At 38.6% G+C, this 72,089-nt stretch overlaps 1 long non-coding RNA gene across 1 annotated transcript; it reads left to right on the top strand.

Annotated features, from left to right (window-relative positions):
* The first annotated feature begins 26,000 nt into the window (after positions 1–26,000).
* Positions 26,001–36,329, top strand: LOC122096080. Its single transcript, XR_006145243.1, has 3 exons — positions 26,001–26,080; positions 33,656–33,729; positions 36,225–36,329. It is a non-coding gene; the product is annotated as an uncharacterized LOC122096080 (long non-coding RNA).
* Positions 36,330–72,089: the final 35,760 nt, after the last annotated feature.

The raw sequence follows: 72,089 nt of genomic DNA on the forward strand, positions 1-72,089 counted from the left end.
TGTATATGTTCATATCTCAACATCTCGTTGGTAACATGGAATTGTTTTAGCACAGGGCATCTGTCTGAGTTCATTAGCAGTTCTAGTCAGATGTTTAGTACACATGGCCTAGAAGTTCCTTCAGGTGTACCTGTGTATATCTTTGCTCTGATGATAATACTCTGAGGGCATAAATTCAAAGTAGTTTAAAGGTTAAGATCCTAGTATTTGTGGCAGGGCTTTGCAAAGACACCTTGAATGGGAAGGCATCTTTAACACCCGATCTTTGAAAACTTTTCCTTGTAGGGAGAATTCTATCATTTTTCTTTGATAGAATCAATGTTGAGCTGTAACCCAAAACTGAATGACCTTCTCAGAACTCAGCACACTTAAGGTCCAGTTCTGAGCCATTGGTGCCTCTGCATCTGCATGTTGCTTCTTCCCAAATATAGATTTTTAATACTTTGGTCATGAGCAAAGATGATATACTAGAATTTAAGTGTTCAGAATAAATGGAGAAAAATAGAAAAAAAGCGGGGGGGGGGGATCTAGTGGACATAGATTTTTATTGTTGTAGTTGGAAAGACCCCATTCCAGATAAGTTCTGATGGCCCCTGGATGAGAAAGCCTCCTTTGAAGCTTCATTCCTGCACATTCTGGAGGGATGGGGGTGGGGAGAGAGCAGAATGAGGCAGAATGACAATTGGATGTTTAAGTGCGGTTCTTAGAAAGGGAAAAAACAAAACAAAACAAAACAAAAAAAAAAACCAATGTGGTAGAATGCAATCAGAGTCCAGCCAGGGGTTTGTGATCTCTTATAGAGGAGCTAAAACTGCCTTCAAGATTTCAGACAAGGGCTGGGAAGGTGGCTCAGTGGTAGAGCGCTTGCCTTGCATGCCTGAGGCCCTGGGTTTGATTCCTCAGCACCACATAAGCAGAAAAAAAAAGCCGGAAGTGGCGCTGTGGCTCAAGTGGTAGAGTGCTAGCCTTGAGCTGAAGAGCTGAGGGACAGCGCCCAGGCCCAGAGTTCAGGCCCCACGACTGGACCCCCCCCCCCAAAAAAAAAAATTTCAGACGAGGAGGGACAGAGGGACCTGACCTACTATAGTCTGATGATGTTAAAAGGTAGAGTGTGAGTGCCTGGAGACCTGTATAATTGATCATATCCCAGTGTATATTTTTAACCATCCAGTGTGTTTATTTATACATTTATAGGCACATTCTAGCTATCACAAATGAGGGAAACTATGCAACCCATATTTCTCTGGGTCTGGCTTACATCACTTAATATAATTTTCCAGGTCTTTTCATCTCCTTACAAATGATACCATATCATTCTTCCTGATGGAAGTGTAGAATTCCATTATGTACATATACAATATTTTCTTGACCCATTTGTCCACACAGGGGCATCTGGGTTGATTCCATATCTTGGAAATGGTAAACAATGCTACGATGAACATAGTAGTGTTATATAGTCCAAGGACCAGTAGACAGTGAGACCCCATAAAACACTGAGTTATGGTTAAAACAAATTTTATTTGAGCGAGAAAGCACTGATGCTTTAGGACCATACCCGAGGTTGGGGTCTCAGGGCATGGCCCCGGGTGCCAGCCTGCATCAGCTTTTAAGCATTCTTGGCTGGAACTGGGAGATGGGGAGCATACAAGCATATGCAATAGGGCTTTTTGTCCATTTTGGCCAATGGTCACTCCAAAAGGTCACACCTTAAGTTCAAAATCCCTGCCAGGGTCTTCTGGCCTAGGGAAGAGAGGATGGGAGGCTTGGGGAATACAACAAAGGATGGGCGCGACTTGTTTAGATAGTAGCAGAAGCAGAGTTACAGAAACTAAAGGAGCTGATTAGTCAGTATACAAGTCCTATCTAGGGGCAGCGGTAGAACACTTTTGGCTGGGGTTACAGTTCTGGCTTCACAATTACGAAAACACAGTTACAAAATCCTCCATTATTAATAATCAGAGACTTCTAATTTCTATATAACCTAAATACATAAATCAAATATTATATTTTGTCCTTAATTTCCTTACCGCAACAGTAGGGTAGCTCTATATTTAGTCTTTTGAGGAATCTCCGTACTAGGAGAGAACACAAAGGCACAATACCTATGTGAATCTAACCATAAAAAATAATATCTATTGAAATTAACTCCAGGAAATGGAAACAAGAGGTTTTGCTCTTTGTTGCTGTCTTTGTTTTCTTTTCCTTTTGTCTTTGGGAAGATAAGGGAGAGATGCAGAAATAGAGGGACAAAGAATGAAAACATGCAGCAGTCATATTCACTAGATATTGTGTTGAAAATGAACTATACAACATGTGTGGACAGGAGGGGAAGAGTGAGAATGAGGGAAGGGATAACACTGTTCAAAAATAATGTGCTCTTTATCTGACTTACATAACTGTAACCCCTCTGTATATCACCTTTATACTAACAACAACAAACGGACTAACTAAAAGCCCCTGGGCCCTCGAGAAGCTTGATATGTAGGAGATGTTTGTACTTGTTTGAGGATGGGAATAAGTGCCCCACAGTAGAAAATGACTTGCTTGTTTAGCTTTAACTTTCATGTTATCTCCTTGCCCTCAAAGATTTCTCTGTACACCCTCCCCCTCCCCCCCCCCCCCACCTCAGGACTCACTCTTCCTTCATGCCTCTTGGCCTTGAGGATGGTGGGAACTTCCTGTAGCTTGTGAACTCCACAAGGGTGGCAGTGTACCTCATTCATTTCATCAACCTCTTTCCCCTGCACACACCCTCTTCTGTGACTAATATATAGATTTCTCAGTGGAGGAGCATTTATTATTATTCTGACAAGATAACTAAAGAGGAATGTCCAAATCATTCTCAAAGTGACCAAGGAAGAATAAAGGATTTGTCCAGACCTGAAATGATGTCCACCCTCCACTTCCATCACTGTCTTTTTTTCTCCTACTAAAGACAGCTCTGGGCTTTGATTAGGGCAGAATATTTTCAACTGATAGATGAAGAGGTGTGTTGCTATGGAAAATATCTTTTAGAGGAACATGGTAATTTTCTACAAGTGTCAGCTCAATTGTGCATTATCTCACTTTGGAGAGGGGGCTGCAGGTGTGTTTATAATGGTGTTTGTCCAAGTTATGTAAGTAGGTACAATGGTTCAGTACCAGCATTAGGATTGGGAGAAAATAGATTAGGCGAGTAATAGATGGATTGCAATTCATTGTATCTTTGTCCCAAAGAATACAGGCTTAGTATAAATCAAGTGTATCGATTGGTTGAGGTTGCCATAACAAAATACTATAGACAGTGGTTTGGACAACAGAAATTTATTTCTCATAGTTCTGGAGGCTAAAGTCCAAGATCAAAGTGCTATCAGATTTTTGTTTCTGGTGTGAGCTTGCTTCCTGCTTGTTTTTTTCTAAACAGTTGCTTTCTTATTGTGTCCTGAGGTGGGGGAAGGAGAGAGGAGAGGTGTAGAAAGGCAGAAGGAGAAAGAAGGTTTTCTTTTTATGAAGCCACGGTCCTATCATTTGATTCCACCATATGAACTTATTTAACTTCAGTCTGCCCATCAAAGCCCTATCTCCAACTACAATAACATTATAGAGATTGGGCTTCAACCTGAATTCTGAATTCAAGTGGAAGACATGAAAACATTTAATTAATCCATAATATCAAGTCTCATCACAGCTATCATTTGAAAAATATTCCTGAAGTGAGTAACTGGCAATAACCAAAGTCAAGGATGCAGACATTTGATATTTTTTTTGGAGGGGGGGGGCAGGGAGCTCAAAACAGTAGAATCCAGATTTGAAATCCCACTCTCCCTAAGACAGAAAAGGAAAACAAACAAACAACATCTACAAAAACGGTTAACAAACTGAAGGAAGGTTAGTAGCCAACAAAAGAACAAAGCAAACTATGGGGATACAGGTTGACCCATTGCAACAATGAGATGTACAAGATGCTATGTTGAAAAACGAACTTTACAATTTAGGTGCAGTAGGTGGGGGTGGGGAGGATGTAGTTGTGGAGATGGGAGAGAAGGGATGGTAGGGAAAAACAAAGGAAGAGGCAACAATGCTTGATAAGAAATGTACTTATTACTTTGCTCATGTGATTGTAACCCCTCTGTACAGTATTTTTACAAAAAAAAAAACTTATTAAAAAAAAGGATGAACCTAGTACTGTCCCAACCATCCTTGTATCTTTATAGGCTCTAAAATAATCACAAATAACTTCTCAAGTTGTCATGTATTCCCTTAATTAGCAAGAGGCCCAGGAAATTTCCACAAGAGTGTGAATTCAGTCACAACCACTGATTAGTCTTCCTCATACCAAGGACACACACATAAAAACTGCTTCTGTGTTTTAATGTCTCCTACTAGTAGGAAAATGGAAAGGGGGAAGAAGACCAGTAACAAATACCTATACTTAATTACCTATAGCAAAAAAACAAAGGAATAAACAACAGCAATTTCACCAAATACAAAACAAAAGGAAAACATAGAGGGCAGACAAGGTCTTTGGTGTGAGTGAGACTGGGTGGGTTGTGCACCTGAGCCCTCCTCCCTTTGAAGCACATCCCTACCACACCTCACATGTTGGCAGTGGATCCCTTGCTGGTTTGGAAGGATGAGAGAGAGAACAGTAAGAGAGTAGGGACATTGCAGGATGAAGTCTTTCTCTACAAAAAATTCTAAGAACCAGACCACACAAACAAGGAGAAAAATTAGTAGGATGCTAAGGAACATGTACCTTGCTCAACACCCCGCAAACACACTGAAGACCTGAGGGAGGGAGGATAGACAGACAGCAGGAGAGAAAAGGAGGCCAGAAAGCAGAAAGAAAGGATTTATTATTGAAGAGAATGGATTAAAATCCATAAAGAAGCTATTCTAGGGAAACATTCAGAAAACTTTGCCAATAGGATATACCCACATCTATGCAATAGGGTAGAAAAAAATATGAGGGAATATTCACTGGTGTTTATTAAAAGTAACTTTTAACTATGCATTGAGGTAAATGGGCCTGTTGAAATATGTATGCATCATTATCATTAATGCCATATCATTGATACATTTTAGAATAATCAAGTATTCATAAGTATCATGTGAATATGCTTATGTAGATATGGAAAGACCACTGCATTGAATTTAAGTTCACCATTTTATGTAAATAAGAGATGGGGGTCAGTAGGGCAGGAGTATGAGGACCGCGTGGAGCAGTATAGACTGGGTTATATGCGTTATTTGGGGGAAAGGAGATTATCAGAAATTGGGACATTTTGAGACTTATTCATGGTCACTTTCCTTAGGATTTTCAGGGCAGTTTGAAAGTTATCACATATCAGTGTTCATTTCTGTTTACTGTTTAACATCACTAGATTTTTTTTTAAGAACTAGATTTCTTGAACTTTTTCTATTTTTCTACTTGAAAATTAATGCATGCTTTTTTTAAAAAAAATAGCATGCATTTAATTAAATGGTAATTTGTTTCCATTAAATTTTCATAAAGCAAGATCTGCATAATAACAAACTTTAAATTCAGGAAAGAAAGGAGGAAGGAGGAAGGAAGAAAGGAGAAAGGGGTTGGAGGCCTAGCTCAGGTAGTAGAACATCTGCCAGTGAGTATAACTGTCGGATACCAAGTTCAAATTTCAGTCTTAAAGGGGAAAAAAGCAAAAGAAAAGGGAAGAAACAAAGCAAAGAGTGATTGAATATTCAGTAAACAGAAAAGGAGATAAGGATATACCAGTAGTCTCCCAATTACTTAGCAGGAGGGCAGAAGAATCACCATTTGAGGCCAGTCTATGGAAAAATTACAGAAAATCCCTTTTGACAAATAATCTAGATGTGGTGATGAATCTTGCCTATAATTCTAACTATAAGGGAGTCAAAAGGTAAGATCACTATGTCAAGCTGGCCCACTGGGCAAAAATATAACACCCTATGAGTAAGAACTAAAACAACAAAAGGCTCAAGTGGTAGAGCAAGTATAAGGCCATGAGTACAAACTACAGTATTTGAATGAATGAATGACTCTGAAGAGGAAGGATAGAAAAGTAGAAAACAACCTAGACAGCTACATGCTGAGGTTAAAAACTAGAAATGCACTTTTTCCCCTTGGTCCTCTGGTTTGAACTCAGGGCCTAGGCTCCTTTTTGCTCAAGGCTAGTGCTCTACCATTTAAGCCATACTATGATTTCTAGCTTTTTTGGTGATTTCTTGGAGATAAGAGTCTCATGGCCTCTCCCGCCTGCCAGGGTTTAAACCACAATCCTCAGAATTCAGGCTCCTGCGTAGCTAGGATTTCAGGCATGAGCCAGCAGCTCCTAGATAGAAATTCTTTTGAAATGCAGAAAAATGGGTTAAAATCATCTGGTTTTATTTTGATTTGTTTGTGCTTTAAAAAATTAACAATTACATGCAATCCCATTTGTCTAACCTTTCTTTGATTTGTTGTGTTTCTGGGTCTCTATTAAGAAAATTTCTGCCTGTGCAAACAAGACCTAGGGTTTCTTCTATTCCATCCTGTAATGTTTTCAGAGTGTCTGCTCTGACTCCGAGGTCTTTGATCCATTTGGAGTTGATTCTGGTGCAGGGTGATATATAAGGATCTAGCTTTAGTTTTCCACAAGTAGTTAACCAATTTTGTCAGCACCATTTACTGAAGAGGCTGTCTTTCTTCCATTCTATTTTTTTAGCTCCCTTATCAAAATTAGATGGCTATAGGTCTTTAGGTTCATTTCTGGGTTTTCAATTCTATTCCATTGGTCCTGAGGTCTGTTCTTGTGCCAGTACCAAGCTGTTTTGATTACTATGGCTTTGTAGTAGAGTTTGAAATTTGGTATTGATATTCCTCCAGCACTGTTCTTTCTGTTAAGGATCCTTTTTGCTATTCGGGGTCTTTTATTGTTCCATATGAAATTTTGGATTGCCTCTTCTATTTGATTGAAGAATGAGGTTGGAATATTGATAGCTATCGCATTGAATTTGTAGATAGCCTTGGGAAGTATTGCCATTTTCACAATGCATGGCAAAGAACATAGCTAGCAAGATCAATAGAAAGCCCACGGACTGGGAGAAGATCTTCACTAGCCATACAACGGACAAGGGTCTCATATCTAAAATATGCTTGGAACTCAAAAAATTAAACCCCCACCAACAAATCCTCAAAGAAACAATTGCCCAATAAATAAGTGGCTAAAGACTTAAAGAGAAACTTCTCTGAAGAGGAAAGAAGGATGGCCAATAGACACATGAAGAAATGCTCAAACTCCCTTGCCATAAAAGAAATACAAATCAAAACAACATTGAGATACCACCTCACCCCAGTTAGAATGGCTAAAATCAAGAACTCTAAAAACAACAGATGCTGGAGGGGATGTAGACAGAAGGGAACCTTACTGCATTGTTGGTGGGAGTGTAAACTTGTTCAACTACTTTGAAAAGTAGTATGGAGGTGCCTCAAAAGACTTCACATAGAGCTCCCCTATGACCCAGCAATCCCACCTTTGGGCATTTACCCAAATTTTTACAAAGAAGACCACAAGAAAGCTACCAGCATGACTATGTTTATTGCCTCACTATTTACTATAGCTAAGATATGGAACCAACTCAGATGCCCCTCAGTAGATGAATGGATCAAGAAAATGTGGTATATATACACAATGGAATTCTATGCCTCCATCAGAAAGAATAACATTGCCCCATTTGTTAGGAAATGGAAAGACTTGGAAAAAAATTATATTAAGTGAAGTAAGCCAGGCGCAAAGAAACATAGGTCCCATGGTTTCCCTTATTTGCAATAACTAGTATATGTCTGAGTCAAGCAGAAAAGGTCAGATAAGGTGATGTTAGGGAAATGAACCCTAAGATATGTATTCAAATTTTTTTTTTCATTCATGGGATTGTTTCTAACACATTTATAAGATTATTTCTTTGTTGCTTTGTATGTCCCTCCCCCACAGTATAACCCCTGCTTTCACTGTATTTGATGTTGGTATAATTTATGGAGGGGAAGGGGAAAAACAAATCGTTTACATAGGAATGCAGGTGGACCCATTGCAACAATGAGATGTACAAGTCGTTATGTGGAAAACGAACTTCACAACTTTGGTGCAGGGTGGGGGGGAGGGGGGAAGGGGAGGGGGAATTGGGGGGGGCAGGGGAGGATGGGAAGTGATGGGAAGGGGAAACAAAGGAGGAGGCTACAATGCTTGATAAGAAATGTACTCATTATCTTGCCCATGTAATTGTAACCCCTCTGTACAGTATTTTCACAATTAAAAAAATAAATAAATAAAAATTAACAATTAACTTCTGGCAAAAAAAATTAAAAAGAGAGAGCTACTCTTGGTGATTACAGCCTACTTCCAACTGAAAATGTAAAAACTAAAAGAAAAATGGACACATACTTACAAACTTTATATATGAACTTTAAGTTTTTTCGTGGCAGGCCAATTTATCTTTTTTTATTGTCAAAGTGATTTACAGAGGGGTTACAGTTATATAAGTAAGGTAATAAGTACATTTGTGTCAAAACTTGTTACCCCTTCCCTACCTCATTTTTCTCCTACCTACTCTTCCCCATGCCCAAGTTGTACAGGTCATTTCCAACATACTGTCTTGTGTATATCACTGTGCATTGGATCTTTGTCTCCCAATTTATCTTTGCAAACTAAAAATAATAAATCTTTTCCAAAGTAACAATGATAGATGTGGCATTTTATTTTGGATATGTACTAGTTTTTCCGTTACAGCATAAGAATGCTAATTATGTATAATCATAATAAAAGAAATACAGTACTGAAAGGCAACAGTGCTTCCTTAGACTCAATATAGGGTAAGACTGACTTTTAAGATAATATTAAATAGAGTTAGTGATCTGAATATGAAGTTCAGTTTGACTCAGTACAACATCGTGTAATGTATAACGCATGTAATGCCTGTAGTTTGTATGGTGCCAAGATTCAACTTCTCTTCTAGTTCTGTGTTTATACTTACCCTCTGCCTGTCCTCACTAAATCATTCCTTGATCTCTCTTAGCTACGCTTGGATTCTATAACTAGTTAGTGAATTTGTCAGTCTAGGGCAAAGAAAGGTCTAATTAAGCTCATCTTCCCTAAGAATCAGTAGCATAAAAAAAACTGGAGACTCTTTAAGTTCTAAATTTGTGTCAATAGTCCTCTTCCATTTAAGCCTGGGAGTTAAATATATGTGACCGATGGCCTAAAGTCTGAGACCAGTTTTCTTCTATTTCAGTACCTTTCAGCAGCAAAGTACAACTTGTAAAATTCTCATTTTTTAAATTGGTTCTGAGGTTTAAACTAGGGTCTCTCTTAATTAATTCAGTATTTGTCAAAGTTTCAGATGACAGATAGCATAATTATTATTTTGTTTTATAAAGATATAATGTAAATCAAACTTGTAATTTCATAGGAATAATTTCTATTGGACAAAATTAAGCAATGTTATAATTAAACCAATAAAAATATATAAATGTATTAGCTAGTATCCCAATAATGCTGTATACCAAGCAATTTTTAATCCCATAGGCTTAGAATAAAAATCATCTGTTTATTTCTTTATGGTACTTAAGATGAACTACAACTAATGTGGACCAGAAAGCACATCAGGCTATGAATTGAGTCCTGGTTTCATCTCTTCAACCAGCTGTTTTATAAAATATATTCTTTTGTGCTGCTTGTCCTGAGGCCTGGATGCTATCTCTGAGCTTTTGTATTCAAAGCTAGTGCTTTACCCCTTGAACCACAGCCCCACTTCTGACATTTTATTTTTGGAACTTCATTGGAGATAAAAATCTCATGAAAGATAGGAAGGGATGCGAAGGGGAAACAAAGGAGGAGACAATAATGCTTGATAAGAAATGTACTTATTATCTTGCCAACATAATTGTAAGCCCTCTTTACGGTATTTTCACAATTTAAAAAAAAAAGAATCTTATGAAGCCCAGTGCTGGTGGCTCATGCCTGTAATCCTAGCTACTCAGGAGACTGAGATCTGAACATCATGGTTCAAAGCCAGCCCAGGCAGGAAAGTCTATGAGACTCTTATCTCCAATAAACCACCAGAAAGCCAGAAGTGGCACTGTGGCTCAAGTGGAAGAGTGTTCACCTTGAGCTGAAGAGCTGAGGGACAGCGTTCAGGCCCAGACAAGCCCCATGATTGACGAAAAAAAGAAAAAAGAAAAAGAATCTCATGGACTATTCTGATCAGATTGGCTTTGAATTATGATCCTCAGATCTCAGCCTCCTGAGTAGCTAGGATTATAGGCATAAGCCACTGGCACCTGGCTAAAGTACATTTTTATTGAAGTAAAAGGCAAGAGCAGAAAAGGCAAAGACCCAACTGTGCAAATGCATTTCCCATCTCTCCTTCACTTAGTTCTACTAATATCCCATTAACCATAAGAAATTTCATGGCCAAATACAATGTCAATAGAAAGTGAACTAGACTACTATGGAAGAGGCAAGTTGGAAATGAATGTTTATGAGTAATCAATTCATTATTATAGTAGTGAAATTAGAACACAGATATGGCAAACACAGATAAGATGGTTCAAGAACATTAAATTTGAGTCAACACCATTTCAACTGAATATGCCCAAGTCCTGAGAAGTACATACTCTCTGTACACTATTGCCTATGCAACAACTTATTTGAAAAACAATTCATTTCCCATTCTACATTTATAATAAATAAAACTAATAAGACAGCCTTGGACAATATTTCAACATGTCTCCATATTCATCTGGAGACTCACATCTGTAATCCTAGCTTCTCCAGTGGCTGAGATCTGAGGATAGCAGTTTGAAGCCACCCCAGGCAGGAAAGTCCAAGTCTGTGAGACTCTTATTGCTAATAAACTACAGCTGGAAGTGGAACTGTGGATCAAGTGGTAGAGCACTAGCCTGGAGCACAAAGAGGCAGGCTCAGGGACAGTGCCCGGGCCCTGAGTTTAAGCCCCAGGATGGGGGGAAAATAAAAGTCTGATAGATAGCATTCTGTATAACTCACTGTTCTTCTGTAGTGAGACCTACTTCCTTTATCACTTTTTATGTAAAGCCTCTGACCTACAAAAGGATGTTGTAATCAAGGCTTTGAGGCGAACAGTTGCAGTTGGTAATTGAAAATAAAAATGGAACTGAATGTCCCAGACTCTTTCCATTTCAACACCTTTTATCTCCTGCTAGGAGGTCTGAAATATACCTCTTGTTTGTGTTTCAAACAGCAGCAATCAAAATGGGGAAGGGTCAGACAAATTGGAATAAATAGGCAGTAGAGGCAATTTTTGTTTATCAGATTCTGTTGTCTGTGTGAAATGGACTCATTTCTCTGGGATACTCAGTTGCATTGCTCAGCAGGGTAGAAGCCATTAGGATAATACCATTTCTACTTGCATGTCTGAATAACAAATGTCTGTTGTTCTCCAATTTTAGAAATGTCCTACCCATACACTTGCACTCATAAACACATGCACATGACAATTTACATAGGCCTGCCAATGCATGCACATAATCCTATATTCATGCTACATGTATATACATACATACCATAAACATATATGGTATTAAATAAAATCTTAGAAAGCAAACTCCTAGTTTAAAAAAAGGTTAAAGGAGAGATAAAAGAGAAGCAAGTTAAGTTTGCTATTTTTGAATTGCCTTTTGTAGTTTGCCTTCCTCAAATTTCTTTTTCTCATGTAGATTTTTTTTTGTTTTGGTGGTACTAGAGTATCAGCTTACTATCTTGTACTTGCTAGTCAGAATCTTTTTGAACCACTTCTACATCCCTCTTTTGTTTTAGATATTTTTGAATAAGATCTCAGAGGTATGCCCAGGCTGATCTGGACCATAATCCTACTCTAAATTCTTCCTGCATAGCTGGGAAGAGAAGTATGTGTCAATGTGCCCACCTTTCATTAACATGGAGTCTACAGGATTGGCCTCAAACTAAGATCATCATGTTAGCTTGTGCTCATTCATGCTGGTTCTCTCCCCTCTTTCCTTTCTCCCTCTCTCCTGGTCTCCTCCTATCTCTATTCTGAGTAGCTGGAATTATATGTGAGCCATGCCACCCAGCTTGTAGCTCTTGAAATGATTCAAGCATTGTTTACTACACTAGCATCCTGCCTATTCGATAGAAAGCTCTCCACGGTGATAAAGGAGTTTGTAAATAGTAATGTCATAGGGTTACTAACCATAGAAAATCTCTTCAATGTCCCTACATTCAGCCACAGGTACCTTTATATCCCAGCAAAAATAAGAACCCTAAGAACAAAGTCAAGTTAGTAAAGTTTAAGTAGAAGTAGGACTATTAATTTTCCCTTTATAGTAATCATTTCTTATGAAGTGACAATAGTATATTTAGGATAGACTCCCATACAGACAGGAAACATTGATAAAAATAAATTGTTTTAAAAACTCAGTAACTGGCCAGAACATCCTTTTTGTAGACAAGTGTCTTGGTCTCTTGCTCATTTTCTATTGAATTCCCTGTCTTTTTTAAGTTATGCCACTTTGTACATTTAGTGTTCTGCACAAAAAATCATTTGCATTGTCTTAATGATATGTTTTGGGAAACATTGAGAACTTAAAATCTTTTCAAATAGCCAGTATTTTCTTTAATATTTTTTCCATCAATGTAGGTCTGTTGCGGTATGGAATTTTTTTCTTTCATGCATTTTTGTTATTATAAAGGTGATATTCAGAGGGGTTATAGTTACGTAAGTCAGATAAAGGTTACATTTCAGCATCGCCCCTTCCCTCAGTTTTTCCCTCCATCCCTCCCACAGGTTGTATCCTTCATTTTCAACATAGTTTCCAGAGAGTACCACTGCTGCATTTATTCACCATTTATTCCACCATTTCTACCTCTTACCCTCCCAAAGACAGATAAACAAGACAAAAAGAGAACAAAATGAAAATAGCAACAAACAAAAAACTTCTTGTTTCCATTTCCTGGATTTCATTTTGATAATTATTATTTTATATGATCAAGTGCACATAGGCTTTGCATCTTTGTGTGTTACTCTCCTAAGAGTATGGTCTCACAGTGGATAAACGCCTTGAGTCTTATAAAATTGATGATGTACCAGTGTGTTTTTTTTCTTTTTTTATTGTGATCAAGTGATTACATAAATTTTACAAATTTCATAGTATTGTGAGATAGTGATACTTAGTTAAAGTCACAAACATATCCTAACCTTCATGGGGCAAATTATCATTATTGTGGTCTATAATGTTTAGGAATTTTATGAGCCTTGACAATAGAGCTATTTCTTCCATATCAGGGTTATATGTACATTTCTTTCCTTTTGCTTAGTGTAAGCTGTTCCCTCCTTCCCTCTCATTCCCTCCCTCCCATCGCTGCCATTGAGTTGCTTAGTTTGTTTTCATCAATGTCCAGTGCAGCTGATTGGTCCACCTGTTGTATATTTTCTCATTTCCCTCTGATTCTGTGTCCTCCTCCTAGTTCCCCTCAGATGTGTATATATATGCATATATACCATATATGTGGTCATCAGCATGGGGTCATTTAGTAATAATATGACCAGATGAGTGGAGGTTCTTTGTTTCTCAAGTCTTGTTTACTTTGTCTCATCTCCTTACGTTTTGTATTTAACATGCAGGGAGACCATGTGCCATTTGTCTCTTTGCTTTTGGCTTACCTCATTCAAAAATTTTTCTAGTTCCATCCATTTTCCAGCGAATGTCATTATTTTGTCCTTTCTAATGGCTGCATAATATTCCATTGTATATAGATACCACAATTTTTGGATCCATTCAATCTATAGTGGGGCATCTGGATTGTTTCCATATCTTGGATATTGTGAACAGTGCTGCAATAGACATAGAGATGCATGTGTCCTCGTATCCTGGTTCCTGTTGCTCAGGGTAGAAGCCTAGGAGTGGTGTGGCTGGGTTGTAAAGAAGGTCTATATTAAGCTTTCTGAGTTACTTCCAGACTGCTTTCCAAAGAGGTTGTATTAGTGTACATTCCCACCAGCAGTGTAATAGGGTTCCTCTTTCTCTGCATCCTCTCCAGCATTTGTCATTGGTTGAATTTAGGATGCGGGCCATTCTGACTGGAGTAAGGTGGTATCTCAGGGTTCCTTTTATTTGCGTTTCCTTTAGTGAACATTTCCTCATGTATTTCTTTGCCATTTTTATGTTTTCTTCTGATAAGTCTCTCTTTAGTTCCCTTGCCCATTTAGTAATTGGTTTGTTAGGTGTAGGAGGGAATAGTTTTTTGAGTTCCTCTATATACTGGATATTAGGCCTCTGTCTGATATATTGCTGGTAAATATTTTTTCCCAATTAGTTGGCTGTCTTTCTAGTTTGGTTGCTATGTCTTTAGCTGTGCAGAAACTTTTTATTTTAAGGTAGTCCCATTCGTCTCTCAAATTTGTCTCTCAAATTTGTTGTGACTCTGGGGCTTTGTTCAGGAAGTTCCTGCCTGTGTCTATAAGCTCAAGTGTCTCTCCTACTCTGTACTGCAGTATTTTCAAAGTTTCAGGTTTGATGTTAAGGTCTTTAATCCATTTTGAGTTGATGTTAGTGCATTGTAACAGGCTGGGATCCACTTTTATTTTTCTGCCTGTGGCCTCCCAGTTTTCACAGCACCAGTAGTTGAAGTGGCTGTGCTTCTTCCACTGTATGTCTTTGGCTTTCTTGTCAAATATCAGCTGACTGTAAGCATGCAGTTTTATTTCTGGATCTTCTAATCTACTCCATTGGTATTCAAGTCTCTTTTTCTGCCATTACCAAGCTGCCTTGTTATTATGGCTCTATAGTAGAGTTTGAAGTATGGCATTGAGATCCCTCGCATGTTATCTTTTTTGCCTAGAATTGTTTTGGCTATTCTAGGTCTTTTGTTGTTCCATATGAACTTTTGGACTGTTTGCTCTATTTCAGAATGTCATTGGGATTTTAATGGGAATTGCATTGAATTTGTATATGAATTTTGGCAGTATGGCCATTTTCACTACATTAAATCTGCCTATGTAAGGACATGGAAGGACTTTCCATTTACTGGTTTCCTCTATAATTTCTTTCTTCAAGTTTTTATAGTTTTCATTAAATAGTTCCTTTACATCTTTGGTTAGGTTAATTCCTAAATATTTTTTTATTGTGAGTTAGTTTGTTTCCTTGATTTCCCTTTCTGCTTGTACATTGCTGGTATACAGAAAGGCAACTGATTTTTGTGGGCTAATTTTGTATCCTGCTACTTTGCTGAAGTAATTTATAAGTTCTTAGACTTTGGGGGTAGAGTTTTGGGGATCATTGAGGTATAGTATCACGTCATCTGCAAAAAGGGATAGTTTAACTTCTTCCTTCCCTGTGCAGATCCCTTTAATGTCTTCTTCTTGCCTTATTGCTTTGGCTAAGGATTCCAGGAGTATATTGAAGAGGCGTGGAGACAGTGGGCATCCTTGCCTTGTCCCTGAATTTAGGAGAATTGGTTGTAGTTTTTCCCTATTAAGTATAATATTGATTATTGGTCTATTGTATATGGCTTTTATTGTTTTAAGGAATGTTCCTTATATTCCTATTTTCTCCAGAGCCTTAAACATGAATGCATGTTGTATTTCATCAAAAGCCTTTTCCACATCAATAGAGATAATCATGTGGTTCTTGACCTTGGATCTGTTGATGTGTTGGATTATATTTATTGATTTATGTATGTTAAACCATCCCTGCATTTCTGTGATGAAGCCTATTTGATCGTAATGTATTATTTTTTTATATGTTCCTGCATTCTGTTGGTTAAAATTTTATTGAGGAGCTTTGTCTGTAGTTCTCTTTTTTGTTGGGTCTTTGTATGGTTTGGAGATGAGAGTGATACTGACTTCAGGGAATGAGTTTGGGATAGCTCCCTGTATTTCTATTTCTTGGAAGAGTTCCTCTTTAAAGAATTTATAGAATTCTGTAGTGAATCCATCAGGTCCTGGGCTTTTCCTTGTTGGAAGAATTCTCATTGCTTCCTCTATCTCTTTGTAAGATAATCTCTTATTTAATTGATTTATTTCTTCTTCGTTCAGTTTGGGCAATTTGTATTTCTCTAAAAATTCTATTTCTGCTAGGTTTTCTTTCCTTAGTGAGTATAAATTCTGGAAATCCTTATAGTTGTTTGGATGTCTTGGGTATTTGTGGTAATTTTTCCCATGGCATCCCTGATCTTACTGATTTGGGTTTCCTCTCTTCTTTTTGTAGTTAATCTTGCCAAAGGTCCATCATTTTTATTGATTTTTTTAAAAAAACCAGCTTTTTGTTTTATTAATTTTATTTATAGTTTTTTATTCTCTATCTCATTAATTAACAGCTCTTATTTTGGTTATCTTGCTTTGTCTAATAACTAGGTTCAATTTTTTCATGCTCTTCTAGCAATTTTAGTTGCAACGTGAGATTATTTACTTGGTCTGTCTCTATTTTCTTGATATGTACATTGAGAGCAATAAATTTGTCCCTCAGGACTGCTTTTTGCCGTGTCCACAGATTTCTTTGTGATGTTTATTCATTTCCATTGAATTGTAGGAACTTTTTTCATGTCTTCTTTAATTTCTTCTGTTAACCAGGTCTTACTCAGATGTGTGCTGCTCAATTTCCATTTATTTGAGAAATTTCTATGGTATGCTTTGTTTTTGAGAACTAGCTTGATTCTACTGTGCTCAGATAGAACACAGGGGATTATGTCAATCCTTTTATATTTGCTTAAATTCCTTGTATGAACTAAGATATGATCTATTTTGGAGAAAGTTCCATGGGCTGCTGAGAAGAAAATGTACTGGGTTGTTGTAGGGTGGAAAACTCTGTAGATGTCAATTAATTCTGCTTAAAATGTGGCAACATTTAATTCAGTGGCTTCTTTGCCAATCTTCTGGTTGGTAATCCTGTCCTTTGGTGAAAGTGAGGTATTAAAGTCTCCTAGTATTATTGTATTTGGATCTATTTTTTCTGTAAGTCTGAGAGTATTTGCTTACCATATTTGTGTACACAAATGTTTGGGGAGTATAAGTTGATAAGAGTAATATCACCTTCGTGGCTTGTTCCCTGTATTAATATGTAGTGTCCTTCTTTGTCTTTTTGTATTGATTTTAATGAAAAGTTTATTTTGTCAGATATCAGGATGGCACCTCCTGCCTTCTTGCTGGGAGCATTTGCATGGTAGATCTTCCTCCATCCCTTCACTTGGAGTTTGTTTTTATGTTTGGCTGTGAGGTGGGTCTCTTGAAGGCAACAAATGGATGGGTCTTGTTTTCTGATCCAATCTGCAGTTCTTTTTCTCTTGATTGGTGAATTGAGCCCGTTAATATTTATGGTCATTATAGAGAGATGCATTGTTTTCTGTCATTTTCTTGCTTTCCTAAGTTTTTCTTCTTTCATTTCCTCCTGTGCATACTAAGTTGGACTTCTAGTGATATCTGTCTGATGTGGATCCTTGATCTTGATTGTTTTCTTCATGTTGTATTCCCCCTCTTAATATTCTTTGAAGTTCTGGCTTATTGTTTAAGTTTTTCTTTACTATTAAAAATTTTAGTTTCTCCATTGAATGTGAATGCTAGCTTTGCTGAGTATACCATTGTGGGTTGGCAGTTATTGGTTCTTGGGTCTCAGATAGTACTTGTCCAGGCTTTCCCTGTATTCAGTGTCTGTGTGGAGAGATACACAGTGATTCTGATTTTCTTTCCCATTATAGTATAGCTTTTTCTTTATTTTTTTGCTGCATGCAAAATTGTTTCTTTATTATTCAGATCTATCATTTTTACTATAATGTGCCTAGAAGTGTTCCTCCTGGAATCCTGCTTGTTAGGTGTTCTGTATGCTTCTGTTATGTAGGTAAGATGTTATCTTTTAAGATTGGGGAAAATTTCGGTGATAATCTTATTGAATAAGTGTTGCCTTCCTTTGTTCTGGTATTCCTCACCTTTGTCCACTGCAATTAAACAAAGGCTAAAATTTCATGGCACTGTCTGTTCTTGGACTTCCCTTTGGCATAGTTTAAGTGATTTATCCATATCTGTGACATTTTTTTTCCAGTTGCTGCATTTTGTCTTCTGCATCTGATATTCTAATTTCCATTCTGTTCACTCTGTTAAGTATGGCTTCCATTGTGGTTTGCATGGAGGAAATTGAACCATGTATGATGTCTATGTTGGTTCTCAGAGTATTAATCTCATCTCTTAACGAAGTGTTTACTGCATCTATTTTCGAATGAATCTCCTGTTTGAAATCCTGCATCTCTTTTTATAATTCAGTTCTTTGTTCGTTACTATTTCTTACTTTAATTCTTGAGTCATTGCCTCCAACATCTCTTGGACTTAGTGTTTGTCTTCCATTCCTGTTTTGCTTCCACTGGGGCTCTTTCCTGGGTGGCTGCTGGCTTTTGGGGATGGATTGCTATCTTGGTTATTGATAAATCTTGTAATTTTTCACTGTAATTGTCACATGGGAATTCAAGGATTATTGGAGACTAATCCAAAAATCTGACTGTTTTGGTCAATAGGTGGCTGTCTTTGCTTGTTGTTTGGTTGGTTCCTGAATCAATTGATGAAGCTTGCTCTCAGTCCTGGGTTGGCTGAGAGACTTTGTATCTGGTCTTGGTTCTGTTGGGGGAAGAGGCTGACTTCCAGATGCTAGTCTGACCCACATAGGACTCTCAGCTTTCTTCTGGAGATCACAGGAAATTCCCACCTTCAGCCAAGTACTAAGCAGCCTAGACTGCTTGTGTTCCCTCCTAGGGGTGCTCTTGGCAAGATTGTGTGGCCTGAGTGCATTCTCCCAGTTGCTGGAGTCTGCTATGAGTTCCTAACTATAATCAGGTGCTGGTGACCTGAGCTGTTCAATCCCCAGACTGGGATATACATATCAGTCTCTGGTGGGATTTGGGCTTCTGGTTCTCCCGCCCTGAACACACAGGTCTTTTGCTGTCACAGGACCAGTTCCCAGGGGGTGTGGTTCCTTGCTTTCTCCATCTGCTAAGGCATGCATTCAGCTTCTGACTGAAATTGGGACAGGTGGGTTATGCAGCTCAGGCACCTGATCCCCAGAGCTGACCCTGGCACCCAGTCCCCAGCCTGGGACACTCTGGTTGGGCTCAGGTGGGACCTGTGCTACTGGGTATCCTGCCCAAGGTACACAGCCCAGGGTCCTCAGTTCAGCTTTCTCCTTCTGCTGGCTGCTATGGCCCAACGGCACTGTTCCAAGCTTGAGTGTTTAAGCTCCTTCCCAGAGGCACTTTGCTCAAGCCTAGAGGTCTGAGTGTGCTCCACAGGCTGGCGGGGCACTTGCAAGGTTCCCAGTTTTAGAGGGATATGTAGTCCAAGTGGTAGGGGAAAGGGCTCAGGTCAAGCTCTGGGGGTTAGTGCCAGCACTATTCTCCCTTGGTTGTGGGGGAGGCTGTCCCCTATGGGGTACTCACTTATCCTGGAACTGGTTGGGAGCTAGCTGTCCAGTGGTGCTGTGGCAGATCACTGTTTCTGTGCACTGCAGGTTGCTGGTTGCCACCATGCTCTGAGTTCTGTTGAGATGATTGTGGCCTGGGCTGGGTGGTAGTGGCTCATGGGTCTGTGTTTCACACCATCTCTGCCTCTGTTTATACTATCTGGGTCTGCGCTGTGGTGTTTTTTGCATCATCCTCCTATGGACTGCTGTGGTGGGGGGAGGGGGAAGGCTTTGGGGATGGCACAGGGCTGCTCCCTGGCAAGGGGTTGGGGAGGGGTCTTGGCACAGGTTATGAGCTCCGAGGTTATGAGCTCCGAGGTTTCTGTCTCTGTTTACACTCGCCAGGTCAGCACCCGGAGTGGTTTTGGCAGGATGATGCAGGGGCCACTCTGCCAGTGAGAGTGAAGGGTCTTTGCAATTTTCCATCCTGAAATTCTTTCTATTCTTTTTTTATTTTTACCTCCTGTTTTTCTCTGGGTGTTCAGCTTTTTGCTGTTGTTGGTCTCTTGGGGAAACTGAGTGTTGGAACTCGAACTCTATTTGGTTGGAGAGAGCTGTGGTGTTTCCCTACTGTCCTGTCCCCAACTTGATCCCCCTTCCCAGTGTATTTTTTTAACCATCCAATGTGTTTACCTGTAGATTTATAGGCATATTCTATCTACCACAAAAGAAGGAAACCATGAAACCTATGTTTCTTTCTCTGGGTCTGGCTTACTTCACTTAATGTAATTTTTCCAAGTCTTTCCATTTCCTTACAACATACCATTCTTTCTGATGGATGAGTAGAATTCCATTGTGTTTACATACTCCATTTTCTTCATCCATTTATCTATTGAAGGGCATCTGGCTGATTCCATATTTTGGCTATGGTAAACAATGCTGCAATGAACATGGTTGTGCTGATAGATTTAGTGGTTCTTTGTGGTCTATTGGATAAATGCCCAGAATTGGAATTGCTGGGTCAGAGGGAAGCTCTATGTTTAGTCTTTTGCAGAATCTCCATACAGCTTTCCATTGTGGTTGAACAAGTTTACATTCCCACCAGAAGTGTATTAGTGTTCTCTTTTGGCCTCACCCACACCAGCATTATTGTTACTTTTCTTGATAATGATTATTTTAACTGAGGTAAGGTAGAATGTCAATGTTGTTTTGATTTTCATTTCCTTTATGGCCAGAGATATTGAACATTTCTTCATGTGTATATTTGCTATTCTTCTGTTGACAAGTTTCTCTTTAAGTCATTAGCCCATTTATTAATTGGGTTGATTTTTCTTTTCATTGGTTTGATCTTTAGGGGGTTTAATTTTTTGAGCTCTAAGTATACTTTGGATATGAGTCTCTGGTCTGATGCATAGCTAGTAAAAATAATATTTTCCCATTCTGTGTGCTTTCTATTTACCTTATTAGGTATGCCTTTACCATGTAGAAACTTTGATGTAATCCCACATTCTTCAGTGAAGTACAGAAAGCAATACAAAAATTCATATGGAATAATAAAAGATTCTAAATAACAAAAGCAATCCTTAGCAGTAATAACAGTGTTGGAGGAATATTAATACCAAACTTTGAACCCTATTACAAAGCTGTAGTAATAAAACCACCTCGGTAATTGCACAAGAATAGGCCCAAGGTCCAATGGAACAGAAGACCCAGAAATGAACCCACAGATCTATAGCCATGTAATATTTGATAATGGAGCCAAAAGTACAGGATGAAAGAAAGACAGCCTCTTAAACAAATGGTGCTGGCAGAATTGGCTATATATATGCATAAAACCGAGGCTAGATCCTTACTTATCACCCTGCACCAGAATCAATTCCAAACGTATCAAAGACCTCAAACTACTGTTAGAAACCATGAAAATATTACAGGAAAGTTATAGGGAAAGCATTAGCACTCCTAGGCACAGATAGAAATTTCCTAAGTAAAAACTAGATTCATAATGAATCAAAGAAAGAGTGGATGGAATTTTAGGTAAAAGATACTTTTGTTTAGTACTGAAATAATATGATTGCCTTATCCCTGAACTAATTATTTTTGTTAAACTCATCTACAAGTTTTATTGATAGTTTTACATTTTCTGCTGGTGGTTTTTAGCAGTTTTATGACTGGCACAATGAGGTTCTTTTTGCATTAAAGTTAGACATCCAGAAACAATGGATTGATATCATTTGGTATAGTCATTATCTTTTGTTTTTGACCCATTAAGGGCAAAAGCATGTGTTTTTACACATGAAGACAGATCCCACCTTATGTTTCCTCCATTCTCACTAGTGTTTTTCATCTGCACAGTCTTCATTTACATTTTCTCCTGATCTGCCTTTTAGTTTACTAATCCCCTCTTCAACTGTGTCTGTGATGTAATACACCTATGGAACAATTATTAAATCCTTAAGATAGAGAAACAGACATATAGACAGGTACATACATATACATCTACATTCATACATACATACATTTAGAGACCTCTGTGTGTGTGTGTGTGTGTGTGTGTGTGTGTGTGCGTGTGTGTGTGTGTGTGTATGTGTGTGTTTCTGGAATTATCATCTGGCTTTATAGTTTTCTGTTCTCTTGTAAACTCACTTGACATGATATTCTTCAAGTTGGCTCCAATTTCTTAAACATATTGACCATTATTTTAAAGTATTTCTACAATTTCTAAATCTCTGATGTGTGTCTATATGTTAATTCTCTTAGTTTTCAGTGACTTGTTCTTTTTTTTTCTTTTTTAAATTTATTGTGAAAATACAATACAGAGGGGTTACAATTACATGAGCAAGGTAATGAATATATTTCTTATCAAGCATTGTTACCTCCTCCTTTGTTTACCCTTCCCATCCCTTCCCCATCTCTCCCCCCTTCCCCCTCCATGCACGCCAAAGTTGTAAAGTTCATTTTTCCACATAATGTCTTGTACAATCTCATTGTTGCAATGGGTCTATACCAACATCAAATACAGTGAAAACAGGGGTTATACTGTGGGGGAGGGACATACAAAGCAACAAAGAAATCATCTTATAAATATGTTAGAAACAATCACAAGAAAGAAAAACCATTTGAGTCCTTATCTTGGGGCTCATTTTTGCCTAACAACAACTTATCTGACCATTTCTGCTTGTCTCAGACATATACTAGTTAGTGCAAATAAGGGAAACCATGGGACCTATGTTTCTTTGAGCCTGGCTTACTTCACTTCATATAATTTTTTCCAAGTTTTTCCATTTCCTAACAAATGGGGCAATGTCATTCTTTCTGATAGAGGCATAGAATTCCATTGTGTGTATACCACATTTTTTTGATCCATTCATCTACTGTGGGGCATCTGGGTTGGTTCCATATCTTAGCTATGGTAAATAATGCTACAATAAACATAGTTGGGCTGGTAGCTTTAGTATAGTCTTGTTTGTGGTCATTTGGGTAAATGCCCAAAAGTAGGATTGCTGGGTCATAAGGAGCTCTATGTGGAGTCTTTTGAGGAACCTCCATACTGCTTTCCAAAGTGGTTGTACAAGTTTACACTCCCACCAACAATCCAGTAAGATTCCTTTCTGTCCACATCCCCTCCAGCATCTGTTGTTATTAGAGTTCTTGATTATAGACATTCTAAGTGGGGTGAGGTGGAATCTCAATGTTGTTTTGATTTGCATTTCTTTTATGGCTAGGGAGGTTGAACATTTCTTCATGTGTCTATTGGCCATCCTTCTTTCCTCTTCAGAGAAGTTTCTCTTTAAGTCTTTAGCCCACTTATTTATTGGACAGTTGCTTTTTTGAGGATTTGTTTTTGGGGGATTTACTTTTTTGAGTTCCAGGTATATTTTAGATATGAGACCCTTGTCCATTGTATGGCTAGTGAAGATTTTCCCCCAATCCGTGGGCTTTCTATTGATCTTTCTAGGTATGTCCTTTGCCATGCAGAAGCTCTGTAGCTTCATGCAATCCCATTTGTCCAACCTTTCTTTGATTTGTTGTGTTTCTGGGTCTCCAGGTACACTGTGCTTGAGAAATCTATGAGGAAAACTTGAGACTCTAAATGGCTTTAATATTCTAGAGAGGATTTATGTTTTTCTGATGGAGTAAGATATATCAGAGAACCATAATGCAAACATGATTTTTGTAAATTAAGGTGTGATTTTTAAAAAATTTATCTATTTCAGGTTCATTTTTGCCACTAGGGTATATCCCTTTAAGAACCACCACACTAAATCTAAGGTACTTATCAGGCTACCTCTTCCTTGGTGGATCCCAACCTCTTAAATTTTTCTATCCATTTACCCTCAAAGACATCCAAAAGTTCTGTTCAACTACTTGGCACATGTGGAATGTCAGTCATTTTGCACTTCAAGTTTTGCTGGTTTTATCCAGTAGGCATTGTAATGGTGGAAAAAGAATTACTTGTCATCTTTTTTATTTCCAAGAGAGATAAGGGGTGTCTTGGATAGCCACCAAAACCCCAGAACTTCCTCTATCCTCTTCTTTTTTTGTCAGTTATGGGGCTTGAACTCAGGGCCTGGGTGCTTTTCCTGAGCCTCTTTGTGCTCAAGGCTAGTGTTCTAACACTTGGGCCACAGTGGTTAATTGGAGATTAGAGTCTCACTTTTCTGCCCAGGCTGGCTTCTAACCAGTCTTTAGATCTGTCTCCTGAGTAGCTAGGATTACAGATGTGAGCCATCAGCAGCTGGCTTATCCTTTTCTTTTAATTGGGGTAATTTCAGGCTTAAAGATCAAGGACACATTCCAAAAGACAAGGAACAGAGTATCAGGGTACAGTAAAGATTAGAAACATTATAGAGCAAACCTTCATCCTGTCATTAGACAGGGTCACTGTGCAATGTCAAGCACTCAAAATCCTGTTTACATAGGACAAGGCAAACAAACACCATTAATTTTCTGCTATCATCAGGCTTTCTCTGCATACGCCATCCACTCATATCTCTTGTACCCACTCATAGTTCCCAGGGGCTTTTGGGTCCCCATAAAGTTTATGCTGCAGTAATAGTTTTTCAGTGCCATAAAATAACTCCTTTTAATAATCTAACTAGTGTTTTTGGCTGTTCTTCATAGGAGGGTTATTCTGATTGATGACAGTTAACCTTAGACAGAAATACCTTTCTCAATGTAATGTTAATTTGCATTTCTTTCATAATTATCAAAGGGAATCATGTTTTCCATATGTACAAGCAATTATTTCTTTTATGAACTATCTGTCAAGACTCTTGCATATTTTTCTATTACATTTTTGACCTCCATTTCTATTTTTTGGAAGCTCTTTATATAATGACATTATCTATATTAATATGCAAATATTTTTGTTCAGTCTGTAACATTTAAAAATATTTCTCAAGGTATTTTTCCATCCAAAAACTTACTGTGTTATTTCTGTCATCTTCTCTTATCTCTTCGGTGTTATTCTACATTGCTGCCACCCAAGCCATGTTTTTGTCTCAATTCTCTTTAGCCAATCAGCACAAAAGCTGGTACAGCATCTCCACTTACACCATTCTGTACTTTAGTCCTGGTTTCTTCAATCTTTTTGCACTCTGCTTCTATTTTATGCCTTCAACTTCTGACCTCTCTACCATTCATCCCACCCAAGCTAAAGGCTGAGTCACCTCTCCATCATTGCTTCTGATGGTCAGTTTAATAAATACTGCAAACTCTTTGCACAGGTCTCTTCCTTTGAGAAATAACATGCTGGATCTTTCCCATCTTCACTTATGGGCACACCAGGTTTAACATACTCTCCATTCAAAAGGAAAAAAATTGAATAATACCATTCCTAGCATTTTACCTGTATTGCCAAAGTCTTTGTTCATCAAGTTAGGAAAATATAAAGAAATGTAACTAAGAAGTTGATTTGTAGTCATTTGGACATCTAGAAAGTAAATCACAATATGAACAACAATCTCCTTGTTATTATATGTAAGCACATTAGACAGCTTCAACCACCAGGAGTGGATGACCTTCCTGCAGCTGAACATATACAGAATCGGTCACAATAGATTTTAAGGATGTTAAGATCAGAGTCAATACTTAGGAATCCAGAGCAACAGCATTTAAGAAGATATGGAGGCAACTAAGTCACTCATGTGTGTTTAAACAGTAACAGGCAAACACATAGGTAGATGAATAAATCTTTCAGCTATTAGGCATGCCTGAGGCAAAATCAGTTCCCCCCCTCCCCCCCCCACACACACACCCAGTGGTCTGGGTCTTTCTCTTTCACACATACTTTTTCCTTAATCTTTCCTTTAAATTTAAATTGTACATTGTGCTGATTAAACTACATTTTCTTTCTCCTCTGTTACCAGGTTTCTAATTTGAGAAATTGTGCATATACATATCTAATTATCTCACAAATTAAAAGAGTACTTCGAAGACAGCTCTAAAGTATTCAAGCAACTCAACCCACTGTTTCCTCCTTTAACTTTCACTGCATGAAAAGTTGAGTCCCAGGAGTATTTTTAAATTGAAGAGGGCAATGGAGGGTGACAGAACAATTGGCAGCCAGGCTGTTATAATTCTCTATTAATCAGGGATTTTCTTCTTTTCCTCTTTCAGCTGAAGGCGAGGACATACCTGCTATGTCTGTGAAAAGCCAAGACTCCAGTGACACAGAAAATGCCACAGGTCCTGAAGGTAAGTTTCTGAGCTACCTGTGCTCAAACTATAAATCTGGTGTCTTTCCTGTATATAATGTAGGATTAGGAGAACAATCTGTTTCAGGAGCAAACATGTTTAGTTAGAACAAAGTAAATTTCAAAAGGAAAATTCAACTAAGAAATATGAAAAATGGCAGTCTCTCCTTTTTATTTTATTTAAACACTAGCTGCTGTTCATTTCTTTTTTTAATAGTCTGTGCCTTGGTTTAAATATATCTCATGGTACTAAAGGCAAAATGAGTAATTCCAAGACTAAGCTAGGGTTTACCTGGGGAGCTTCATGAAATATCCCTTACTTCCGAAGGAGGTATTTGCCTATCCGGAGCATTTAGATGGAGTTCTAGCTTGAATTTGGGATGCGCTTTTTCTTATGCTTCCATTGTTCACCTCCACACAGGACATCAGATATCTTGGCCAAAGATATAGTGACTCGTTAAGAGTGTCTCACAATAATTTGACAGAAAACTTTCTTTCTTTTTCTTTCTTTTTTCTTTTTTGTCGGTCATGAGGCTTGAACTCTGGGCCTGAGCACTGTCCCTCAGCTCTGCAGCTCAAGGCTAGTGTTCTACCACTTGAGCTACAGCACCACTTCCAGTTTTCTGGTGGTTTATTGGAGATAAGAGTTTCACGGACTTTCCTGCCTGGGCTGGCTTTAAACTGTGATCCTCAGATCTCAGCCTCCTGAGTAGTTAGGATTACAGGCGTGAGCCACCAGCGCCTGGCAACTTTCTTAAATCATTATCTACTATCAAAGGCACCTAAAGATCCCAAGCCTTGGGTATATGACTATCTCCTTGCCCCTACAGAGCCATAATGAGCACCTTTTGAAATAGCATTACTTTCATTAAAAAAGAGATACTATTTCTGCAGACACGATTTTTATTTCATTCCGTTGGGCCATATAACTAAGAAACCAGCCTTAAGTAATCAACTGTTGTAGTGTGTGTGTGTGTGTGTGTGTGTGTGTGTATACACATACATACATGTGTGTGCATGTGCACGCATACATGTGGATCCTGGAGCTTGAATTCAAGGCCTAGGTGCTGTCTCTGAGCTTTTATGTTCAAGGCTAGCACAATACCACTTGAGCCACAGCTCCACTTCTGGCTTTTTGGTGGATAATTGGAGGTAAAAGCCTCATGGACTTTCCTGCACAGGCTGGCTTCCAACCTCTATCCTCAGATCTCAGCCTCTTAAGTAACTAAGATTCAGATGTGAGCCACTGACGCTTGGCTTTGTTGATGTATTTTCTTTTTTTAGTTACTTTATTTTTTTATTTTCAAGTGGTACATAAAAATACAAATGTTTGAGGAATCATGTTTCAATACACATATATCTTATATAACATCTAAATCACGTTGAATATACTCATCTCAAATATCTTGTCATTTCTTCCTGGCAAAAACTTTCAATTTCCATTGTTCTAGCTTTCAGAAATATATAATACATTTTTGTTATCAACAGGTAACCTATTATGCAACAGCCTACCAGAACTACTTGCTTCCATCTTTCTGCAACTTGGTATCATTAATCAGCATCTCCCTCTCCCTGCCCAACCCCACAGACTCTTATCTCTGCTCAGTACCATCCCATGTTTAATATATTTTTCCAATATTTTCATTATCTTTAGGTTGTTATTGGAAGGAGTTGCCATTCAATAAAGCAGTTTATGAATAGTACATCCTGATCCATGTTACCCATTCAACATTCTCGCCCACCCCTCCCCTTGCTTTTCATTTTTAGGGTATCTGCTGACTTTGTTTTTTGCCATGTAACATACAAGTTTATGTATACATAAACTTGATCTGTGCCATGCTTTCAACATCTTTATACCCTCTTTCTTTTTTTAAATTTAATTTTATTGTCAGGATTATATACGTAAGGTAGTGATTATATTTCTTGTCAAATATTGTTACCCCCTCCTTCATTTTCTCCCACTTTCCCTCTCCCCTAATGCCTCCCAAATTGTAAAGTTCATTTCCAACATATTGTCTTGTGAGTATCGCTGTTGCATTGGTTCACCCTTTGATTTTCACCCTCTTTCCATGCACTTCTTCTTTTATATATCTCAATTCTGTGGCATATACACAATTTTCTATCAGATCAAATTTTTTTTTTAGATTATACAAAGAAGTAAAGCCATGCATTGTCTTTTTGTGCCTGGCTTATTTCTATTAACCTAATGGTTTCTACTCCATGCATGTTATCACAAATGACAGAAATCACCCTTCGAAAGAGCAGAATAATAATTCCATGGCATCTATGTACATTCCTTTATTCATCCATAAGCTAAGAGACCCATGTGTTTTTCTGTTTCTTGGCTACTTTACTACAATGAGTAGAAACATGAAATTGTGTCCTCAGCATAGTAATTTCATTTGCTTGGTATATATACCATGAGTAGGCTGCCAGGATAGAAGCTATACACTTGCAACAGTGTTCAGGTTCCATTTTCTCCACATCCTTGGCAGCATTTGTTGTCTTCAGTGTTTATGATAATAGCCATTCTCAAGGACATGATACTTTCTCTTAGTTTGAATTTGTATTTCATTAATGATTAGTGATGTTGAATATTTTTCATGTACTTGTGACCATTTGTTGTCTTCTTTTAAGAAGTGTCTGTTTGGTTTTATGCCCATTTTTAAATTAGATTGTTCCTTGCTATCAAATTTGAATTACTTCTAACCTGGACATCAATCACTTGCAAATATTTTCTCCCATTCTGTAACTTTTCACTCTGTTGATTGTTTGCTTTTCTTTGCAGAGCATTTTGGTTTGATTTAATCCCATTTGTTTAATTTGAAGCAGGTGCCAGTACTGGGGCTTGAACTAATGGCCTCAGGATCTCACTTGGCTGATTCTATTGAAGGATGGTGCTCTACCACTTGAGCCACACTTCCACTTCCAGCCTTTTGCTGGTTGATTGGAAGTAAGAGTCTCTCAAATCTGTCTGCCCATGTTGAGCTTCAAACCTCCATCTTCAGCCTCCTGAAAACAAGGATCACAGGCATGAGCCACTGTTGCCCAGCTTGTTTTCTATTTTTGTGGATTTTGTGGCTCTCTAGAGTCCCCCTTCTCCCCACACTTTTTTAGTTTTAGAGGGTTTCATTATGTCATTTAACCCATAGATTACACAAATATAATTTAATATGTTTCACTCCCCATTACCCTATTCTATCTTTCCCTTTTAATCTATCTTTACCAAACTGTCCCACATTTCTATTCTTGCTGCGTGTGTGTGTGTGTGTGTGTGTGTGTGTGTGTGTGTGTGTGTGTGTGTGTGTGCACACGCGTGCGTTTTAGGTCTAGATTTTTCATATAAAGCATGTGATTTTGTCTTTCTGATCCTGGCTTATTTCACATAAGACAATCTTTACTTCTATCCATTTCCCTTTGTCTTTTTTCACAATAAAAAATTACAATTAATCAAGCCCCACGACTGACAAAAAAAATTACAATGATGGGGTTATACAAAGGGGTTGCCATTCCATGTCACGTTGTGAGCATAAGCTTCTTGGCCAATGTTACCCTTTCCTTCACTGTCCACATTTCCCCCCTCCCATCTCTGCCCATAAGTATCATAGTTCATTTTTTACATAGTATATATTGAATATGATGACTACATTTGTTCACCCTTCCTTCCTCCATTCCTGTGTCCACCCATTGCTCCATTTACCTTTAAAAGATACTATTTCATTCTTTATGACTAGAAAATACTACATTATGGATATATGCTACATTTTCTTTACTCATCTGTTGTTGGGGACTTAGACTGATTCCATAGCTCTGTTATTATGAACAATGCTACAATAAACATGAGTGTGCAGATGAGTCCATGAAGCCTGATTTATATTTCTTAAAATATAAGCCCAGAAGTTATATAAAAATATGGTAAATCTGTTACTAGCTTTTGAGGACCTCCATACTGATTTCCATAGTGGTTGCACCAGTTATTATTCTGACCAATAGTGTTTAAAGGTTCATTTTCCCACATGCTTGCTAGAATTTGTGGTTTGCTGATACCCATTTGACTGGGGTGAGATAGTAATCGGTGGTTTTATTCTATGGCTAGGGATGTTGACCATCCCTGTGTATTTATTAACCCTTTGTTTTCTTTGACAACGTCCATTCAATTTAATTGGATCATTAGTGTTTTTGGTATTTTATTTGCTTTGATAGAACTCTTTATATATTCTGGTTATTAATCTCTTTGCTGATAGCTAGGAAATACTTTTGTAGTCTGTCTCTTCCTTGTAGTGATTGTGTTTTTTGATGTGCATAAGCTTGGGGTCCTATTTGCTTGTATCAGAAATGGAATTCAGGGGCCTCATGGTTGTATGGTTGGTGCTGTACCACTTGAGCTCCAACTTTAGCTTGGGTTTTTGTTGTTGATTTTGGAAATATGTGGACTTTTCTGCTTGAGTTGGCTTTGAACTATGATACTCCACATATCAGCCTCCTGAAGCCAGTGCCTGGTAGAAGTTCTTTAATTCCATGTCTTTTGTTATTCCTGATCTTATTTCTTGAGCTTTGGAGTCTTATCCAGAAAAGTGCTGCCAGATCTTCTACGTTTACTCTGTGTTTTCCTGTAGTAGTTTCAGATGTTAGTTAGTCTGTTTTTTTTTTAAGATTTTACTATATGGTGAGAGATAGATAGTGATCCAGTATTCAAATGTTGATATCTAGTTTTCCCAAACCATTTGCTGAAGAGGCAAAGACAATCAAAACTTAAATCTGTTTTACTTCCATTCTACCACCTTACATTGGAAGAGGCATGGTGGAGGCAGGCAGTCAACCATCTAGTCTAATTGTTCCAAGGTTCAGCATGCAGGTATTGAGCATAGTTAAAGTAGGGCTTATTAGGCCTTTCCCACATTGAATTTTACCTTGGCCAGCCCAGTACTGGTTTTTAAGTTCAAAGTCTGGACTTAATTTCTGTCCATACCAAGCAGAAGGCTTCTCTTCTCCATGCTGGATTTCTTAGAGTTGGGAGAATGGTATCATAGGCAACTCTCTCCTTTTTGCCTTGTTAGAGTAAAAGCAAGTAATGTGGTTAATCTCTTATCTGATTTCCTCAGTTCTAGTTTGTTTGTTTAACTTTGCAATTGTGAGTATACCATCACCCAAAGATCTTAGCCACCATCTTGCTACACCTCTGTTTGAGAAATTTTTTAAGTTTTTTTTTTTTTTTTTTTGGCTCCTATCTCTTGTGCCTCTGGGACTCTATTCTATATAATTTCTAATGTCTCTCCTACTCTCTCTTGCAAGAGTTTTGGGTCTTTAATCCATTTTGAATTGATGTTGATGCATTGTGACAAGCAGGGATCCACTTTTAGTTTTCTGCATATGACTGACCAGTTTTCCCAATCTCAATTATTGAAGAGGCTGTTTTGTTTTCACTGTACGTCTTTGGCTCCTTTTTTTTTAACCAAAGTAGAAAAGTGAATGATTTTGAGTTCATAATGTTCTTGGTAGAATTAACATGGCAGTTTTAAATGTTTCTTATAACACTGCCTTTAATTAATGTATGTACTTTTATATAAACTGACCTTTTACTACCAAGCATACATTTTCCAGTTGAAAATATTTCTAAATGTAAGAACCTTTTGTTAAAAGCTTCACTATATTAGAAGTGGTATAGTCAGGATACCATACCATATCTTTACAAAGCAGGCTCTGAGAATAAGAAATTTAGTCTTTACATAGACACCATGCCTTGTGGAGGAATACAGGCTCTCAGAAGTCTCAGCAGTAAGAAATGCATTTAATAATACTTTCCTGGAACTTATTTGAGTATGGAATGCTTTTTTATTGTAACATCTATTGAAATGTTTTAGACCATGTCTATTGGTTGTGAGGAGGAACAGAAAAAATTAAGTATGCCTAGATTTCATCCTGTGCACTCCCAAATCAAGGTGTATGTATTTTCAATAGCCTTGGATACCAGGTTGGACACGAGTGATTTTGCTCAACCTTGACAGAATTGTTTAATCTTGCTGATTTTCATGAGGTTTGCTAGGAGCTTGTCTATCATTAGAATCAAGGATAGTTTGCAGGTAAGGACAAGAAGAACCACTTGTAAAGCCTTCCTTGCTGAGAGAATTGGATGGGCTGCCATACAATGTCATCCGCACTTTCAAGCATCTTTGAAGTATGAAACGAGGATCTGCTCCCAATTTACTCTAATTGCACTTTCATGTTCAGGAAAAAGATTTAGGTTGTTGGATTATACAAAGACATCAAGATTACCCAAATAAGAATGAACAGAGGTTACCATAGTGAAGGTGTTGGCCATTATAATCAGTTTTATTTGGCAGATTCAAAGACAGCAGGAAAGGAGGAAGGTTCCAAATATACAGAGGTATTTATGTCATATATGAATAATATAAGACTGCTAACATATGTGAATTGATACAAAAGAGAAGATTTGTCTTGTTGGCAGAAGAAATGGAGAGCTGTTACCTAGAAGTGGAGATAGGAATAGGAAATTGATGATCACAGACCAAATCCTACCCATTGCCATTGGTCCTGGCCCCTTTAATCCAATTGTGGTAGAGGTTCGGGGTGGGAGTTCTGTTGTAGCTTATCTGCCATTGTCTTTTTGTATATCTCTCATTTTTCAGTCAGTATGGGCTTGGATGCTTTAAAAATAATCCATCTCATTAAACCTGCTGACCCTTAGAAAATTTCCATAGTGACTACTCAGGACTACTTCTGGAAAAGACAGTAATTATGCATTCTATTTTCATAAAAATGTTCAGTTAGAATACACAGTTGAGTACATTGTTTTCAATAGCTGTGTGATCTGGTTAGCCGTTTTGTTTTCCTGTTTCATGGTGTCTATTTCCTGTTGCTGTACCCACTGGTTTGCAGGCATTGTTTGGATTCTGAAACTGAAAGCATGGCCAACCAAACAGGTCTTCTGACACTGCCACTCTGGAGAAAGCTACTTACCTCTCTACATGCCAATGATCTGTTTTGCTTTGTTTTCTGTCTTTATTTTCTTAGATATCTATTAAGGCTTTGGAGCATATTTATTACCATCCTTACATAAACAAATTCACACTGCCAAGTTTCAACTCTAATATGAAGAGGCAGCTCAGCTCCTGTAATTTCAGAGAAGAGACAATCCTGCTTTGTCCCTGCCTCCACTCATAAGATACATATAAGAATGTTTGGGCACTGGCGGCTCACTCCTGTAATCCTGCCTACTCAACAGGCTGAGATCTGAGGACCATGGTTTGAAGCCAGCCTTGATAAAGAAGTCCAAGAGACATTTATTTCCAGTTAACCACAAGAGAAAAAAATAGCCAGAAGTAAAGCTGTGGCTCAATTACTGGACTTGTGCAAAACAAAACCAAGCAAAACAAACAAACAGAACTAAAAGATAGCATCCAGGCCCTGAGTTCAAGCCCCAAGACCAGCAAAACAAAAAAGCTTTCAAACTGAGAAAGGGCATAAGACAGGAAGTCAAAACAGTGGCTGCAAATAAGAGGCCATTTAAGAGCTACAGACTTAATGGTTACTTAGCTTTGTCTGTCTTCCTTTCTAGTTACAGTTGAAATGAATAGTCCAGTTGACAATGTAAATGACCCAACAGAGAGTCAGCAAGAAGATTGCCAATAGGTAAGATGCACCTGTGTTGGGATTTTTCCTTGACTAACCAGTCACAAGGAATTGTTTGCAAATAACAGACTTTCTTTGGAAAGTCCCATAAAATGGATTAGACCAAATATTTACTATCTTTAAACCAAATAACATTGCAAGAAGGAAAGAATATTTCCTTTCCTATCTTTCAGGGGTAAAAGTAAGACAAGTTATTTCAGGAACCCTGAGCATTGCTTTTGAGCATAAATGTACAGATACAAAGGCATATGAGTGTGTATGAACAGAAATAAGCCTATCTTAGGTCCTTAGGACATTCAGTCCTGAGAATATCTCAAGAGGGTCTCCAACAACATTTAACATTTCCACAGAGATTGAAGTACATCTAGAATGGTGAGTGACATATCACCCTTCCCCATGTCTTGAGAGAGCTGTTTAAAAACATAAAACTAATGAAGTCAGGCTCAAATTATATTAGCTGTTTATAGAATGCCTATAGAATAATGATCTGTGGGTAAGTGAGCATAATATGTCACAATAAAACCTGAGAATATATTAAAGAATTTACTTTTGTACTCTTTCTGATGAGCTTGAATTTCATGTAAAAGTAAATGTAAACTAGGCACCTTATAGTTCATGCCTGTAATCCAAGCTACTCCGGAAGGTGAGATCTGAGGATCTTGATTCAAAGCTAACCAGGGCAGGAAAGTCCATGGTGCTGTGGCTCAAGTGGTAGAGCACTCACCTTGAGCTGAAGAGCTCAGGGACAGCACCCAGGCCCAAAGTTCAAGCTCCATGACCAACCAAAAAAAAATCACAGCTGAGTTCAAATTCCAAGTACCTGCCAAAAGAAAAAATAACAGCATTTACATAATACATAGATGACATAGGAATTTATACAAACAAGGTCTTAAACACATTCCCATTTTGCTTTGTTCATGTATTTAAAATATTCTGCTAAGCTAGAAAAGTGATATAGTTCAGAAGATTCCATTGAAAAATAATGAAATGAAACTAAACCTGAACCATGCAATTGAGCTCCTCATTTTTGCTCTTTTGTTGTCAACAAGGTATGCGTGTGAGTAAATACACACACATACACACATAGATATATATGCCTCAAATGAATGAATTGTCAAAACTTAAAGTTCTAAAGTACTTAAGGAAGAAATAGACAAGATTGCTTGTGTGGCTAAAGGTTAAATAGTCCCAATTCAAGCTTCTTTGATCCCACAAACTGATGAGTTTCAAACACATATTAGCCACTCCAAATCTATGACTTGGAGAAGTTTGCAGATTCACATACTGAGTGAATGGTACAACAAAATGGGAGAAAACAATATTAATATCTCAGAGACTTTGCATAAGTATTTGGCATGTGCATTGTAAGTACAGATTATTTGAAACATACATGATAATGTACAGAGATTTGTATGCAAACACCACAACATCTCATAGCTAGGAGATTAGCTATTACTCACACATTGTTAATATGGTTGTTTACATATGCACTTATTTCAGTGTGTACAAATTTGCATATAGGAATGCATATGAGTGTATTTGCATATGTATGGTTGTTCATGATTTATGTATATACACATAAATTAGCATGTATTAACATGTATAACACATTTATTTTCATATATGTATGCACTTTTATTATATGCATGTATATAATTGCATCTGTGGAAGCATATAGGTAAATATATCTATTCATGCATACAGGAGCATATATACTCCCTCCTTTCCACTTAAATCCATATATGAAGTGATATATATAAGAGCACATAATGCATATATGTACTTAATAGCACTGCAGAGTCATACACATATGTGGAAATATTTATACACTATTTAAATGTATACACAAAAGCAAGTAATTTATGAAAGCATATACAGGTGTATGCCCATATGTATTTATAGATGTCCCCAAATATGTTTACAAATTATCAGTATGTGCTCAAACATGTAAATATTCCTATAGGGCAAGTACATGTGCACAGCCATTCATGAAAATTATATTTTATACACTGCATGTATTTTATGTGTAATATGTACACACATCACTCAACATACACTATATGCATGCATATTCGTCCCTACATTGTACACATTCATGTATGATCACATCCTCATGGGTGTATATGCTCACATCTTTATACATATGCCTGTACACATTCCTGGAGACTATTGTATGAATGGGCTTGAAGAAGCTAGACCAAGGGGAGGGTTTTTCGAAGAATACTTTGGACTGTTGAACTAATCATGCCCATCAGGTGAAAAGCATTGTCAATGTAGGGTACAGTTAATAGCACAGCTTTACATGCTCCTTAAAGATACTACATTGCTGCAGTTACAGCTCAGAAATCCAAAGCACTTCAACCATCACATACAATATCCCCAAGTCTTTCTGAAGGGTAAGATATTTAAATGGCTCTGTTAAAAATATTCCTTGCAAAGACTTACAAGTGACTTTAGCTATAATCTAACAAATGGTTTCTCTTTGTCTCTGGCAGGGGCACAAAGATGAAGCAAAGGAACAAACAAAGGAAGTGAAATGACAGTCAGCATTGCAGGGCCTGGCCCTGGGGAGTTTGGGAAGATGACAGCACCAGCACGTGCTGCCTAGGAGGGTGGGGGTGGGGGAAGGCAAGTCCCAGGGAAGGATGGAAAATCTTTTGCTCTAATTTTTTCAAGCTACATTTTGTTCTATTTACCTGCAGGAAAAAAAAAAAAAGAGGAGGGAATAGTGCTCTGAATTTGGCAGAAGGATCCACATAAAGGCATCTTTCCAGGCACTATCCTTGTCATTTCTGTCTTTCTCTCTCATGCCCTTTGCCCCAGGATCACTGTGCCATCATCTAGTTTAATGATCACATGTGTCTCACGGACCCTTGTCTGCTCTCTTGGTTATTTCACAAAGCTGGTTGTACAGTGGTTTCTTCAAAGGAAGAGAAAGGTGATGTCGGACAAGCTTCAGGCTCAATTTTAGGAACCACCAAGCTCAGTATAATCCACAGAGGAGGAAAGGTAGGAAACAGGCACAAACCCCAAAGGACAATAAGGAAAGGACTGGATGAGTAGAAAATAATCAGGGATTCCCATCATCCACCTGTTCTGTTAGTTAAGGAGGATTTAAACTCAGAGGAGAAACAAGAAAAGTAGACCTGGCAGCTAGAGAGTTCACTTACTTGGTTCATGGGCTCTTTGGCATGTGCCTCAGCATGGAGCCCTTGTGTGGGATAGTCTTCTTTATGTATACCCATCAAGGATACAATCAGCTAGTTGTCCTTAAAAGCTGAGAAAGGGAAGCAATGCATTTAGGATGCCAACCTATGCTTATTGGTTTTTGGACATCCCACTTTACATGATTTTCATGAAAGAATGCCTGAAGTGGGATGGCCCTCAAGCAGATTCTGACTTGAAGTTTACAGTTGAGAATTTCTAGTCTGTGTTTAAATGGGGGTGGTTGTTCATATCATGTCCAAGGCTAACTTAATGGCTGCTCTTTCATCTGAAAAACCACTGAGTCATAGCCTCAATGCGGTGCCTCAGTGCGATTAAGATACCAGGGAAAACAGAGGTCCCTAGAGGTTGGGCAACATCACAATTATCTTTTCAAGAGACAATCTAATGCATAGTGATTGCTTCCCACAACTTCCCTGTTCTAAAGTCATGTTCTAACAGTTAACATAGCCTACTTACTAGCAGGAATGATGCTTAAGTGACTTCTTTTTATTAGAACATAGAGACTGGGATGTAGCTCAGTGACAAAGCACTTGCTAGGCAAGTGCGAGGTGCTGGGTTTGGACCCCAGTACCAAATTTTCTTCCTGCCATTCTATAGTTAAATACAAAAGCATATACATCCTTAATGCCATTAGACATTGTGTTCTACAAGAGGAAGCAACGTCTTACTTTAATGATCCAAGAGATTTTCCATCAAAACAGTGCATTTTGAAAGCAGCTAGTGTTCTTCTGTGCTTGGCAAATGCAAGCTACTAGAAACTTGCTTTCCAGTGGCTCCCCAGGGTAATATCCTCTTACATCAGTGACATTTGAAAACAACACTAGGAAATTTTTTTTCTCACAATTTACCAACAGCTGTCCCTGTTAGGAATAGCCAGAACTGGAAATATTCTACTCTGACTGTTCTCCTTGTCATGAAATTGTTCATGTATCTTAAACGTTATGTGTTCAGAACAGGCAAAAGTTCTCCTAAAAGGAAAAAAAATACTCCCTTTATACCCAGGAAACAGAATGAAGAGTAAATATTAGCTCTATTCCTAATTCTATTTAAACTTCATTTTATGATTAGAGTGCATGTTCAATTTTTGCTTCATTATGATTTTTTGGTTGCTATTTGGCTATATATGTTAAATAATGAAGCTGGTTTGCATTCCAATAGTGACATATTTACAAAAAATCTAGCTATTGGCCAGATTAAAGGTTTCTTCCACATTGAAATTTTTTTTTCTTTTTTTGCTGGCACTATCATTGCACACAAGCTGCACAATGAAATACATTTGGGAAAGCTGAGTCTCCTGCACATGAATTCTGGATGTCATCTTTTAATCAGATTATGAACCATGGAGGAGGTATAGGAAAGGAAGGGAGAAAATGACCCTATCTTAGTCATGTTTGCATACAGAGGATCGAAGGAGACCTTCAATATAATAGTCCTAATTTAAAAGGTATTCACTGTAGACAAGGCAAAGAGAATTTTCCTCTAATTGGTAACTATTTAGATGATGGGCAAGTCTTCTTTCCTAAAAGCTTACCAAAAAAAGAGGCACCAGAAACACGGTCAGCGATTCTGGGTCACATATTAATCACCAACAGCTAACTGTAAATCTTTCTATGAAACACTGAAAAGCCTCTTTGTGAATTAATATGGTTCTGCTTGATGTACTTGAATTGAAAAGACATTTCTCTGTATGTGGTGCATGTCAGCTGTGCTTTGAAAAAATAACAAAGTTAGCATAATATGTTCAGTATATTTTCTTGGGGAATTGGGTTTTTATCATATGACTCATTAAGGATTTGCCTTACCCTGACATTTGTGATATAAAGGAAAATCAGAAAAAAAGTAATTTTCTTGATCAAGATATGTTTTTACTTAATGCAAATAAATGTAGTCTGTTGCTTGCAAGGAAAAAAAAATGTCTTCTGGTATAAACTGCTCAATAGGATAATATGTGCCTCCTTTGTTAAAATAGCCTTGAAATGCTGGACTGCTTCTAAATCTGTTTGTTTCTTCTCATCTGTGCCATACACTACGACACTTAAACTGTTGCCTTCAAACTATATTTGTTAGAGCAGAGTGAAAATAAAAAATGTTTGAGAGGATAGTGTGGAGTTATCTATTTTCATGAAACTTGTTCTTTAGCACAAGCAATTAATAACTGTTTGATATTATCTAGTTGTAAATATTTCTGCTTCAAATTTCTCCTAGAGTCACCTTTAATAATATTCAGTGCTTTGGACATGTTTTTCAAACTACACTCATCCTATGTTTTAAGTTCTATGTAATTAGCAATTACTTTTGAGCTGTAGACACAAGTTGAGATAGAACCAATGTTTCCATGAACATTGGTCTATCCTTTTGAGACAGGCAGATAACATAAGGCTTCAGGTTGTTAAGGTGACAGGCAGAATATAATCTCCAAACTACTAGAGGCACATAGAGACCTTGCCCCAGAGGTCTGTCCACAAGTTCTGATAAAGGATGTAGATAAAATTAATGGAGTCAGACAAACTTTCATAAAGTCCTGATAACTGCCAGGTTTACCTAGCAAAGCAGATCCCTCACCTACTAGGCATGCATAGGACACAAGGACTATTTGAGGCTATCCAATCTCTATGAAAAGATTCACAAAGCCATTCCTGCAAACCTGGACATGAGCAGATGCACATCTGTTTCATCAACTTCATTTGCCAACCAACTTAGCCATCAGTTTAAGCCAAATGAATGCCCAAACTCCACCCAACAACCAACTCCAAACCATTGTCCAAAGATCAGGAGTTACTAGATAACATGACCACCATGTGTATCTGCCAGGCTTAGAAAGAAGAAAAGCTACTAGTAGGAACCACCATTTTGAGTCTTTAACCCCTCATTTCCTATATGGAGAACAAGAATGGGTTTTTCCTGTCTTTTCCATCTCTCCCTACTTTACCCAGGTATGCCAAAATAAACCCTTGCTTTAACATTCATCTCGCAAGACTATCGCCTTATTAGAAGACACCCTGAAATTCTTTTCACATGAGGATCTCAACAACCTGTGATGATGCCAGGCAAATAAGCAGCAGAATGAAGCCCTTATTCACCCTCCTGACACTTTGGGGGTCACACATCCATGAATATCAATGCTCCTTGAGCATTTTTTCATGAGCTGGTCTCTGTGTTGGCTTACTAATCATGCCTGCCATGATCCTCTTCAACCCACTGTTGACAGAATTACACAACTGTTAAAAGTGTGGTGGACCACTAATTTTTTTAATTAATGTCCTTTTGAAAAAAGGAAATCTGTATAGATTTCATCAAATTTAATTCCTGAGTTATTGTTCTGGCAATCAAGTCACCTCCTCTATCAAATAAAGCCAGAGATAGTTTGAGAATAAGATTTTCTAAACTGATATACAAAAGAAACATTTTTCCAGTAGAAAACAAGGTTTGATAAGAAGAAAAAAAATGGAGGCAGGACAGCTTTGGACTGCAATGAGCAACCCCAGCACAATGCTTCAGGGTGACAGTGAAGATAATTTGGCACGAGTCTAGCACTAGTAGATAGAGGTTTGTTGTTGTTGTTTTTTTTTTTTATCCAGACCCAATTTCTCATGTCTTTCCCTGTCACTCTGTTTCTCTTCCAACATTTCTGCCCTTTTATATTTACCCAAGGTTCTATTAGCTGTGGCTGAACGTCACTGGTGACTCAGGGTTGAAATGGCTAATGATTCTCATTTTAAAAAGTTCTTCTTGCCAAAAACCTGACCCAGTTGTAGAAGGCTTCAAGAAACAAAGGACCTCAATTTTTTTAGTTTGGAAGATAAGTATATCCATAATCGCAAATACCTGAACTCCTTTAAAAATATAAGGTGCTGAGATTTTAAGACATTATCATTTGCAAAAGCTCTTGGTAAATTATTATTAGGTTCTGCTATTTAGTATTGTATTCAAATAACCCTTTCCAAAAATCAAAATGATTTACCTAAAGGGTAAATGCTCCATACAATTAGTAAATAAACATGAAATACTATTCTACTAAAGTTCATGAAAACTTTGTCTCCAAAGTAAGCACTCAGGCAAAGAAAGGTGCTTTTACAGGAATTGAAGACATTGTGTGTATGTCTGTGAGAGAGAGAGAGAGAGAGAGAGAGAGAGAGAGAGAGAGAGAGAGAGAGAGAGAGTCCTTGGCCTTGAACTCAGAGCTTGGCCATTGTCCCTGAACTTTTCTGCTCAAGGCCAGCTAACTCTCTACACTTGCACCACAGCTATATTTTTGGCTTTTTGATGGTTAATTGGAGATGAGTCTCACTGGCTATCCTGCCTAGTCTGGCTTCAAACTGTGATCATGAGATCTCAGCTTTTTGAACAGCTGGGATTACAGATATGAGCTACCAGTACCCAGAGGGATTTGAGTTCTTCAATACATACAAAATATTGACATGTGCCATCATTTTTGAAGCCATCTTTCATATGATAATGACTGCAGTGGTTCAGTAGTTAAGAAGGGAAGAGCTGCTTTTGATCAACTTGTAGGAAATGTATAGATTTACAAGGAGATTATTTTGTCAAAGTACACTTCCCTTCCCTAGGGGAAGAGTGCAACTTTTTATCCTACTGAAATTGGATGTGGCTATTTAATTTGTCCACTGGAAATAAATGACCTCCATCACTTTAGGCAGAAGTTTAAAGACTCACACACTTTTTGCTAACGTAGAATTTCAGACAGATGTCTCTATCAGCAAAGATACTAAAATAAGGATATAGACTTTCAGGCAGTTCCCACTGGAAAAGTGACAAGAGTGAGAAACAAACCTATGTTTTGAGATTTAGGGGCCATTTCTTACCCTAGCACTGCCTATCCTGTACTAGGTGATATGTATGCAATCAAACTGTATCAAATAAAATTCAAGAATCTATATGATTTGCCTCTAGGAGTGTTACAATGTGGCCAGTTTATTGATCAATAACCATAGGCCAAGTTCTTTCTAGCCTTATGCACTTGGATTTGAAAATCCTTTCATATTCCTTACTGTGCAAGTACTATGCAATCCTTGAGAACTCAACTACAATAATTTCCTTAAGATGCTTTAACGACATATTTGCTACTTCGGACACATGCAATTTGTAATTGTAAGGCAAAGGTAAAAATTTTATGTCACAACTCACATATACAAAATAATACTTTTTTCTTCTTGAGAATCGATTAGAGGAGATGAAAAGTCTATGAATTAAAGATATCTCTTTCAGTATAAGATACTCATTTCAGAATAAGGGTTCAGTTTAGTCACATTCAAATTTGAAAATCCCAACTCAGGCTTTCTCAAACACCTAAACTTTAGAGCTTCTCTTACACAAAAGCTTTATTTCCTAATCAATATCATAAAACTAATAATTATCAATAAATATATTAACACTAACATAGCTAAAGCAGCTATCCTCCCGAGAAAAATTAAGTTTTACATCCTATAATTGCACATTAGAGCATTCTTTTGGCACTAAGTTGTTTTAACAAGAAATGTGTGTGGGGAAGCACTCAGGCTGGGTGTGGTGACTCAAGATTATAATTCTATCTACTTAGGATGAAAACCTCTGGGATCTCAGTTCAAGGTCAGCTGAGGCGCAAAAGTTCATGAGACTCCATCTCAATCAATGGATGGTGAATGCCTGTTTTCCATGCTTGGGTAAAGCACAGTGTCTGGGTGCAGTGGCATAGGCCTGTCATCACCACAGACCCGGGAAACACAAGTAGGAGGATTACAACCTAGGCCAGCCAGAACATGAGCACTTACCTTGAAAATAACACAAAAGAAGGAGTCTAGAAGCTTTGCTCAAGGGCTAAAATACCTGCCTAGCAAGCACAGGGCCCTGAGTTAAATCCTCAATACCTTCAAAGAACAAAGAGAGAAGAAAAAAAGTTTAATACTTTGAGCAAAAGGCCAAAAGAAAATGAAGGCTTGTAGAAAACAGAATTTTTTTTGAAACAGTAAAATGTTAAAACAAATCTCTTGGTTGTTTGAAAATCCAATAAAACTATGTAAACATTCAGCACCTATCATGAATAATTTAAGAAGGCTAGCGTGAGAGTTTTTTTTAAGTAAAGTAAGAATCTATGCAAATTTCATGCATAACTTAATAAAGTCAAGGAATTGGAGATTTTCTGTTTTAAATAAAAGTTACCAGTGGGGCACTGGTGGCTTACATCTGTAGTCCTACCTACTCAGGTGGCTGAGAGCTGAGGACCATGATTCAAAACCAGTATGGGCAAGAAAGTTTGTGAGATCCTTATCTCCAGCCAACACAGCAGTAAAGCTGTGGCTCAAGTGATAGAGTACTAGCCTTGAGTGATAGAGTACTAGCCTTGAGTGATAGAGTACTAGCCTTGAGTGAAAAAGTCAAGCAAGAGCTCACACTGAGTTCAAGCTCTAGTATTGACACAAACACACACATACACACACACACACACACACACACACACACACACACACACATACCACACAAATAAATAACCAAGATGTAACAAAGGAGAAAAATCTATAGTAAACAAATTTATGGAAGAATGCGTAATCATGAAAACCACTCAGACTGCATCTACTTGCCATCTATCTTCCCATCACTCCAACTACTACATTGCTATACAAATTGTTAAAAGTCTGTGAGTAATTATGGATATCTTCAATTTGCTGTCATGTTATATTTGTTTCACCGTGGAGGTACACTGTTGAGGTACACAGCTTTTTCAGTTGGTTGCATTACAAGCACTTTCTTGCCAATCCAAGCATTTCCTAAGCCATTTAAAAACATTTCATCACTTCCCTGTCTTATGACACTACACTTACTTCGAAGTTTTCTCCATGCTTGAATAAAACTACAAAGAAATTGGCTACAAATTTCGGTTCACATCAGTATGTGTTCTCAAAACCCTTGAATGGTCCATGAACACTAGATATGTATTATCAAGTTAGTTTGCAAACGTCATACTGCTAGCAATTACAAAATAAGAATGTCCATGGTATACAACCCTCATTGACCTCGAAAGCCCTGCAAACCCTAACAGTAAAACTTGTCAGCATGAGAAATGGTTCACTACTATTATTTAACCATCATTTATGCATTTACTAATGAAAGTGCGCAATTTTCTGTCAGCAATATATATTCTCTGACCAGAGAATTAATCTGCTTATAGTCTTTGGTCATTTGTCAATTAAAATTTCTATTTTCTAGAAATGTTTATAGGCTCTTAATAGGTTTAAGAATATTGTCTATTTTGTCATATTTCCTGCATGTAATTTTCTACTTTGTGTCCTGCTTCATAATTTTGATTATGATATTTTCTGACACACAGGTTTTTGTACTTCTAGGCAATCAAATCTCTCTTTCCCTTTCTACTGGCTTTCATTACTGTTGTAGTTGACATTTATTGTTTTTGCCTGCTGAACATTCATTCGTGCTTCTTCTGATGAAGACAGACCTTGAGACTAGTAAAAAAAAATATTCTAGTATGTATTTTCTAAGGCTGGCCTTATACCCACACATTTTGGTCAAAAATAAGACATATAACCCAGGCTGGCCAATCACAGGGCTTTACCTTGTTTAGAAAAGCCATATGACTCTAACTGGACCAATCAGCACTTTATCATTCACTCTGCAGTAAGAAGAAATTGACAAGTCACAATGAATATGTAAAGTTGGGGATTTTTACCAACCTATTCTTGGAGTCAATAAATTTCCTTTTTAAGCAAGTTATAGGTAAATTTCTGATCTTTATAACTCAATGACTACAGTTCTTTCAAATAAAATTCTTCTGGTGTCCTAAGGGCCCCAAATGATCTGCAACTTTATGAATGAGCTCCTCTTCTCCAGCCACTACAATTTCCTCACACATACCAGCCAGCTTTCTCCCCTTAAAGTTTTCCATTAACCCTTCTGGAATTCTCTTCCCCCAGTGAAAGATATGGCTCCTTTGCTCACATCTTTGGAATCTGCCTACGTTCTCAGTAAGGTTTCCTTTCCTAATGCTGCAAACCCTGGACAGATCTGCCCTTCTTATGAGCTCTACTTTGTTTCTTTCCTATATCCTTATATACTTGACATTCATTTAGCTCCTCTAAAAAGCTATTGAAAAGCTTTTCCTGTTCCATGAGGGAAAGGCAATACAAAGACCAAGCACCAGAAATGTGCCTAGCAGCACATAGAAGGAACTCATTAAACATTTGTATAAAGAAATTCTGTTGAGTATGTTGTTCGGGGAACTCTTTGGGAAATTCCCTTTCATGACACTGATGCATACCTGACTAGAATTCTTCTGTTTCCTTTTTGGGGGGAGGGAAAAATATAAAGGAGAAATAAATTAAACTGAGGCTATTATGCAAGTTAACAGAAGTCTCTGTTCCTTGTCCCAGAAAACAAATAACAGAAGAATGGGACAGCAAATAATATCTTCAGATTATTGTGAGAATTTCTTATTGATTCAGAAATTGTGTCTGTTTCTTATTTAATACAAAGAGAGGGAGGACGGAGATATGTTGATTGATCCTGCCTCAAACAAAGAAAAACTGCATTTTGATGTTATTGAGTTCCATCTATTTTTAGCTAAAGATAGATAATGACCAATCAGGAGTTGTTACATATGATTGGCCAGACTATCCTCCAAAGACAAAGATGATTCTAGAGCTGAAAATGGCAAGAACGTTAACTTTCCTTTGTATCCCATCCTCCTTATAAATTAGGCAAGCTGCCATTCCTTTGGAGCTGTCAGCTTCAGCATACAGCCCCAAGGTCTTCATGGAGCAAGAGAAGAGAGAGATTGCTGTGAGTCAGACTTTGGAGAAACTGTGTATAGAAAACACCCATATTTCACTGGCCACAACTCTCAACTGACCTGCCTCCAACTCCCACATCACGTAGTTTGGCTAAGTACCAAGATGGAAAAAAAGAAATGCATCTGAGGAATTCCTAGCACTGCTTCTATTCTTTCTGAGACATTGCTAGATGCTATGCTCCAGCCTTCTATTTAATTCTCCCAAGATGATGTACACCTCATCAACTTAGGGAAGAATGTCACTTGAATATCTTGGGGGACCAAAGCAACTCCATGGTAGACAGCAGGTTTAACCACAGGGTGTGAAAACCAAATGTTGCTTTGCATCATCTTTGATAAGAACTTGAAAATGTGGCAGAATAAACCTTTGCCTGGCCTCTATCCTTAGAACTGATGTTTCCTTTGTTAATCAAAAGAAAACCTGAGACTGGGGAAGGGAATATATCTTATTTTTCTAAGTCCTACAATGTACAGCTTTTGAATTTCACCTTTTCTTTTTCTCTTCTTCATTCTTGACATGCGATGTCATTTTTCATCTACATGTTTACTATACCTTGGGATGTTACTAAATCTTGGGATTTTGTAGAAGCATTTGAGTGAGAAGCTATCAAACCCATGTGAACACTAATTAATAACTAACACGTCCAGATCCTTTCACTCAGAGTTTACTTCTTTAACACATACTTTACTTTTATATAAAAATCTATGCTGTCTCATTGGTTTGCTTTCCTAGTGCCACTGACTTAATTACTGTAGTTTAACAGCCTGTGAGGGTATCTAATTAAGCAAATTCGATGTCTACACTCTTTATTTTCATATGTTCTTGATATCATTTATTGTTTACTGTCTCTTATAAACCTTAAAATGGTTCATCATATTTTTCCCTATAGACAGCCTTTCCTTTCCAGTTCTACCTCTCTTAAGAGCCAGGAAAATGGAACCAGTGTACCAGGACCATGTGTAATTCGGTGACTGAGGGGAAGAAAACATAAGTTTTCAATGCAGCTTGTTACCAAGTTCCAGAGAACAACATTTCTGTTCATCTCTGGCCTCCGACAAAGCTAGACTACATTTTGAATAGCAATCAGTTTCCTAATATTCTGTTCCAAAGCTTTTCATAACAGCCTCAGCCTCCACTGCCATCAATCTCTTGTCTGAGTCTTGTGGTTCTGCCTAGTCAGGAGGCAAAAGCTAGGTAAATGTCAGTATGTTTTGAGTGATCATCCTTTTTCAGCCACCTTCCACTTTGTAAACAAGTGCTGAAGGGCTCAACAGAGCTAGTCCACAGGCTTCTTTATCTGCAGAGCCCAAGACACAGCAATGCAGCATTTGGTTATCAAATATTTCCTGCTGCCACAGTGTCAGTCTGAACTATTCCTGAAGCAAACTAAAATGTCTTTTGCTTCTATTTCACCTGATACCAGATCTTGGCAGCTTAGCCTACTCATTAGCAACCTAGTCTGGCAAAGACAGAGATACTAGTTCCTCTTAAAGAATCCAAACCAGCAGGAGGCAAAATTTTTTTTGCTTATTTTTGTTTTGAGGATCAGAAAAGCATAATAAATATGGGCAGAAAATGTACAAATAAGTAATGTAAAATAACAATCTATATAGTTCTAGCCATTCAATCTTGATATCAATGAGACAGATGCTATTATTATCCCTGACTTTATAGATGAGCAATTCAAGTGCCAAGAGAGTAGTAATTTTCACAAAGCCACACATCTAGCAAACAGCTAAAGGTTACTATCCTAGAAGCTGTATATATATATTAGGAATTTGCAGATTTGGGCTGGCATTAGAATCACCTAAAGACCCTGCTAAATCAGAGCTCCTGAATCTCAACCTAGAAGTTTCTCATCTAAGACTCTGTGAGTGAGAACCACTTCTTACAACCTTCGGGTTGTTGCTACTGTTGCTGCTGCTTCCCTGGGGACCACACTTTGAGAACTAGGGTGTTACACTGACATGACTGGAAACTATGTTCCAATGAAGTCAAAGAAAAAACAGCAGACCTAGAGAATGTGGAATCCATGCAGCTAATTCTCAATTCCTTAGGTCAATATATATGATCTTCTAGTCCCTCAAGCTGGCATTGCCAGTAAGGTATTAGCATTCTCTTATTTCTGTTAGATGTGTAGGCAGCTATCCATATGTCAGAGTAGCATGGCATTGGTTGGAGCATCAAAAAAAAACTCACCACAAAATCCACAGGTTTAAATCTCAGCCTTGTATGTGGTTTACTGTATCAGTTGTCACATCAATAAAATAGTGATAATTTTGAGCCAGGCACTGGTGGCTCATGCCTGTAATGCTAACTACTGAGGAGGCTTGGATCTGAGGGTCACAGTTTGAAGCCAACCCAGGTAGAAAAGTCCATAAGACTCTATTTCAAATTAGCATGTCCCTCACCCCCCCCCCCCACCCACTAAAGCAGTCAGAAGTGAAGTGTGGTAGAGAACCAGACTAGCGCATAAAAAACTAATGGACAGGACCCAGACTTTGAGTTCAAGCTTCAGTACTGGCAGAAACAAATCAAAAAGTAGTGATAATTTTTTGCCACTTAGGATTTTAATAAAGGTATATTTGGTAGACACAAATATGTGCACTTACATTGCCTGGTATGTGCAAACAGTACTTTTTTTTGTTTTTTGTTTTATTTTGTTATTGGTCATGGGGCTTAAACTCTGAGCCTGGGTGCTATCCCTAAGCTCTTCAGTTCAAGATGAGAATTCTACCACTTGGGCCACAGCACCATTTCTGGTTTTCTGGTAGTTAATTGGAGATAAGAGTCTATTGGACTTTCTTGCCCAGGCTGGCTTTGAACCGTGATCCTCAAATCTCAGCCTCCTGAGTAGCTAGGATTATAGGTGTAAGCCTCCAGTGCCGGGCAGTAGTGGTTATTTTTATGAGGAAAGGATACATTTTCCTTTTAGAAACTAGCAATGGAATTTAACTTTGAAAAGCTACCACAAAAAGTTTTGCCAGGATCCTACCAGGTACCAAATTTGCTTTATAGCTTTAAACTATGGCAAATGTAAAAAAATTTAAAAAAATAATAAAAAGCTATGTCTATTCGAGATCTGCTGCCATCCATCCCATCGAAGGGAGAGGAATTAAATGATTCATCTCAAGGGCAATCTTGGCCAGCACAGACGAAACCTGAATTAGAAAAATGGAAGATGCCAGGAAGGGCACAGCCATCTACCTCATGTGGACCTGTGCATGTGGAATGGGAAGCAATGTCACAAAATAATCTCACTGTTATAAATGGAATGACCCTTCAATAAATTATTAAGGTCTCTTTACCAGTTCTTCCATTTCTTCAATAAATACATACTGAACTCCTGTTTCCTGTCATCTACTATTTAAGGTTCTGGAGACACAAGGATAAAATAAATAATAACAGGTAAAACTCCTTCTCTTGGAGTAGGGGAAAGTGCTGTGAAGACAGGGGGAAACAGGTAGGCAAACCCAGGCAGTAAAGACCTGAAAGAAATGCAGACACCATCCACTTGAAAGTAGAGCATCTCAAAAATGGACCCCAAAGTGCCAGGGCCTAGAGGTTAGCTCATGCCCAACCTCAGAGCTCCCATTATCAGTGAAAGTTTGGAGCAAGGCCAGGCCTCACTCAGCCATCTTCCTTTGGCTGTAAGTAGATAAGAGACATGAGCCAATTTTGAACTAATGTATTCAAGCTGTCATCTCTAATTTGGAATCAGCATATAGATGTAGAAAGATAAAGAATCAAGAATGAAAATCCAAGAGAAAGAGCTAGGGAGATATCAAAGTAGAAATGGATCCAGATTCTCTTGGTCATTATTTTCCTCATGACCTTAGGAGGTCATTTACTAGTATAAAGATCTTGTCCCCAGTTAACTGGGTTCAATCTTCTCCACTCTAGCCACACATCAGAATCAACTAGTAAGCCCCATCCAGATTGAAATGAAGGGACATTTTACAAAATAACTATCCAGAACTCTACCAAGGTGCCAAGATATATACTGACAAACATTTCTACCTTAAAGAAGTCTGACAAGATGCACAACTTGATGCAATGTGGAGTCTGAAAAGAATATTCATGGAACAAGAGGAAAGATCTGAATGAAGTCTATAACACACATATCAATTCATTTACTGATTTTGATCATGATACAGTTGTTATATAAGCTATCAACATTTGGGGAAGCATCATGAGTCATACTCTTTTGCATCCTTTTTGAAACTCTAATTTCTAAATAAAATGAAAACAAATATCCCTCATCATTGCCTAGGCCACAACCCAGATCTGCACATCATCATCCTGGGGACCAGGCCCAGCTGTATGTACTTCTACAAAGCAGTCTAGATAATTCTAAATTCTCTAGAAGAATCTGGGTCTCCCCCTTGGAAGAAAACATCCCTAGGAGAGTTAACTGTTCCAGAAATGCTTCCATCACCCCCTTGAGAAAAGCAAAGAGTACAGAAAGCATCTAAAAATCACCTCCAGCCTCAGATAAGGGAGAACTTCCACTCTCAGCTGCTGGGTTGCTCCTTTTTGGCACATTTTTATCTATTCCCCCACAGTAGAATGTCCCCTCCCTATAGAAGTTGGCAAACACTAAAAACCAACCTTTCCCAGCAAATACAGTGCTAAGAAAATGAAGCTTAATCTGCTTTGACTAATCAGAAGGCAGCAGAAGTCTGACCATGCACTAGATGATGCAAGAAGAAAAGTTAGGTTAAAAAAAAAAAAGCAAAGGGGGAAATCACAGAAGGTTAAACATCATAAAAAAGATCTCTGGATTCTCACTCCATCTTGGTGGTTGCAAAAAAAAAAAAATAGCCTCCTGCTTATTTGCATATAAATGCTGGGGTGGGGGAAGGTACTCAGCTGTGCATTCTAACTTTCCCTTTAAAAAATCAGTTCCCAAAGCAGCTGCAGGAATCAGCTGCAAATTCCAAATCTAAAAATGAAACTCACATGGCTGAACCTGGAAGGAAACAAGAGGAGGAGGGAGAGAGGGAACCAAATGGTGCCCTCATTAACCCACTGGGGCCCACAGCCCGTGTGCATTGCCCCCAGAGTCCTTACACATGTCAGTACTCAGACTGTACCCTACAAGAGCCAAGTCAGATTCTGTGCAAGACTGGGGGAGGGAAGGTCCAGGTACCTTGTGTTTGGGAATTTCCCAGGCAATTTGAATCGACAGACTTCATTGACTGTCTCTGCGATGTTGATCTGCAACTGTTTTCTACAAAAGGCAAGATTAGTAAATATTTTAAGCTTTGTGGACCCCCTATTCTTTCTCTCAACTATTCAACTCTGCCATGTTTCAATCATTAACAATACCCATGGGTGTGCATATGTGTAGCAGAAGTGAACTTATTTACCAAAAACCAGCCATTGATGGTTTCATCTCGAGACCCTTGCTCAGTGTAGTCTTTGGACCAGCGACATCCATATCCCATGGATGCTTGTTAGACACACCAAGTCTCCAACTCCAGCCTTTCTGACTCATTGTTAATTCTTTAAACAAGGTCCCCAAGATGATGGTTAGCACATCAAAATGGGAGAAGCAGGTATAAGCTGAATGTTGCTGAGAGGTAACCAGATGTGATTCTGCAGAAAGCTAGGGCTCAGTTCTAGAGAACCAGTCCCTTTGTCCATAAAACTGTCCTTAGCATTCAGAGCTTTTCAGGATTCTAAAAGCCTGTTGCCTATGTTGCTGTCAACAGCCAAAGACCTTATCTCGCAAAGATTTTGGAGCTGTCCCCGAAGCAGGTGCTGGCATGAGTCTAGGAAGGGATAGCTGGCACAGCCACTCATTTCAGAAGCCAAGACACAACCCCAGGCTCTGTCACCAGGCCTCTCTCACAGATGTACAACTGCACAGCCAGGGGCCAATTACCAAGAGTCTAGAGAACTAAGCCTTGGAATTGGCTGGCAAAGCCAAATGCTACCAACATAGTCTCATAACCCTGACATATGGTTTTCTACTTTTACATCTAGCCTTGCCCTGCTCAGGGAAGTGGCCTGTTCAATGTACCTTTACTATCTGGCATGACATCAGAGCTAAAAAAGTTTTTGTGAGTAAATGAAAGTGAAATGCTCAACTTTGGGTGTCATTTGTCTTTCTGTCATGAGAGTCTATAATTAACTAGTGATCACATATTAGCATGCTAAAAGGCTAAGGGGTTTGATTGGATCCCAAGGTCTCTGACAAATAACAACACAAGCTATTTTTTAATAGCTGGAGGCAGATGGCCTAAGGGCTCATATCCTGGCCTTTTGTGTTAATGGGATATCCAAAGGTTCTTTCAGCATGTTATATTTTCCCTAAAGCTGAGTCATTGAGCAGGAAGGTAATGAACTCTATCTGAATGCCCATCTGATAGTCACCTGGGACTAGCCTGTTGTCAGAGAATGTTTGCGATGTCCTAGATAAATGCTCTCCTCACAAAGCCCTGCCAGTGATTACAGTGTGAGAACTGTGTACATATCGCTTCCTAAATGCTTGCACCTGCCTCTAAGGTGTCTCTGTAGAACACAGCTTTGACACTGTGTGTGAAGTGGACTTGAGGAAGAGGCATGAGAGGATGTCACACAGCAATTGAGAACTGGGATGAAGCCCAAAGCATCAGCAGCCAGAGGAGCCAGCTCGGCCTAGAGAATAATTTTCTCAACTCCACAGTGTGGTAGATGCCTCACCTGGGGATCCTAGGAGAATACAGACTCAAGCCTGGGCTGAGATGCTGTGCTTGTAACAAGCCTCATTGCTGCTTTGCAAAATTTGAAGAGCCTCAGTAGAAGGAAAGAGTACAGACCTGAAATCAAGATACCTGGGCTAATTCTTTTCCTTCAGACTTTCCTCCAAAGCACAGGGGTATGGTAGATGGATTTTTCTACAGATAATCTCCCATGCCCAGGCTGTTCTCATGGGGTGACTTCGGCAAGTCTCCCACTGAAAGGTGGAGCCTATGTTCCCAGCCCTTATAATGGATGATGCTTGAGAATTCAAAGGATTCTGTGAGATGCTGTGAGTCCTCTGGTGTGCTCATCACACCTGAGCTATCAGGGAGGGAAGCCTTCCTTTGGCTCCCAGGTTCAGAGTTTCCAGTCTATGGTCAGCTTGCTCCATTGCTACAGGCAGAAGAGCATAACATCAGAAAAAAGCAGCTTGCCTTAGCTGGAAATAGCAAAACTAACAAATAAATGAAGGAAAAGGAGAGGGACATAAGATATATTCTTAAAAGACATACCTCCAGAGACTTAACTTCCTCCAACTGGGCCCCAATTCCTACTTTTCACCATTTCCCAATAATACGATCAAGTTTTTAACTCATCAATGGATTGTGAACCATGCCTTTCACACAGTCTTCAGGAGACCATTTCATATCCAAAACAAAACACAACACAACAGGTCATATAAAGTGACAGAGATTTTTCTCATTGTTCTCTTAGGATACTCCCTTTGAGGATTCAGCCACCATCCTAGGGGGCAAACCCTGTAAGCCCAGACAACCTCAGTGAGGGAATCCCTAGCACACAGGTCCAGCGGAGTTCCCACCACTGCTGACATATAACTGAACTGCATTTCTCAAAAACTCATGTTTATCTCAAAAGTGGCACCTCTCCCTCCCCCTTCCCTCATGTCTGACCGTAAAATGAGCATGGGCTAGCTCCACTGCACTCTGCCCATACAGCAGACTTTTGTTGAGTGCCACAAAGGAGAACCAAGCAATGTCAGGAGCACGTATTATATTTGCTTTCTTTTGTCTCAAGTGGATTAGAGTCGAAGGACCTGAAGGAATCTAGATATGAGAGTTTGATACAATTTGAGTCCCTCCGTCTGAGGCAAAGATTTGGCTGAAGATTGCTTGTGTGTGAGGAAATTAAACACAAATTAGAGAAAGTGAGGAGCCAATAAAGGGATTATCAGAGGGGCTGGGACTCACTACCACTGGGGTTCTCTGGAAAACTGTGAAACACACTTCAGTGCCATCCCATAGGAAGCACAAACATTTATCCAATGATTCCAATTACCTCATTGGTTAAGTATACATTATGCATTAATCTCTCTCCCTCCCCCCATACACATGTGCACACACACACACACACACACACACACACACACACACACACACACACACACACACCTGTATTATAACGTTCAGAAGCTAAGTTACTGCTATGGAACAGTGGTTTTCAAACTGTGGCCCCAAGTACCACCAGCAGTAGTAATATCACCTGAAAGCCCACTGAATCAGATCATCTAAGGGTGAAGCCCAGAAATCTGCATTTTAAGAAGCCTTCCAAAGGATTCTGATCAACTTAAGTTGGAGAAACATCATAATTAGAAATTGTTCAGCAAATAAAAGACTAACAAGACTTGAGCCTTAAGGCTGAGATTGTCCTGAGGTGTGCCAACTATAACTTTGGGTGAATTCAGGTCAGTCATGGAGCTGGATGGACCAGCAACTGCCTATTTTCACCTCAGCAGTTCTAAATTCTTCACTGATTCATTCACTCACCCATGAAAGTGTTTATTAAGGCTGCTGTCAGGTACAATACTCAGGGCTCAAAATAGTAAGAAAGAAGATATTTCCAGGAGTTGTAGCCAATGTCTGTAATCCTAGTACTCTAGGGGCAGAGGCAGAAGGTCAGCTAGGTTTAGGGCTGCTTGGGCTCTGTTAACACTAAGATTAAGAAATGAAGGAAAAGAAAGAGAAAGGAAGGAAAGGGGAAAGAAGAGAGGAGGGAGAAGAGGAGAAGAAAGGGAAAGAACAGAACAAGACATATTCCTCTGCCCTCATAAATTTGTAGTCCATGGGTAAGACATTTATATATGATCTAGTCTGAAGACAGAACAGGTTCCTTAAATCTTTATAAACTTCATTTCTACTCAAATCACCTGAGGATTGTGTTAAACTCCAATTAGTTAATAAAGTTAGGGGTAGTGGTCCACTAACTACACTTTAAGTAGCAAGACCCTAGAAGACACTTAAGCAGAGATCTGAAGGATGAGTAATAGGTGTCCAAATTAGAAATAGAGCAGCATCCATTCTTGTTTGCTTAGGACTGAATGGCTTCCTAGGAAATGGAACTTTAAATCCTCAAATACTATGATTGGTCACTTAGGGGGAAAAGAAGGTGAAAAATAAGTTTATAGACACCAAGTGACTGTGACATTCTTGAGGCATGCTACAATTTGAATGTTTGTGTCCCCCTCCCCCAAATTCATATGCTGAACTCTTTTCTGTCTGAGGTTCAGTTATTTATAAGCTATCCAGTTTGTGGTACAGATGCTTCTCAACTTACATGGAGTTACATCTGGACACTGTTCCCAACTTAGCATGTTTGTAAATCAAAATTCACTGGACAAGGGGAGAACTAACTATGGATAAACTGAGTGCACTGGGACCTTTGCTATAGAAAAGAGCAAAGGAGTATGATGGAGGGAGGACTCTGAACATCAACAAGATAGTGATGAAAAACACACAGCACAAAGAATTGAAAAAGCAACAAAAAAGAGAGGAAGAATGGCCACAGCATCTCAACCCACCTTCTTAGGGTGAGGAACTCCACAGGAAAAGAGAAGTGAGGATGTAGCAAAAATCTTCATTGTGGTAGTCAGCTAGCAATCTTAACTACAGAAATTGTCTGTATTCCTCACAGGATTTAAATCCAATATCATCAATCACCAGGGATCTGTAAATCAAACCATCATAAAGGACAAGATGGCTGACTAGAGATGTCAAGTATCAAGTGTCAAGAAGCAAGTAACAAGTAACAAGTTGCATTTTTTTAGGTGAATAACCATGGGAAAGCATTGGAAATAACCAAGAGAAGGAATAATATCTTCTCAGATTCAGAAACCTGATTTAAGAGCTAAGTAAGACAAAATACTTAGGTATCTGCCATTCTATCTCCATTGCCAAGGAAAAGGGAATCTCCAGTGTACAAGGGTAAAGGTAATAGAAAGACTAACAGAAAACTACTCATACAGTTACTAGCAATTAATGATACTAGGAAGTTTTGCAATGCTCAGAGTGCTCCAACTCACAATAATAAATAGCTTGAAATTTGCACAGTACTCTTCCATTGGAAAAGTTTCACACCATTTCCCATTGAATCCCACAGGGTGCTGGAGACAGGAGCTATCTTTGGAAGACAGTTATTATCTGATTTTGAACTGTTTGTGATCACAAACCCATGTATATTTCCGTCTCTGGGACCCACAGCCATTCCACTGCACTATTTGTAGGGGTACATGCCTCATAAACCCAATATAGTCCAGTATAGGTGTTGGGTTAGTTGCATGGTGGGGAATGGAGGGCATTGGCTCTAAGAACAAGGAGCCAGAGAGCTTGCCTTCTGAAACCAAAGGTATGGCCCACTACCTGTGGACTCAATGGGACTAGGACTAAGGGCAGGAAACCATGCAGTTGTTGCCTAGCATGTTGCCTGTGTTATACTTGGGCATCTGACAAGAGTAGAGTTAACTACTCCCACCATAATGGGGAAAAAAGAACCTTAAGCAACTTCATGGTTCTCACTATTGCCCTGCCCAACCATTCAACAGAACTGCTCGTGTCCCCAGATATGTGTGGCCTACAGAGCCCATGGGTCTTCCCAAATCTTGCACCTTCTACACTGTGCCCAAACTCACTAATTACAACCGAAAAAGCTATGGTGCTCAGCTGTAATCAAAGCCAACAGTGAACAGCAAACCAACACCTCAAACTATATCTTAGGACAAAGTCATTTACTAAGAACGCTACCCCATAAAACTGGTAGATATCTGATCCTCCAGCTATGTACGTGTCAATGTAGGAACACAAGTAACATGGGGTGGAAAAAAACAGTACGACAACTCAAATGGAAGATAACGGCTAGGCATACAGTCTCATGTCTGTAATCTTAACTATGGAAGGTAGAGATCCAGGATGCAGCAGTTTGAGGCCAGCCTGGCATGAAAGTTCACAACATTCCATAGAAATCGATGGCTGGGCATCATGATGGAGTCTGTCACATTGAGCTACAGGGTAAGCACAAAGGTTGGGTGGAGTAGTGCACGCCTGTCATTCCAGAGTCAAAAGGTAGTACAAACAGAAGACTACAGTCCACACAAGCCTGGGAATACAATAAATAAGAACCTATGTAGAAAATAACCAATGCAAAGAGGGACTTACAGAGTGGTTCAAGTTATACAGTGCCTGTTTAGTGGTAGGCCCCGAGTTCAATCCCCAGTACCACAAAAATAAAGAACATAATAACTCTTTCTCAATAGATTCCAAACAAATACCAATGGTATAAAATGCTCAATAAAGAACTTACAAGAAAATTTATTGAAAAGCTTGACGAGATTCAATAGAATAGATATACACAACTCTTGGATGACATTAGGATGATAATGTAGGATCATGAAAGAGAAATTCAGCAGAGATAGGAAATTTAGAAAAGAAACAATTAGAAAATTTAGAAATGTAAAATTTGATAATCCAAATAAAAAATTCAGTTGGAAGTCTTAACAGCTTAGATAAAGCAGAAGAGAAAATTTGGTACAATCATAAGCCTAATGCACCTAATATCAGACTACACAGGTTTATAAAATAAACACTACAACTGATAGTACTGTATTAGTCTGGACTATCAACAACCAACAATGGGCCAATCAATGGACAAGTCATTCAGACAACTCAATGAGGAAACACCAGAGTTAACTGTACTATAAATCAAAGGGACACAGAGTCCTTTCCATCCTCTAGGCACCCTTCTTTTCATCAGGAAACTTCATCAGTAACTTTGTCTAAAATTGAAAGTGTATTAGAAAGCAAAAACAAGTCAATGATAATTTTTTTAATTTTTTTTTTATTGTGAGAATACCGTACAGAGGAGTTACAATTACATGGGCAAGATAAAGAGTACATTTCTTATCAAGCATTGCTGCCTCCTCTTTGTTTCCCCTTTCCATCCCTTCCCATACTCTCCCCTCCCTCCACCCAATCCTCTCCCCTCCACCAAAGTTGTAAAGTTCGTTTTTCGACATAACAACTTGTACATCTAATTGTTGCAATTGGTCCACCTGTATCCCTAGTTAAACGATTTGTTTTTTCCCTTCCCCTCCACAAATTATACCAACATCAAATACAGTCAAAGCATGGGTTTACCATGGGGGAGGGACATACAAAGCAACATAGAAATCATCTTATAAATATGTTAGAAACAATTGTATGAAAGGAAAAAAAAATATTTGAATACTTATCTTGGGGTTCATTCCCCTATCATCAACTTATCTGACCTTTTCTACTTGACTCAGACATATACTAGCTATTGCAAATAATGATAAATTTTTAAATGAATTTTTTGGTAACAATGGAACAAAACTAGAATTCTCTAAGAAAAGAAAAGTTATACAAAAGCACCAAGTTAGAGTGACATAATTTTGTGTGTGTTTTCTTTCATTTTGTTTTACATAGTACTAGCAAAAAAACCACCCAAGCCTAGAACATGCTAAGCAAGTACTTTACCACTGAGCTATGTTCTCAGCATGACTGGACCAAACAGAAGCCCTCACTTCTCTTCATGGGCTTGTTAATCGTTGAAACCAAAAAGACATAATTAATCAACTAAATTTATCATTTCCTTCTCATGAGCATCATCTGGGCTTGGAGGAAGGAATAGAAATGTTCTAGCTTTGTTTTGCAAAGCCTACTGTCTAGTTTGGAGAATATACATTGTTAGAAAAGTTTACTAGAAATAAAAGTGGAGGATGCTACAGCAGAAGGCAGGCCTAATAGCACACCGTGGTCTTTATATTACTTTCTACTTCATTCTGTACCCCCAGGAAGTGGCTTAAGCCTGCCAACTCTGTAACAGGTAGTCTATTAAATCTATTCTTCCCTATATTGTATAGCATCCTGTAAATAGCTTTGACTGAATGCTCTTAGAATGAAACATGAAACTGACCATTTTTAAATACTCAACTTATCAAATAAAATTAATAGAAAATGTCATTAAATAAATAAGCAAGCCTAGGATAAGAATTGAGAACAAATTAGATTTCCCATTTATATTGTTCTCTCTCAAGACCTTTAAAATTCATGGTAATTAATCAAAAGCTTAGTGTGTATTAACAACCTATTTTTCAAGAAATAGATCTGAGGGTTAAAAAGTCTCAGTGGCTCCCAGCACATTTGAACATAAAATGTCAAACACTTTTTAAAAGCATGCACGTATCGTACATCATCTATTCTTACTCATTGTGCTTGCTCCCTCAGTTTTGGTTGCATCCCTGATCTGACCCTCCTCCTCCCCAGTCCACCTGTGCTGGCCTTCACTATGCTTCTAGAAGGATATGTCCACTGGTTATTCTTTCCATAGATATCTCCTTGTCTCAGTTAAAATAACCCCATCTTACTCTTGCTCTGAAACGATACTGATTTATCCTCCATCCAAGGATAAGATTTCTTTCCTACTGCTCATAGTTTAATTTCTGTCTTCACCAATATAATCCTCACAAAAGCTGAGACTCTGGCTTTCTTTTATCACCCTATTTTTAAAGAGCCCAAAGTATGGTTGACATATTACATCCTACAAGTCACGTACAAAGGGCTTGAGAGAAAGGTTTCAGGTTCAGATGTCCCTTATATTTTATGTGGGAGGAATGAAGTCCCCTAAAAACTCCCCTGATGCCTCATTGGCTATTGACTTCGGCACCAGTTACCAAGAAGGAGCAATGGAGTTTCCATACTTGGATTTGACCTGTTGTAAATCACTCCTGAGGAGGCGCTAGCCTTCCAGAATATGAAGGGATTTCAACTCATTGTCTAAAAGCAGAACTGAAAGTGTCTTAGCAAGGTAGAAGGGGAGATGGCTGCTGGGTAGGCAGACAACTGTGTCAGCTATCATGCTGAACTCTCATTTCCCATGCTGGAATCTTCTCACCCATGAAGAACGTTTCAGCATGTTACCTAGTGCCTTGCATTCTGCAAATCATTCATTCTTTATTCATGTATTCTCACAAACATCCATGGACACCAACTGTGTTTGATTGCCTCAGACTTTGAAAATCTGGAGATATAAAAAGACTCAAGCAATTCTCAATTTAGGATATATTACAATTAAGGTGTAGTGATTCAAACTGTGATATGTATGTACATATGTAAATGTGAAATATATATACATATATATGCTTTACATATACATATATGTACTTTAGTAACAAAAAGTGAATATTGGAATCACATATTAGAAGAGTTACTAAATCTCCAAGCAAGGAGAACCCAACATTTATTCAATTCAGAAAGCATATTAAATTATTAAGCAAAATAAGTGAGTGGATATCCATGTATTGACACATTTGAGCCAACCTATTTATTCTTCAGAATCAGTTATATGGAGTTTGGTGCCCATCATCTATGTCAACATTGCATTTTCTTATATCTTCAAAGATACAACAGTATCTGATAGTGGAGCTAATTCAGCTCAAACTTTGTCTATTCTAGGTGACCAAATGAGGAAAGATTCCTCAAAGTAAAGAATCTGTTCTGCATAGCATGCACTTTCTTTTAAAGCAATATTTTCATAAACTTTAAATAGATGTAACATTACTGCCAACAATAATTTTCTAGGAGATGATATTTACACAAATTATGAAAGATCTTTCTTGGAAAATACTATTGTATGCCACCTTCAAGTTTTTCTCTCCACAACTCACTTTGTCAGTATAGAAAAAGACACAACTAAAAAAATCACTTAATGTAAGCTGGATGCCTGTGGCTCATGTTTGTTCAAACCTTCTGACAAACTGGGAATAGAAAGGAACTTTCTCAATCTGATTCTCCTACAAAATCCCCACAGATGACATGCTACTTAATAATAATATATACATTAGAAAGCAGTCCTGCCTAAGAAAGACTTCCTTCCTAAGATCAAGATGGACAAAGATGTCTTCTCTCACCCTTTCTAGTTATTGTGCTGGAGTTCCAGCCATGACAATTGGTTGGGAAATTTTAGTAAAAACAAATTAGAAAGGAAAAAACAAAACTATCCCTCTTTACAGATGACATGACACTGTGCAGAGAAAGCTCAAGAAATTTACAAGAATGTTTATCAACTTCATAGGACACATGAAAACTATATGAAAATTTTATTTCTTTTTTTAATTTTTTATTTTTTTATTGTGAAAATACCATACAGAGGGGTTACAATTACATGGGCAAGGTAACATTGAGGAAACAATACTTCTTGATACAAAAAGAATAGAAATAAATTTAGCAAGGGATAAGAAAACCTTACATTTTATCAGAGTTTCCAGCTTTCTTATTTCTTTAAAGAAATGAGAAGCTATTCTGAAAATTCATGTGGAAATGCAAGAATAGCCAAAACCATCTTGAAGAACAAATCAAAGTGAGAATATTTACACTCCCTCATTTCAAAAGGTAATGCAAAACTAATCAGAACACAGTGGTGGCTAGCAAGAGAGACATAGAGATGAATGGGGTAGAATTCAAGGTTTAAAAATAAACATATATGCATAATCTACTGACTTTTTGACAAGGATGTCAAGACTATAAAATCAGAAGAATAGCCTTTCAAAAATGGTGCTGGAATCAATGGTTAGTCACATGCAAGGATGGAGTTGAGGCCCTTACCTCACAGGACATGGAAAAATTAATTCAGAATATATCTAATACCTATCTTTAAGAACTGAAGGTATACAAGTTTGAAGAAAACGGTGCTTCCTTGAAGATGGTAGGGAGTGGATGGTGGGGGAAGGGACATAGGCATCAATCTTCATGGGATTTGACCAGACAATGTTTTCTTAGATATGAACTCAAAAGCACACCAGGAGGAAGTAGGTAAATCGAATGTCAAAATAAAAAATATGTGTGCTTCAGAGGAGACAATGAAAAAAATCGAAAAGGTAATTCACAAAAATGGGAGGAAACATTTGCAAATCACCTTACCTAGTAAAGAAATCGTATCCAGAACATGTGAGGAATTTTATAATACAATGATAAAAAAAACAAGTGGCACTGTGGCTCAAGTGTTAGAGTGTTCACCTTGAGCTGAAGAGCTGAGGGACAGCGCCCAGGCCCAGAGTTCAGGCCCCACAATGACAAAAAAACAAGATAAAAAAATTACTCTGTTTTTATTAAATTAATAATTACCAAATTATTTTTTTAATTTTTATTTATTTTTTTATTGTGAAAATACTGTACAGAGGGGTTACAATTGCATGGGCAAGATAATGAATACATTTCTTATCAAGCATTGTAGCCTCCTCCTTTGTTTCCCCTTCCCAGTCTCCCCTCACCCCCCCACCCAATCCTCCCAAATTATTATCCCATTATTATCTGATAATCATCCCAAGAAAACACACAATAGGTCCGTAAGCATGTGGAAAGATCTTTACCATCATTAGCCATAAAGAAAAAGCAAATCAAATACAGCCAGCCAATGGCAAATCCAGGCATACATTACAGTGAAATATCACTTTGCATCCACCTGAATAAAAATAGTAAAAAAAGATAATTAGGCCAGATGTGGTGGTGCACATCTATAACCCCAAAATTCTGGAAGTCTGAAACAGGAGGACCATAAACTCCAGGTCAGCTTGGGAAACATGAGAACTTTTCTTAATGCTTCCCCCAAATGCAGGTAATGTCAAGGTTGTAGAGAAGGTAGAATCATTAAACACTCCTGGTAATACTGTAAAGCCTGCCAACTGCTGTGGAAAACGCAACAGATCCTCTAAATGTTAAATGCAGTACTCCTAGATGACCCAGCAATTTCACTTTTAGATTAAAAACCCAAATAAAAATGAAAAGACATTTATCTGTACAAACATTTTATTTAAAAAAAAACATTCCTAGCAACATTATGAATAGCCCAAATTTGGAGGATGTCTATAAGTAATAGAGGCATAGAATTTCTTTGCCACACAATGAAACATTTTTCAGTAATGAAAGTGAGATACTGATGTATACAACAAATGTAAACCCTAAAATAGTGCATATCAAGTGAAAGACACTAGACGCAAATGGCCATATATGGTGATTCTGTTCTTGTTCAGTGCGTTGAATAGTCAAACTCCTAGAAAGGAAAAACAACAGAGTGGTTTCCTATGACCAGAGTAAAGGATGTTGGAGGGAAATGAAAAGTGACTTTTAAAATTTTATTATTAAATAGCTGTACAAAGAGATTACCATTCCCTAACTCAGGGTAGGAGTATAATGCATCTTGACCAATGTCATACCTTTCACTATTCTCCCTCACTTTCCTCTTATCTCATCCCTATCTTCCAGTTATGTAACTCAACTTTAATATAATGGACATTGAATATAATGGTTGCATTTTTTCACCCTATCCCTCCATTCCTGTGCCCCAACCCTTCACTAGACTCTTCCTTCAAACTTTTAATAGATGTATACTTTCCTTTTGGAGATGTGTTTTGTGATTCGAGGTAACACTTGCATAATTTTATGCATTATGTACTGGAAATCGATAAAAGCCTTTTTTGATTCAAATATTCCATAAATATTTTGCTGGTCATATTATGTTAAAACTGAACTCTACAACTGGGAGTGGCAGGAAGGAGACAATGTCCAAAAAGAAATATACTCTTTACCTGACTTATGTAACTGTAACCCTTTTGTATATCATCTTTATAATAACAATAAAAATAAAAATATTTAGCTGGTCAAAGCAAGTCAAAAAGCCATATAGGTGAAATCACTGTATGAAGCAGTCACTATGATTTGGAAGTTAAAATCTTTTAATTTTTCAACCTAAAGAAAGGCCAGACCAGCAATGCCTGCAGCTGGTTTCAAGAGGAAAAATTATTTAGACTGGTATAGGAAAACCCTAGCTCTTACATAAGCAGTCCTGTCTCTTCCAATTTTTATCCCCAATGTCTTGATTTTTATTCATTTGAAACTGTCCATTTCATTAGAGCAGCCCTGTGGAGTGCTTGAGACCAGGATTTCACATGACAACTTCACCACCAATACACCCACACCAAGTTCTGATGCATCTTCTGCCCTTAAGCACCTGAGTTCCTTCTCTGCCAAGCTCATTGCCCAGGCAGGCCCGTGCCCCGAGCAAACTACCTAGCAGGCCCATCTGACCCTTTGGGAAAAAGACACTTTTCAAGTTCTTTCAAATCTTCAAACAACAGTAGTCACCTGCTTAGCTTCTTTCCTGTGCAGTAATTATACTGTATTCATAGCCTGATTTGACATTTCCAAAGAAAAATACAATTATAGCATCCTGAAAGGCGGAAATAACCTGCTGATGATATTTGAGGAGAAAAAAAAATCAATTTTGAGATTTGCTTCAGCTAACTATCTCAGAGCAGTGTTGCTAAATGCTATTGGATGCTGGGCCCAGCTCATTTCTATTCATCTAAATATCAAACTTTGCTCAACTTCAAATACTAAGTTTCTAAAAGCTCCAAATGAGGAGAACTCCTACTGAGCAATTTAGAACCTTAAAAAGAGAGGTATTTTATGGGGATAATAAATACACATAGATCTCAATCATGGGGAAAATATTTTAAGTGCCAATTAGAAGTACATTATTTCAAATCCCCATGTTTGAAATAAGTAGGATTAATAGGTATTATTAGTATTCATTTGCCCTCATCTATTGGCCAAAATCTTCAGAATTTAATGATGATATTTTATTCCATGTTCAAGTAATGAGTGAATATACATGATCAAGTCACACAGACCTGGGTTCAAATTGTGAGTCTACCATCTGTATGACTTGAACTCCAAGTCCAGGTCCCTGTCATTTCTAACAACAAAGTTCTATATGAGTTTGAATTATTAATAACTTTACTGTACTATCCTTTGAGACTCTCTGATCTGCGTTGCTTGAGAGATACAGAGTTTGTCCTCTACAAGACAGTTCTATATATCAGCATGTTATAATTAAAGGCCCTTCATGAAGCTGAGGATTCTAGGTCCTTGGAAGCCAGCCTGTACTGCCAGAATCTTCAAATGACCAGATGCACCAATGCTATTATCTCAGAGAAGCCTTCCCACCCCTCTTTCACACACACCCCCCCCCCCCAGGGTGCTGGGTTTTTTTGTGTTTTTTTTTTTTTTTGTCCTCTAGCAAATCATCATTTTGGATGCAGCTCAGTACAAGGGCAGCTTTAATTAATGGGCCAGGTTTCTGGCATTGATAAGATTTGCTAGGTTAAGGTCATGTGTGGAGGGCAATTTTCATTAAATACATTAAATGTGGCTGCAATGTGAAATGATATTGTCTATCCCTTCCTGAGCTACTGTCTTACTACAGTAGCAGCAATGGTCTTCCAAACTCAAAGGAAGTTAATAAAAGGGAATGATGAGGAGAGGCAGTTATTTTTACCCCAGTGATTGAAAGAATATCCCAACCTTTCAGGTGGCCTGCTGAGGGATCGCCTCCATACCTCAATGTCCCTGATGTTCATTCCAGGCCTCTAGGTCAGTTCATGTAACAATCAGATGTCATGAGTTCTGGATGAGACTTTGAATCCAAACCCAAATCCTAACAGCATTTTTAAAAATGTTTTGTTCATACTATTCTTAATTCATAGAATATTTCAAAATATGACATAGAGTTTTTGTTTTGGGTTGGGGGGCTGGAACTCAGGACCTGGACACTCTCCCTGAGCTCTTTCATGGAAAGCTAATGCTCTACTACTTTGAGTCACACTTCTGGATTTCTGGCGATTAATTGGAGATAAAGAGTCTCAGGGACTTTCCTGTCCCAATGGGCACCAAATAGTGATCCTCAGATCTCAACCTCCTGAGTAGCTGTATTACGCGCATGATCTACTGGTGCTCTGCTACATAGCTTTTATTCTTTTTTAAAAAGGTTAACTTTAGGGCTGAGAATGTGGCTTAGTGGTAGAGTGCTTGCCTAACATGCATGAACTCCTGGGCTTGATTCCTCAATACCACGTAAACAAAAATGCTGAAAGTGGCACTATGGCACAAGTGGTAGAGCACTAGCCTTGAGCAGAAGCAGCTCAGAGACAGTGCCCAGGACCTGAGCTCAAGCCTCAAGACTGGCTAAAAAAAAAGTTAAATTTAGAAAACTTTTGCAGTTTTTTCCTCTCCCTCTTTTATGTGCATCTTTAACCAGAGCAGTACATTTGTTACAATTGATTGGACCTACATTGCTATGTTTCATCATGCAAAGTCTTCTCCTTAGGTTAGCATCACTGGACAAATTATAGTGGCTTATATACTTAATATTTTTGTGTGTGTGCCCCAGTACTGGAACTTAAACTCAGCACCTTGTGTTCTCACTTAAGATTTTTTTCACTTCAGCCACATTTCCAAGCTTTTGCTGGTTAATTAGTGGGGGGAAAAGGAGTCTCGTGGACTTCTCTGCCATAGCTAGGCTGAAACAACGATCCTGAGATTTTAGCTAGGATTACAGGCAGGAGCTACCAGCACTCAGGCTCATCTTTATAATATTTTACAGAGTATTTGAATTGCCTTTAAAATCCTCTGTACTCTGTCTATTCATCCCTGTTCCTTTCTGGCAACCACTGATCTTTTTCCTTACTGTCTGCACAGTTTTGTCTGTTCCAGAATGTCCTATACTTGAAGTATTTGAAGTGATAGAGCATGTAGCCTTCTAACACTGCTTTCTCCCATTTAGCAACACACATTTACCATTTTGCTACATCTTTGGATCACAACTGTTACATTTTTAAAAAGAGGTAGGCCAGTAAGGACAGCACCACGCAGGTGGTATTCAGGTAAGGGGTAGGTTTATTTAGTAGACCTGCTGGGACCAGGCAAGGTTGGCACTCCACTCGGCTGGCAAAAGGGAGCCTTATATAGGGTAGGGGCGGGGAAAGGTGTGTCCAGGTAAAGGGAAGTGGGATCAGGTAAGAGGTGGGACCAGGTGGGAGAAAGGTGTGACCACATCAGATTCAGATGTGACCTCATCGGATGTAGATGTGACCTCTTCCAGGTGTCCCAGTTGCCTAGGTAACACAGGTACTGGGCAGGATCTGCTCACCATCCAGGAATGGACCTTAAAACAACCTCTCATTTCTTTCTAGTGCTAAATAATATTCCATTGTCTGGATGTACCACAGTTTATTTACTCGCTCACTGATTGCCTCCAACGTTTGGCGATTATGAATCGCACTGCTATAAACATTGTATATAAGTTTTTATATGGGCATAAGTTTTCAACTCATTTGAGTAAATACCAAAGTGTGCAATTGCTGGACCATATGGTAAGAGTATATTTAGTGCTATAAGAAACTGCTACACTGCTTTTCAAAGCAGCTCTATCATTTTGTATTCTTGCCAGCAAATGAATGAATTTCCAGTCACTCCTTACCGCTGCCAGCATTTGATGTTGTCAGTGTTATGTCTTTAGCCATTATTATTTTAATTTACATCTCCTTAATGCCATAAATTTTTTGTTTTATTTTATTATAAAGATGCTGTATAGAGGGAACATTTCTTTTGTATACTTACTATCTGTGTATCTTCTTTAATAAGGATGACATTTTTACATGTATTTTTAATATTTCATAAATTTAGATATAAGCTTAGACATATGTAACAATTAATATTTTAAAGCCCATAAATGAAAGTATAGGCACAATTTTATACATTAATTTAGATATAGCTTGGACATGTTTAAATATTAATATTTTAAAGCCCGATGAAATTATAGGCACAAAGGTAGTGAATTGCAAGTGTAAGGTCTGCTCCTGGATGGTGAGCTGAGTCCACCCTCCTCGCAGCAAAGTCTCTACCCAGTACCTGCGTTACCTAGGCAACTGACACATCTGAAAGAGGTCAAATCTGCATCCACTGAGGTCACATCTGAATTTGACGTGGCCACACCTTTCTCCACCCATACCCTAGATAAGGCCTAGCCCAGGCCCAGACGCTCTTTCTCAGCTCTTTCCTTCTCAGCTCTTTTAGCTCTTTTTCCCAGCTCTCCCTCTTTCTCAGGTCTTTCCTAGGCCTTTCCCAGCCGTGTGGAATGCCAACCTGGCCTGGTCCCAGCAGGTCTATTGAATAAACCTACCCCTTACCTGAATACCACATGCGTGATGCTATTTTTACTCGGCTACCTCTTTTAAAAACCTAACATAAATGGTGCCGTGACTCGGATAAAGGGCTTAAAGTCAGGATAGGTGGGATTCCTCTCTGGTTTTTTTCCCTCTTTTTTCTTTTTTGTTTGTTCTTCCCTTTTTACTCTGAGGAATACCCAGTTCTGATGGCCTTTTGTGAACCAGTCTGTCTGCGGCGGACACAGTACATCGATACCATTGCTGGCCTTCACATCCACGTCCACACCACTTCTCTACTCTGGTGAGTGAAACTACTCTCTATGGTTCTCTGTTGCTCAGTCTCTGTCTAGACGTGGCGCCACGCCAGAGAGCTCCTACAGCCTTTAACTGAAAGGCCGGTCACCTCTGAAGCCGAGGACGCTTGGTTTTGGGGGCTTGGCCATTTCTCTCTAGAGGGCTCTGGGGGAAGTCGGGATGCCGCTTCTGCCTGGTCAGCTCTCCTTCACTCACCAGACTGACTCTCCTACACATTTAATGGGGTGCTACAAGTCACACCCGAGCAGTGAAACCCCTTTGACATGCCTCCTGCTTTCCCTGGAAAGGCAGAGCACCTAATTTTTATGCCATTCTCAAATGTAGACAGTTTTTGCACTGCAATGGTAAATGGTCAGAAGTCTGTTTACTTTCAGGCTCTCTTTGCTCTCTCTCTGCCAATCATGTCCAATTTTCTCTATCTCTTCCTTTCTCTTTTCTACATCTTGGCTTGTGCCCTGAAGAGTGCAATGCAGGCTGGGTCCCGGGGACCCCCCTCTAGGTTCCCTCTCAAAGGCTTGCCAAACTAGGTTTGATCTATTTGTTCAGGGTTTCTTTGCATTTTTTCAGAAATTCTCCATCTTGGCCACATGGTGGGTTAAGGGTTTGGCCCCATCTGACCCTTAACCTTTCACTAAGTTTACTACTCCATCCATCTATTCTAAAGTGCCTTGCTAACAAGTTGCTATTTTCGCAGCCCCTAGTAAGTGAGGCCCAACCATCTGATGTGCTTTGTTAGCAAAGACGTCTAAACACTGCTGTCAAAATTTTAGGTTTTGATAAAGGGCTTTTGTGGCAAAGATTGCAGTTAAAAGCCAGCCTGGGCCGAAAAATCCCTAAGACTCCATCTCCCAACTAACCTGCAAAGAGCCAGGCTGAAAGCTGGCTCAAGACTCTTATCTCTAACCAGCCAAATACTGGAAGTGGTACTGTAACTCAAAGTGGTAGAGCACTAGCCTTGAGCAGAAGTGCTCAGGGACAGTGCCCAGGCCTTGAGTTCAAACCTTCTTGAATTCCAACTGGGACAAGCCATCCCAGCAACAAGCACCTAGACTCAGCCAGTCTGGGGAACAAGGGACCATGGAGAGGAGTAAGAGGAGATGATGCCACATCAGCTACTTTGTGCCTGCCCTTTCAAAATTAACCAGAGCCAGGAGGTCAGTGGAAGTAAGAAGCCTGCCCATCCAATGTCTATACCTGTATACCTATTAACTGAACAGGAATTTACATTCTTGCCTTTGTTACCTGAATTCTACCAGATAGGGACATTTCTACCAACATTTTCAGCCCCAAGTCCTATTTATTTGCTCTCTAGTATTTTTTTTCCAGCCCATCAATGCCTCATGAGACTTCTCCAGACTTCATCTGAGGACTCACACCACCAAGAGACAGCTGCTGCTCGCTGCCTTCTCTGGGAGAAGACCAAATTCCAGCCTTTTACCCCTATTGTCGATGCCCCTTGTCAGCAGGAAGTAGCCAGAGAGAATCTGTGTCCTATTTCATGATTATTAAAAGGATGGAATGTAAGGTCCGCTCCTGGATGGCGAGCAGACTCCACCCAATGGAATAGTGCACTGAAATTAGGAAACAGGCTCTGAGCGCCCAACAAATGATATTTTCATGTACTATACATTCATTCTCTTCTTTGAAAACACCATTCATTTTTACCTCTTTTTTCTGAGCACCTTTTTTCTTGTAGTTCCCTCTGCCAGCTGTTCTTGACCATTCCAGTGTGGTTGGTTGGGTCTTTCCTGCCCTCCAGATTTCAGCTCTTCTGACTACATCTAATGTCCCCTCTCCCTACATGTCACTCTTTAAACACATCCTCCTTTCCTAACTCATTACTCTCTAATGGATACCTTAAACACTGCCTTTTCCTTATGCAATATGCATCCACTCCATCAAGATGTGATTTCTGTGAGAAGAGAGAATTTATCTGATTGCTTCATTCTTTGCCAGGTACAGTGCCAGCCATGACCCCATCTCAGTTAACAGGAAGGAGAGACGATCCTCCTTCTATTATGGATTCATCAGCTTCCATTTTTCAGATACTAGAGGCTGGTTGACTTAACTGACTTATCTGTTTTCAGCCACTAGCTGTATTTTCCAGTTGTCTTCTACCAGATGGATGTTTGAGGGAGTAAGGCTTCATTCCAGCCACCAATTCTATCTCTCAACATCTAATCCTGCTGTCTAGTCCCATCTCTTTTTTGGGGAGGGGGTGATCCTGGGGCTTGAACTCAGGGTGTGGGCACTGTCCCTGAGCTTTTTGCTCAAGGCTAGTGCTCTACCGCTTTGAGCCAGATCTCTACTTCCAGTTTTTAAGTGGTTAATTGGAGATAAGAGTTTCCTGGACTTTGCCACCAGCACTGACTTCAAACCCTAATCTCAGCCTCTTGAGTAGCTTGAATTACAAGCAGGAGCCACCAGCACCCATCCCATCCCATCTTTTGAAAGGTAGCAGGAAGGGAGAACATGAAGAAGAAAACCAAGAGGGCCCATTTGAATACAAATTATGACTAGCTCTAAATAGAACATCTTGGTCAGTAGGGTTAGAGGGAGATACAGAAAAGCCACCAGCAGTTCTGGAAGGTTTGAAATCAGTCCTAGAAAAAAATTGTTTTTCTTAAATTTGACCCTTTTCTGATTAGATGGGAACTAGAGTTCTGAACATAATTGAATAAATCGTTTCAAACTTCTACTTACTTAGAACCAATGCTGTGCAGGCTACAAAGGGAGTCAGGGAACAAAGACAAAAGATACACCTCCTAAAATCCCCTTGGGGTCCATGATCAAAGCCATTCCTACAGTCCTCAGGACAAATGCTCTGTTGTGCTGGCTGTGTGTGTTCTTCTGCCACTAGGGAGGCCACACCGCTCTATATATTTAAGCTAAAATTAATGTAATGGGGAAAAAAGATTCACAACATGATCTGCCCTTTCTTGCCTATGACTGCAATAATAATAGCTCATATTCATTGAGCCCTTAAAAAGCATTGCACTAACTACTTTTCATGACAACCATTTGAAACCTTATTGTTATTGCTAGCGTTTACAGGTGAGAAAACTAAATTCTGGCCCTGCTCCAAAGGTCACGCAGCTGGCAGAGGGTGAAGCTGGGTTTTCTATGAGCGCTCAATAGTTGCTATAATGCATGCTGACTGCACAGCTATTTCCCTGCTCCCTTTCTCTTGCTGTTAAGTTGATATTTATTCTTCAAAATTTTGTTCGTGTTTGAATTCCTTCCTGAAGTTAGAATGTAATTTTAATGGGGGGAAGGAGGGAAAGGAGCAGGAATTATCAGGGCTTGAACTCATGAATTTGCTCTTGCTAGACTGATATTCTACCACTTGAGACATGTCTCAGTCCTGCTTTTGACTGGAAATGGATTTTATTATTTTGGAGATGAATTCTCTTGGATTTTTCTATCCAGGCTGGCTTTGAACCATGAGCCACTGGATCTTAGCCTCCTGAGTAGCTAGGACTACAGGCATGAGGCTGTGAGCCACTAGCACCTGACTCATTCCTCTAATTTCCTATGTCAACTCACTTGGACAATAGTTAGCCTGATAATTAATGATGTCTTTACAATGAATTTATTAATTACCTGGAGGAGCAATAGAGTCATGAGTTCAAATGAAGCTCCATCACCTGTTAAGATAATGGCTACCATATATGAAGTATTTTGAGGCTTCATTTCTCCATTCTTTAGCCTAGTACAATAAAACCCAGCTTGAAAGGTTGTCATATTCAGACAAACATGGTGACTACTTTTATGAGCCCTCCCCCTACCCTGCTGTCGTCAATTGTAAGGTTAATAAGGAAACGGTCTATGTTATATTCTTATGTGTTATATCCTATTATGTCACATCATATCACATTTGATTCTTATCTATCTCCAACACCGACTGCAGGCAATGCCACCTGTTCAGGCCTTGTTGTTCACAGGTCATGACTAAGAGGGAGGTGTGAGAAGACAAGAACATA

This window comes from Dipodomys spectabilis, unplaced genomic scaffold (assembly GCF_019054845.1).
Source record: "Dipodomys spectabilis isolate Male_0828 unplaced genomic scaffold, ASM1905484v1 ptg000365l, whole genome shotgun sequence".
Lineage (NCBI taxonomy): Eukaryota > Metazoa > Chordata > Mammalia > Rodentia > Heteromyidae > Dipodomys > Dipodomys spectabilis.